The sequence below is a fragment of the Cyprinus carpio genome, chromosome B8, assembly GCF_018340385.1.
Source record: "Cyprinus carpio isolate SPL01 chromosome B8, ASM1834038v1, whole genome shotgun sequence".
NCBI lineage: Eukaryota > Metazoa > Chordata > Actinopteri > Cypriniformes > Cyprinidae > Cyprinus > Cyprinus carpio.
This window is the reverse complement of record NC_056604.1, coordinates 13,563,228-13,635,316: the sequence shown is the minus strand read 5'-3', so window position 1 is coordinate 13,635,316 and position 72,089 is coordinate 13,563,228. Positions and strand designations below refer to the sequence as shown.

Here is a 72,089-nt window from a genome sequence, read left to right as displayed (position 1 = left end):
GCTCTGGGGAAAACCCCATCCCTCATGAGACTTTTTGAGGGGGAGAAGCGCGTGATTTGTGTGTTTCTAGAATAATTGCGATTTAAATGCCAATATCTTGGTGGGGAGAGCGGTGAAACTGCGTTCCTGCACCAAGCGCGACGTGTGTGTTCATTTTAGTGTGTTCTTGAGTCGACTGCCGTCTCCCGATCTCTGCCCACCACAAGGGTGCGAATTATAGGGAGTTTGGGGGGTCTAAGACCAATAATTAAGGCTTGAACCTCCCCAAAGGAAATAAAAACATAAGGTTGGGGGTCTCAAAACTATGTATTATTTCACATAAATATAGGTCTATACATATTTCAACATCGTTCAAAAAAAAAAAAAAGTGTTTTGTTAACCACAAAAGTTAGATCACAAGTTTTCCAGACCGCGCTAAACAGACGCTCGCAAACAGAGGACGCGTTCGCCGCCTGAGAGGATAACCATAGCAACTGATGCCCGAGCGCTTTCCGTCAGGATCCGTAGGGACAAAATATCAGTAGCCTATATTTTTTGTTCACCACTTATTTACATATGATAAGTAAATAATAAAAAGAGTTTTCTTTGAAACGTATTTACGCTTAAGTTGGCCAACAGCTAGGGGCGGGAGACATTCGGCTGCGCGAGACGAACATCAACATACTTCGCTGACAGAAATCTCTTTAAAAGTCAAACACCCTGAAACCAGCCCTACACTTTAAAATTACCATTAAAACGCAGATTTTATTAAAAACACTGCTCCAAGGTTTTAAACCTCTGTTTTTCATTAACCTCTCCTCCATGTTTTAGGAGAAAAAGTACAATACAGACTACATACCTCACTTAAACGCAAACCACAGTTATTCAACACTGAACTACATACAAACTAGAATAATTGTAGCTAATAATAAACATCTGCAAATGTTCAGTCTCCCAACTGACAGCAGCGCAGTCACCGTGAGCAGAAAAAAACGCCCGGCTTCTGCGCGCGGTTGTGCGCCACCAGCGGCGCGTCGGGATGCTGGACGCTACTCACCACCAAGACGAGTCCACGTGCGGTGTGAGGATGAGCAGGAGGAACAGCAGCGCGCAACACAACCGCGAGGACGCACGGGGACCGTAGGATGAGCCTGCGCCCTTTCTGATTATATGTCTTAATCCTGAGCCTCCGGGAGCAGCGGTGGATCTGTTGAGAATCCGGGGCGACCCAAGAACTTTACCGCAGCCAAACATAGTTGAGCGTGTCCTCCGGCGGAGTATTGTAGGAAACCGGTGTAAAGACCGTTAAGGTATGCGGGGACCTGCTGGAGTTGGGATTGCTGATAGTTGGACAAATGTAGAGCTCCGTGCGGACGATGCACGGACGGATATCATGTATCTGCCCGGATATTAGCGTGTGCCATATAAAAGTATTCCCCGAAATTTGGCAACCGCAGCAGAAATAATCCAAGCCAGACGGCAGGTTCAGAGAGCACTTTCTTTTCTTTTTCACCTCCTCTTGAGAACAGATGAAGTATCGGTGAGGTGCAATTTGATCAGAAAGAGTGCCAACTTTTCCACTTTTTCTCTCCAGGTTTTGCGTTCAGGCAGGGCTGTGAAACACGCGCCTCTCCGTTTTTCCATTGGAGTCTGCGAGCGCTGATTGCAGACTGCACGAGATAAACCGGGGCGATGAACTGTGCGAACTGCAGACCGAAGGGGTGGGCGACGGGGGGAGAGAGAGAGGGGCGATAGGAATGTTGACAGCCCGCCGTCTCTCCACTCTTATTGGGTAGAGCTCTCAGAGACCGGAGCCCCGGGGAAGCTTGAGCTCGCGCGATATACGCGCTGTTCCCTGGTCAGCGGCGATACACTCCTTTCACCTGCTGAACGACACTAAGCATCCTCATTTACACACCATTGTGGAGTTCACGCTCACAATTTCACGAACACGAAAAACAAAAAACAAGATGGGGAAGGGGGGCTGGGGGTGTTGTTATGAGACAACACAATTCTAAAATGTATTTTTTATCGTTGTCACAGCAATATACATCCATTTAAATTGTAACAATAATGTTCTTCATATAAACTTAATATTATTATTATTTTAGTGAGTTAAAACGTTGCAGTGTGGATTTCAGGGATGCCACATATTGACACAATTATTCTCCGGTCTCATGATACGCCAAATACAATCATAAAATCGTGCTACTGATACGCAGAAACTGACTTTCGCATGCATATGATACGCAGTTTTCGCGTACATACGCATCTACCCCACAGCCCTAATCCTACCCATTGAGTATCATATTATAAAGTATATCATTTAAGTATACTATACATACTACTTCATACCTGCATATTATGAAACTATGCATTTTGAAATCCCATATTATGATCGCTGTAGCCTATCTAAAAATAAAACACTTTTTACAGTCACATATTTTAATGAACAGAAGCATGCAGCATTCGCACTGATTGTACCCGCAGCTCCGAGGCCTTTGTCGTCTGTAGAGATGCGCGTGTCTGAATCATAGACTGTATAAAAGGTCTGAATACACAAGCTTGTGTTTACAGATAAGGCTCTAGAGCTTGCACGAGTGCTGCTGTGTATAAACATTGCGTGGATTCCAGTTTCAAAACATCACAGAGTTGCCTGTTGCATGACTTTCTAAGTGAAGCCATTCTCTTCATTAATGCAATGTGCAGGAGATCTAATCCCACAATAGTCTGTCTTACCTGATATAATTATCAAAGCATCCTACATTTAAATGGCTGCAGCTGCACTGCTCCTATAATGTAAGATAGACCATTTAAAGCACACAATATAAAGCAAATACACTGTTCCAACATTAGCAGCTAAAGCTCCAGATGAGGGATCTGCAACACCCAAGACTGCACTTCTGTAACACTTCACTGAGCACTTGAAAGTGAACTGACGCAGAAATAGGCCCAAATCCCTGTTGGAATTGAAACTATTAGTTAACTGCACTTTCCACCAGGGATTAAATGAACAATTATAATGTTTAGCTGTAAATCCTAAATTAGGCTAATCTTCTTGTCCTGAAATTTTCATTTGTACTTAAACTTTAGCCCCTTAGATGCTTTCGTCCACCTAAAGCTGCCATGGCTTAAAGTCTGTGAAACAGAGAGGCCTATCCACTAAACGGGGAGGAGAACATGTCAGTTCAGATGGTGATTTTATGGTTAAAAAAGAGGAATTTGCCAGCATGTTCCAGTAATTTTTAGTCCAGAAACATGTCGTTTGAGTTATAGATACATTCTTACTAAAGCAATTTACTTCATATTATTGGACAGAACAAGGCCTCTTGGGAGCTTTCAAACTGAGAGACTATACTCAAATAAAATAATTCAATATGTCTGATCTACCGATTTCTGGTTGAGTACACCTGATAAAGGCTTTTTCCAGCATCCTCTGCATATTTGACTCTTTTCCAGCAGTGACTGTATGATTTTGAGATTCATCTTTTCACACTGGGGTCAACTGAGGGACTCATACGCAACTATTTCAAAAGGTGAAAACATTTACAGATGCTCAAAAGAAAGCAACATAATGCATTATGATGCAGGGGGTGAACAATTTTTTTACATTTTTGACAATTTGCATATTCTGCGAGCGGTATGTGTGTATGTATATTAGAGCAACACAAATTAACAAGCACATTACAATGATACTGAACATTTGAGGTTTGGCTACATGCAAAATGCCATAACTCCATGTATGAGATCAGCTCACAATCATACTGTGTGTGTGTGTGTGTGTGTGTGTGTCCCTCTCTTTCTGACTGCTCTATAATAGACAGAACACACACTCAAGGTGACAAAGGAGTACAGGAACACCTGAGAGAATGAGCTCATGGTTTATTTCTGTACCTGTGTTTGTGTGACAGGTCTTAACTCTTCAGTGTCGTCAGGTTTGGCTCCATTTCAGGAATGAGGACACTGTGAGTGTCCTCCTGCCGGCCTGCTCAGAAGTCCACCGCTGGCTATTTTAGAAAGGGGCACTGGGAAACACTTACCTGATTATAAAACCTCTTTCAGCTGTTTAAGTTCTTTTAATTCTGTACTGCTCCGTATTTCCTGAAAACGGTTGTAAATTCTGACCTAAGCTTGTTTGAAAGTACATGCATATGAAGTGAAGTGTTATGAACACCTGAAAAAAAAGTACAAAACTGGTTTGGAACTCTTTGAAAAAGTGCTAATATACCTTTAAGGTACTAATACAGTATGCACCATCTAAGACTAAATAAGGTACAAAATGTTTCAGTGTTGTACTTTTTCCCCCTGAAAGTATACTTGGCCTTCCAGACTGAAGCTATTCAAATGAAAACAATGTATTTTTTTAACAACAATCACTCTGTTTGATTGATATTAAAATAATTGTAACAAAAACTGTTTAATTATTAAGAACTTTTAATTAACAATATTTAAGAAGTAACATTATTTGGACCCTTTCTATAGGAGGGAAAATATGTCATTCTACAGATTCTGCAGATTTTTCTTACAAAATCAGCACAAAGATTCCATCTGGTTATATTGTATCACAATATGGAGCTGCTGATGTTGAAAGTTATAATGCTGAAGTTTTATAGTTCTGTACAGAAAAAAAAACCTCTGTCACTGTGGGAATATAAACCCATCAGCACAGCTTTTAAAACTAATGCTGATAAAGCACAAGACTCATAGTCATGAGAACATCAATATTGCATGAATATCCATATGCACATGAAATAACACCATTTTGATGTATCTGCACAATTTTTATGTTTTTGGTAATCATTTAAAATCTTGATCTTCTGACCTGAGTAATCTAAAATCCGACTGGCTGCCATACAAATGACGAAGATGGAGATGACCAGTGCAGTGGGTGAGCAGAGCGCAAGTGACAATTAACATTAATCAGCATGTATTCATGAGCATAACTCTAAAATGAAGTAAAGGTCAATAAGAATAAAGCATCTAAATATACCTCCACTGGAAAGAGAGAAAGAAAAAAGAGAGAGAGACTGCACCATGCTGTCATCTGTCTCAGACTTTACACTAATTTATGGTCTTGTATTTTTGGATGTTCTGACAGCATGATGGAATCTATTCACATTCAGAGACTCTGATGTGACTCTCTCAATCTAAATCTCTTTCCAGCTACTGTGCAAACATACTGTACATACACTCTCTCACCCAAAGACACTTGTTATGTATCATTCAGTTATATAAGCAATGACATAAACAGTCGAGATAGAATTTATTGTTTTTTTAATAAATATGTTGTAATTTTGTAGCCTTTACTTGGTTATTTATGGCCATTTATACCACAAGTTAATAGTAAATAGAGGTATTTGTAGATTTAAGATGATTTATTACCATCTTATAGTAAGTTTTGACAATATATGTCTTAAAAAAAAATTAATGATTTCAATTGTTTCAGTAATTTGGGAGACTGTGTGTATGTGTGTGTCAGACAGGATACAGCTCAGCATTGGGAACCGCAGATGAGGAAATGATGCAGGAGAGACTCTATGTCTCTGAGTCATGCAGCAAGGGTCAATGTCATGATGCATCACCATTCGAGCATTATCTGTCCGCTGCACTTTCTGACCTTCAACTGGCTGCTGCAAAAAAGGTGACCAACATTTACATTGTGCACACACACACACACACACACACATACACACAGGATCTGACTAGGCAGTAGGAACACACAGCCTAAAATAAGTTCCCATCTCCAGACTGGGCCCCTCACTGTCTGCATCACTGTCTATCTGCTGAGAGGAGAACAGACGCATAGAGGGAGTGTCAATGCTTTATATTGGACCTCCTCTCCTCTCCTCTGTGGTTAATATGAGGAAATCTCTCTCTCTGGCACGTCGCCATCCTGCTCAACCAGATTAATGTGTTTATAACTAATTCAGCGATTTCAGTAAACAAGCCCCGGCGCAACCTCTCTCACTCTCTGTCTCTATTTGTATCCCTTCTATCTCACTTTCCTCGCAAGAGTATTACCTCTCTCTCTATATATAGTAATAAATGTGATGTTAAAAAAAAGTAATACATAAATAAATAAATAGATAAATATTACAAAATAAAAATTATATTTAGAAAAAGAAAAATAACCTGATTGATGTGCACGCTACAGCAATTAGTTTTTTTTTTCTTAGCTGTTCATCACTTTCTGTCTTTGGTGCATTGGGTAGGTTAAGCCAAAGACTGCCTGAAGACTGATAACTGAATTATCTTAGGACTGATGTGTTACAAGCCTGAATGCAAAGATACGCCACTGTTATCAATGCAAGGTTACAGGGTCAGACAACACCTGAAAAAGGCACACACACATGCACACATTTTCACACACAAACACTCAATGATAGCATGGACCGGTGTGAAAAGTGAGAGTTGGCAGGTGAAAAGAAACAAATGTCAAGTAGCAGGAATCAGAACAGCTGGAGAAGAATGATTTACATGCTGCAGTGGTGTGTGTGTGTGTGTGTGTGTGTGTGTGTGTGTGTGTCACGCATCAGTGTTTGTGTTCATGCTTTACTGTGTTTCTCAGTAAGAATAAAATCTATCTATCTATCTATCTATCTATCTATGATCTGGTCAATGATTATTATCATATAACCTCTTTTTTTTTTTGCAGATAACTCAATGCTATGGTCATGCATAGACATGGATCTGTAACTTGCAGACCACCTTACAGCACAGCAGGAAGGAACAGCCCCAGTGATCTGTATAAGATCATATCTGCTCATTCACTGCTCATGTCCAACATGTCACAGTGCCTCATGGTGTATAATGTCTGTGTGTGTGTGTGTGTGTGTGTGTGTGTGTGTGTGTGTGTGTGTGTGTGAGAGAGAGAGTTAATGTGTCTTCGTCAGCAGTGCTGTCAGCTCTGTGCAGGGTCAGTGTGTTGATGTGTCTGTGAATGTGCCTCACTTTCCCTTTCTGTCTCTCACTCGCTCACTCTTTCGCACGGTGCGGGCCGGTTTGTTGAAGCGGAGCTGTTTATTTAGCAGAATTTGCTCTGATCTCTTGCACTACAAGAGGATGCTGAATTCCAAACTGTTGCACAGTCATGTGATGGCCTGCATGTTTAACTGCGGAGCATATCTGCAAATACATATGGACTGAATGTCAGCTGATTTTGAAAGGTGAAGCGGATGAATTTTAAATAAAATGGAAGTGATCTGAAGTGAAGTTAGATTAAGGGTTTGTTCACACTGCACCCAATTCTGATTTGTTTTCAAACCTGATCTTTAATAAGGATCGAGATGAAGGCATATAGGACAGAAATTGACAGCAACTCACTGTCTATGCTTGTGTCCTTCAGGTGCTGTTAAATTTACACATTCATACGTATACAGTACTTACTGTACACAGACACTATCACTCACCATTCAAAACATTGTAAATCAATGCCACAATGCATCAGCACTGTTTTGAGTATCACAATCTCATTTTACCAAAGAGACAAAAAACCTATTTGAAATACAGTCTGCTCACACTGTCTTAGTGATTTTAAACCACATTCATGAAAAAATGTAATTTCATGTTTGTGCCGATTTAGACTTTGAACAATCCCACGCTATCTCACAACCAATTTGTATGCATTTCATGAGGTGGCTAATTCTTACACATTTGTACGACCTCACTAGTAGGATTTGTGAGGGGTAGATTTAGGGACAGGGTTGGGGTGGTCCTTTGTTTGCATTAATTAATATTTGTTTGGTAATTAATTAAGTATGTATTTTTTTTTAATTGTTGTGATTATTAGTAGTTGTTTGATGATGATTTGTATGAATTAGCCACCTCAAAAAATATGTACAAAGTGCTGTGAGATCAAGTTGCAACTATCTGGATCGCATCCAAAAATCAGATTTTTGCCGCCTGTCTAAACAAAACCTTAAAGTGAATCTTAGTTTAAATAAGATTTAATCAAATTAAAATGTGATTTCTGAGAACATACAAATATTGATTTTAATGGCAATTAAGCAAGTTAAGATTAAATAAAAAGTGCCATTAAATTGTTACTTCCAAAAAGTGGTCATCAAGTTGTTTGTTCTGTGGATCACAAAAGAACATATTTTGAAAAATGTCTCAGCATTGTTGTTTTCTCTCTCTCTCTCTCTCTCTCTCTCTCTCTCTCTCTCTCTCTCTCTCTCTCTCTCTCTCTCCATACATGGAAGTCAATTGGGTCCATTTAGTTTGAACCTCACTGTTCTTCAAAACATTGTTTGGAATGACATGACGGTAAGTAAATGCAAGAATATTCATTTTCGGGTGAACTATTCCTTTAAGAACAAAAGTACCAGGAAAATTAAACTGAAGAATTGTTTGTTATACTACATGGATATATGTTTGTGTTTTTGTGTGTGTAGATACTCTAAGGGCCGCACATGATGTTTCAGCCTGGAGGGGGTCAACATGAGAAAGCAGAGAGAGAGAGAGAGAGAGAAAGAGAGAACCTCACTCTCTGAGCGATGACACCATTTCTAACTTGCTGCAGGTGTTTGTGTGTGTGTGTGTGTGTGTGTGTGTGTGTGTGTGTGTGTGTGTGTGTGTGTAGCCTGAATGTAGAACAGGCTACAGGAAAGCTTTGATATTCGAGCCAGGACGGACCTGCTCTACACCACAGATCAACCAGCACACAGCAGAGACATATTCTGTTTCGATTTATACAAACTCTCCTTGTCTTTGTTGATGCCTGTTTCTCTCTTTCTCATTTAAAATCAAACTGATAAGGCTATATTGGCATGGCTATCAAAGAAGCAAAGGATTATTCATTACAATTATGTGTGACTAAGGTAAAATGATTGTGTCTGACTTATGTATTTTCTATGGTAAATTATATCTCTAATCAGCTGAAAGTCGAATCTGCAATTTGCTTATGGCAGTGGTTCACATTTTCTAATATATTCCTGATTTTCATTCATTCTTTACAAGTTGACATCTTAGATGAAGTTCATATTTTTTGTACATATTTTAAGAGAAAGGTTGTGTATGTCTCAGCCCAATGTTCCATACTATACAGTATTTGCACTGGATCTTTGTCTAAATATGGATTCAACAGCATCATGAATATAACAATACAATAACCAATGTGCTTGAAAAAATAAAAAAAAATCTGATAAAGTTTTTGACTGGACTGAGTAACTCATTAATAGTTTAGGTGTATGCAAATGAACTACTCATACAAAGATCCAAAGGCTTCATATTTCTGTGGATTGGATCTGATAGAGAGATTTGTGCTTAGAAGTGCTCATATTTCATCAGTCCTGCCAGATAACACTTCGAGAAATCATTTTTCCAAAAAATCAAACTGTTATTCCTCAGAACGTCCACTAAGGCTGAAGGATTTGTGTTCCTTTCATCATTCTCCAGAGACAAATGGTGAGAGAGAGTGATAGAAGCAGAGAGAAAGAGAGATATCGCATTTGGCGGGATTTCTTAACCGTGTGTTAAAACTATTGGCAGGTGATATTAGAAGATTGCAGCACCTTTGTTTCCTGAGATGGTGATATTTCTCTGCTGATGTCATTTTGATGTGATAGAACAGAGTATGTTTCTTAGTCTTTTCCTCTCTGTGTGCTACGCATGAGTTGGAAGAACATCCAGACCAAAGATCAACACCCAGACAAACAGAATAATAGATAGAGCAGCAGAATGACAGATAGATAAACTGATAAACTGATAAAGAAAGATAGATAGATAGATAGATAGATAGACAGACAGACAGACAGACAGACAGACAGACAGACGGACGGATGGATGGAGCAATAAGTAGAATGAAAAAACAATAGAACGACAGACAGACAGGCATATAGATAGATAGATAGATAGATAGATAGATAGATAGATAGATAGATAGATAGATAGACAAAATGTTAAATGATAGATAGAACAATTAAAAAATAGATAGAATGATATACAAATAGAACAATATGTAGAAGTGGTAGACAGAACTGTAGAACAGCTGGCAGAACTAAATATAAGTGGTACAACAGATACAACAAGAGATGGAATGAACGACAGAGAGACAGACAGACAAACAGACAAACAGATAGATAGACAGACAGACAGACAGATAGATAGATAGATAGATGGATGGATGGACTGTAAGTGATCCTACGCTTCTCTAGGCAAACTCTCCTTCTCCTGAAAAGGGCTCAGAAATAATTTTTTGCAGGTTGCTCTAGGGACATGGACGCTCTGACCTGAGATGGACTCTTGTGCATCTCTGCTGCTGTTTTCTGTACCTGCAGAGAAGACTGACTGAGCATCTCGAATCTCTGGGCCTCGTTTCTGGCCAGTGTCTGGCTTCTCCTCCTGCCTGCCTGAGTTATGATTTTGCAAGCAGCGTGAAACCGATCTCCATTTCAAATGGAGTCAGCCGCTGAGAAGGCCAAAAAACTTTTACCCAACTCCAGCCATATTTCACCTGAGAGAGAAAAAGAGTGAGAGCGATTGAAAGAGCGGCCACTGACCAGATCGCTCTACCATGCCAATCTTCTCCTCAAAGTTGAGTTAACATCAGATGTTTGACAGAATGAGAGATAGTGAATCGTTATCATTAACGAATTATGGGAAAAATGGTTTAAAATGAATAAAATGCACCAGTGCGCAAGGAGAGATTAGACTGAGAGAAGAGAAGGAGATGAAAGAGAGAAGGGGGAGGGCGGAGGTTAAGGTGGTCTGGTCTGTTGTAGATTACGCAGATCTCAGAAGCCTGGTCGTGCTGTTCCACAGCCCCTAAACCAGAACATAGTCTGCCCCCCACCCACCATGTGCTTTTAATAGAACCCTCGGTGGTCCCTCTGTACGTACCCTCTTTGTCTTATTTCTCTCTTTCTGTGATGTGGCTGTAGTGAACTGACAGCTTATGCCAAACTCCTTTTGCTTGCTGTGTGTTCCTCACGTCCACACACACAGACTTTCTCCCGTCCCAGCTTGATATACTGAGACAAGTAAAAGTAAGCTGTGTGTAGGTTGATTTACCCAAAAACTGTAAACACCGTGGCGCTATCAAAACACTGTTCTGTTTGTTTAAAGGGGTCATGTGATGCGATTTCATGTTTTCATTTCTCTTTGGAGTGTTACAAGTAGTCTGTGAATGTATAAGATCCCTAAAGTTGCAAAGACTAAAGTCTCAAACCCAAAGAGACATTCTTTATAAAGTTAAGACTTGTCCATGCCCTTCTTAAAACGGTTTGTTTAAACATGCCCCCACAGGTCTACGTTACTGTGTGGGAAAATTTGCATAACACTGCCCAAATGTTCATGCAAAGAAAGAAGGCGTAACTTTGATTCTCGCTGTAGTATTGTTAACGTCACTGCCATGTCATGGAGATGCTGTGGTTCGTTGTGAAAGCGAAACTACTTTGTTTGGCCTTCCAAAAGAGGACACAACTAGAAATCAGTGGTTAAGTTGTATTTACAACACTGTTCCAGAACAGTTCAACCCAAATATTGAGATGTGTGCAGCGCATTTTATGGAGAACAAGGACTGTTTCCTGGGAGAGTAGCCTACAATGCCAGTGTTCTGACAAATAATGCTGTCTCACAGGCTGTATGTACGTTTTCATATTTAAAGGATTTGCCACTGACTATTCAAAACGTGAGTTTTGAGCAGTGTAGAGCAGTGCTAGTTGTTTGTCATTTCTCCGATCACAAATGCAGACATGGTTTATGTTCACAAAACGCATAAAAAGCCAGTATAAGTCATTATAATCAGTAATTATGTCCCCACTGGATGTAACAAATGCCTCGGTTGTAATGGGTTTTATTGGTTTTGTCTCATCGCAGTATGGGATATGGCATCACAATATGGTAAGGGGTGTAACATTTCCATCAAACGCTTGAGGTATTCGGCCAATCACAACGTGCTGGATAGCTGGCCAATCAGAGCACACCTTGCTTTTCAGACCGACGAGCTTTGTAAAAAATCAATGCATTTCAGAAGGCGGGGCATAGAGGAGAAACAATAATGTACAGAATGTGGAAAATAATGTTTTTTGAACCTCAAACCGCATAAACACATTTTATTACACCAAATTAGGGGTGGGTGATATGGAAAAAATATCATATCACGGATTCTTATAGAAATATCTCGATTTTATCACGATTCTTTGTCATGTTGGTTTTACTATTTTGCAAGTTGTCTGAGCATTACAGCCAAACTAATTTCCCTATTATAAAGACTTTCAAGGTAACAAAAAAAAAAAAGAATGGCACATATTTAGGCCAAAAAGGGCGAAGATAAAAATCTTTGTTCTTATTTTTTAATAACAAAGATAAAAGAATGACAAAGATACACATTACAACTATACATAATATACAAATAAAACAAACAGTGCTTTATTTTCAGGTGCAATAGGTGTATTTAGCAGGGGCATTCAAGAAATTGTATGAACATATATAAAAACACTATATAAACTGATTCCTAAAGCAACTGTATTAAAAAAAATTAAAGGAATAGTTCACCCAAAAATAAAGATTCTGTCAGCTGTCTGTCAATTCTGTCATAGTGTTTTATTTTTATACCACCATTTACTTACTCAAAAGTTGTTTTAAATCTGAATGAGTTTCTTCCTTCTGCTGAACATAAATACTATTTTGAAGAACGTGGAAAACCAAACAGTTGCTGGTCCACAGTTACTTCCACAGTATATTTTTTGCTACAATCAAATTCAATGTAGACCAGCAACTGTGTTGTTACCCACATTCTTCAAAATATCTTCTTTTGTGTTCAGCACTAGAAAGAAATTAACACAGGTTTGGGACAACATGACAGTGAGTAAATAATGACAAATGAAATTTTGGGGTGATCTATCCCTTTAATGACAGTCGCATGTTTAATAGGCCCACTGTCTCTTTAAGACCTGCACGCATCTAATATACAGGCACGTACAGTATATGTTTTTCTCTCAACCGTTTACTTTAATTTAAGACATAACCAACTACGTCTGCATGTAAACCTTGTGTGTTTTGAAAGTATTAGCACAAAAGATAACTTACTTCAATAATCAGACGCTGTTTGACAGACGTTCAGAAAAAGCATGTCAGATCAGCACACATATAAAAAACATTCAAAAACACATGCAAATAATGAGAGCGTAACTCCTGTGAGAGTAACTCTTCCGCTTAGTCAGCACTGATGTGAATGTATATTGGCATTGTACAGTATATGACTGAAGCGCCAGAACTGCAGCTTATAGAATGTGCGCTGTAGCACGATACTACGATATTTCTTCAAAAGCAGATAGTGGAGACATTTTTATCGTCCACGATCAAAAATTGTAATATCGCACACCCCTACGCCAAATACACAAAATAATGTTCTCTTTTAGCAACGTCATATGACCCATTTAAAGGTCCCATGACATGCTGCTTTTTGGATGCTTTTATGTAGGCCTAAGTGGTCCCTAGTACTGTATCTGAAGTCTCTTTCCCGAAATTCAGTCTTGGTGCAGAATTTCAGCCACTACGAGGCAGTCCCACAATGAGCTTTCCTTAGGACGTGCCATTTCTGTGTCTGTAGCTTTAAATGCTTATGAGGTGGAGAGAGGCGGGGCAAGGTGGAGGGTGGGTGTGTGGCCTTAACCAGCTTGCGGCCACGGTACCATGCGCTAATGTTGACAGTGGATGTATCACAATGGCTCGTAGACACGCAGTCGTTCAAGCTTTTCAGTTTGACCCAGAATCTGATCCGGATGGAGTAGCACCGGATGAAGAAGTTGCAACTCAGCGGCTACAGCAGGACGTCTCCGAATGGTTAGTTTAAAATATTGTGTCTGGATATGGTACTTTAGTTGGTTTGTTTATGTATGCTGTTACAGTTATTATCATGTAGCTAATGCTAGCCTACATTGTTGGCTTTTCATGTCTCATGTTTCATGTTTTATGGCATCTCAACCTGCCAGACACAACATCAGCTCGACCAGTGGTGTGAGTTTGGGTGGGACACTCTCACATTGCGAGGTTGCAATTATGAGAAATACACACAAACAGGTCACAAATAAATTTGCAATAGTTCAAAAGTGTCACTGATAGATACAGACAAGCATAATATACTGTATAATGTATATTATGTATAATAAATTTATGTCTAAATCTGATACACACTACCATTCAAATGTTTGGGGTCAGAAAGTTTATTTATATATTTATTTTAAATAATGAATACTTTATACAGTGAGGAACAAACATTAATTGATCAAAAGTGACAGTAAAGGAATTTGTAATATACATCATAAATATCTAATTTGAAATTCTATTTTATAAAATTCTATAAAAATTACCACCTAACACTAGCATTCTCCATTCGTTTTCTATATTTTTGACTTGTTTTATTTTTATTTATTATATAAAAAAGCCTTGCATAAGGCTAACTGAGACTTGTCACAGCACTTACATATGTGAGCCTGGACCAAAAAAGCAGTCATAAGGGTCCATTTTTTAAAACTGAGCTTTCCATTGATGTATGGTTTGTTAGGAAAGGACAATATTTGGCCGAGATACAACTAATTAAAAATCTGGAATCTGAGCAAAAAAAAAAAAAAAAAAAAAAAAATCTAAATATTGTGAAAATCGCCTTTAAAGTTGTCCAGATGAAGTCCTTTGCAATGCATATTACTAATCAGAAATTAAGTTTTTATATATTTATGTTAGGAGACTTACAAAATATCTTAATGGAACACAATCTTTATTTAATATCCTAATGATTTTTGGCATAAAAGAAAAATCTATAATTTTGACCCATAAAATGTATTGTACAAAATATACAAATATACCCATGCAACTTATGACTGGTTTTGTGGTCCAGGGTCACATATTATTGCTCTTTTGTTGATTTTGATTGCTTCTATTGTCCTTGTTTGTAAGTTGCTGTGCATCACAGAAATAAATTAAATTTTTAAATGTATATTAAAATAGAAAATTGTTATTTTAAATTGTAATAATATTTCACAACATTACTGTTTTTATTTTGATCAAATGTGCAGCCTTGGTAAGCATAAGAAACTTCTTTCAAAAACATCAAAAAATGTACAGACCCCAAATTTAGAATATAGTGGAAAATAAGAGAGATAAAGTCATATTAAGGTTTTTTTTTAGAAGGCAGAAACTAGCTTCCATAAATTCTCTATCTGCATTTTCCTCACATACTGTTTGAATAAAAGGGTGTCATTTGAGATATTGCTCAGCTGATCTAGATACTGAGGGGAATGTTTTGCAGGCCTCAGTCAGTCAGCATCTAGGCCATAAACTCGAACTGAAAATATTCTGTGGTCCAAACCATCGGAGTCAAAGCAGAGGCTGGATTTGATCCTGTGTGAGTGTTCTGCCTCTCAGACGCCTCCAGTCAGCGTACGGAATGTTGCTTTCCACTTATCTGCATCTTTTCAAACACTCCCCGCTCTCCGCCGACTCCTCTCACCCTGGGTCAGTGTCCGCCAGCCTCAATGGAACGCCAAACACAAACAACGAGAGCGTCACCCTGTCAAGCCGCACGTCTGTTTGTAAACAACTGGCTGCGTTACTTCACACCTCATCACACCCACAGACAGCAAACCGAGGGCAGACAGACACATGCAACCCGGCACAGCACTACACAGCATCAGCACAATGTTGGGACACTGTACAAATTGTGAGTAAAAAAGGAATGGAATAATTTACAAATCTCATAAACTTATATTTTATTCACAATAGAATATAGATAACATTAAATGTTGAAAGTGAGACATTTTGAAATGTCATGCGAAAATTTTGGCTCATTTTGGATTTCATGAGAGCTACACATTCCAAAAAAGTTGGGACAGGTAGCAATAAGAGGCCAGAAAAGTTAAATGTACATATAAGGAACAGCTAGAGGACCAATTTGCAACTTATTAGGTCAACTGGCAACATGATTGGGTATAAAAAGAGCCTCTCAGGGTGGCAGTGTCTCTCAGAAGTCTAGATGGGCAGAGGATCACCAATTCCCCCAATGCTGCGGCGAAAAATAGTGGAGCAATATCAGAAAGGAGTTTCTCAGAGAAAAATTGCAAAGAGTTTGAAGTTATCATCATCTACAGTGCATAATATCATCCAAAGATTCAGAGAATCTGGTACAATCTCTGTGCGTAAGGGTCAAGGCCGGAAAACCATACTGGATGCCCGTGATCTTCGAGCCCTAAGATGGCAATGCATCACATACAGGAATGCTACTGTAATGGAAATCACAACATGGGCTCAGGAATACTTCCAGAAAACATTGTCGGTGAACACAATCCACCGTGCCATTCGCCATTGCCGGCTAAAAACTCTATAGATCAAAAAGAAGCTATATATCTAAACATGATCCAGAAGCGCAGGCGTTTTCTCTGGGCCAAGGCTCAATTAAAATGGACTGTGGTAAAGTGGAAAACTGTTCTGTGGTCAGACGAATCAAAATTTGAAGTTCTTTTTGGAAAACTGGGATGCCATGTCATCCGGACTAAAGGGGACAGGGACAACCCAAGTTGTTATCAGCACTCAGTTCAGAAGCCTGCATCTCTGATGGTATGGGATTGCATGAGTGCGTGTGGCATGGGCAGCTTACACATCTGGAAAGACACCGTCAATGCTGAAAGGTATATCCAAGTTCTAGAACAACATATGCTCCCATCCAGATGTCGTCTCTTTCAGGGAAGACCTTGCATTTTCCAACATGTCAATGCCAGACCACATACTGCATCAATAACAACATCATGGCTTAGTAGAAGAAGGATCCGGGTACTGAAATGGCCAGCCTGCAGTCCAGATCTTTCACCCATAGAAAACATTTGGCGCATCATAAAGAGGAAGATGCGACAAAGAAGACCTAAGACAGTTGAGCAACTAGAAGCCTGTATTAGACAAGAATGTTACAACATTCCTATTTCTAAACTTGAGCAACTTGTCTCCTCAGTCCCCAGATGTTTGCAGACTGTTATAAAAAGAAGAGGGGATGCCACACAGTGGTAAACATGGCCTTGTCCCAACTTTTTTGAGATGTGTTGATGCCATGAAATTTAAAATCAACTTTTTTTCCGCTTAAAAATGATACATTTTCTCAGTTTAAACATTTGATATGTCATCTATGTTGTATTCTGAATAAAATATTGAAATTTGAAACTTCCACATCATTACATTCTGTTTTTATTCACAATTTGTACAGTGTCCCAACTTTTTTGGGATCGGGTTTGTATGTTCAGATAGACCAGCAGGCACTTTTAATTCCATGCTGATCTAGACTGATTTAGACTGATTTGTGCTGGTCTAGTTGGTGGATTGGCATAGATATGTTTTTAGTTAGATGGGTAGTGAAGCTACTCGACCAACATGACCAGCAATACTTCCTTGAGGAAACCAGTTTTCATGATGAAGACAGTTCACCAAGGAAATCTTGCTGGTTAAGCTAGATAAAAAGGCTGTTGAAAAAAATGAGCTTCCAAGTACAGAATAGATAGATAGATAGATAGATAGATAGATAGATAGATAGATAGATAGATAGATAGATAGATAGATAGATTTTATTCTTACTGAGAAACACAGTTAAGCCTGAACACAAACACTGATGCATGACACACACACACACACACACACCACTGAAGTGTGTAAATCATTCTTCTCCAGCTGTTCTGATTCCTGCTACTTGACATTTGTTTCTTTTCATCTTCCAGCTCTCACTTTTCACACCTGTCCATGCTATCAGTGAGTGTTTGTGTGTGCAAATGTGTGCGTGTGTGTGTGTGTGCCTTTTTCAGGTGTTGTCTGACCCTGTAACCTTGCATTGATAACAGTGGCGTATCTTTGCATTCAGGCTTGTAACACATCAGTCCTAAGATAATTCAGTTATCAGTCTTCAGGCAGTCTTTGGTTTAACCTACCCAATGCACCAAAGACAGAAAGTGATGAACAGCTAAGAAAAAAAAAACTAAAAACTAAATGCTGTGCAGCACATCAATCAGTAAAAAACAGAAATTGATGAAAAGTTCACACCAAATCTGTTCATTTACATGAACTGACCAAACAAACGGATTCACTAGAGCAACTCACTTTCCAGTAGTAGTCAATTCATTTGAACATCTATATGCACCGCAAAAATTATTTCCAGAACCCTAAAAACACTTAACAGGTCATACATTTCATATATTATAAAAGACCATCTTGGGAGTCTTGCTAAGATAATTTGCACTTTAAAGTTAAATCTCCTAAACGCTAAATGCAGACAGAGATATTTTGGCATTTTCTGTATTTTGCTTTGGATTTGTTTGAGTTTTTCTACCCTCATGTTGGTTTTTGATCTTCACACAGCCTAAATGTGCTGGTGTGAGGTAGACCCGCTCTGCGATAAGGATCTCTTCCCTCTGAGGGCCATTTCAAATCACTAATACAAAATCAAGACTAATACCAGATCCTTTGAACTCTTTGATTTTTTTTTTCTCTCAGAGCCTGTATCCTGCAGTCATACATATAGATTCAATCATGCTGGATTTTACACTAAAACACATGCTGAATTCTTTGGGTGATGGTTTCTGATTATGATCTGACAGTTTTGCAAACTTATATTATTATGCTAGAGAACATCTTTATTCATTAATATAAAATGAATTGTGAAATGCCCTGTCATGAAATCAGTTTAGGTATTTGTGATCTTTGGTGCCTGTTTGTTAGCTTTGAGACTATGTTTATATGTTGTGTTATTTAGTGATTGTTTGTTTATATACAGGTGTAAAATGTACAGTCTAACCTTTCTTGGAAACCTACCAAAATATTAATGATTCACCATCTGCACAGAGGTCCAATAAAAATCCCTACTTCTTCAGCACAATCAGCATATTTTTTGGGTGCTCTTCTTAACAGTTTTGAGCATCTATCTACAATGCTTGATTCAGAATGAGTCCTATTAGCAACGTAATATCACATGTATCAATGTAATTCATCTCACTCCTCCCACCCACACACACACATGCACACAGACAGACAGTCACACATACATCCAAAAGAGTTCTGTCTTATGTAATGACATTTCTGTAATCTAGAAGGAAACCAGTCATGCCAGTATACATATGTACTACTAAACACATGCACACAGCACTTTAATTTACACTGGTGAATCCATCATGCAGAGATATTCTCCATGGTGTGCAGAGTTATGCTGAGATATGCGGGTTGGCTGCTTTAAGCCTGTCGTTAATGGTCGATATATCACAGAGTTGTAAACATTTTTTCTGCTCTGGATCCCACTGCTCTGTTCACACAGACGTTTACCATCTATTAACAGGAAAAAGACAAGCGAGAGAGTTACACAGAAGAGGGATCTGTCACTGCCACAGAGAGAGTCTGAACTATGTAGGAGAAGGATCACTGTCACAGCGAGAGATAAGCTCAAATCACTGTCACTGAATGAGAAATCAGCTCAATGAGAGGGATCAACTAAAGTCACCATCAGAAAAAGAAAAAAAAAGATTTGTTCAAATAGAGTAATCAGCTCAAATCACTGTCCCTGACAGAGAGATCAGCTTGAATCACTGTACTGTAAGGGGGGTCATCTCAAAGACTGAAATCACTGTCACTGACAGAAAGATCAGCTTAAATCATTGTATTGAAAAGCAGGTCACCTCAAAGAGAGGAATCTGCTGAAATCACTTTCACTGACAGAAAGATCAGCTCAAAGAGAAATTTCAGCTCAAATCGCTATTTTGAAAAGCTGCTCAGCTCAAGCAGAAGGATCAACTAAAATCATTAACACTAAATGAGGAATTAGCTGAAGGACAGGGATAAGCTCAAATCACTGTCACTGATAGAGAGATCAGCTCAAAGAGAAGAATCAGCTAAATGAACCATCACTGAATGAGGAATTAGCTCAATTACGGGGATCAGCTTAAGTCATTGTTATAAAGAGAAAGATTTGTTCAAATAGAGAAATCAGCTCAAATCACTGTCACTGAAACACTGACCGGTATCAACTCAAGTCACTGTCATATAGAAAAGGATTAGTTTAGACAGAGTGATTAGCTCAATTCCCTGTCCCTGAAAGAGAGATAAGCTCAAATAACTGTATCAAAAAGCTGATAAATTAAAGGGAAAGGATCAGCTAAAATCACTATAACTCAATGAGGATGTAGCTCAAGGATAGAGATCAGCTTAGATCACTGTATTGAAAATTAGATCAGCTCAAAGAGAATGATCAGCTAAAATCACTTTCACTGAAAGAGGAATTAGCTCAATTACAGCGATCGTCTAAAGTCACTTTTATAAAGAGAAAGGTTCGGTCAAAAAAAAGAAATCAGCTCAAATCACTGTCAATGTAAGGGGGATCACCTCAAAGAGAAGGATCTGCTTAGATCACTGTCACTGACAGATCAGCTCAAGGAGAAATATCAGCTCAAGTCACTGGCACTGATAGAGAAATAAATTAAAAACTGATCAGCTCAAGGAGAAGGATCAGCTACAATGACTATCAATGCATGAGGAATTAGCTCAAGAGCAGAGATCAGCTCAAATCACTGTCAATAAATAGGATCAACTAAAGGCATTGTCATATCCACCTTATTTTTGGGCTTTTGTAACTTGAATGTACATGATCAGCTCAAGGAGAGAGATCAGCTCAAATCACTGTCACTAAAAAGAGACAAACTCATTGAGAGAGATCAGCTCAGGACAGGTCACTGTCACAAAGAAAGAGTTAAGCTCATGTCACTGTCACTGACAGAGAGATCAGCTCAAACCATCACAAGTTCGCCTGCCTATCTAGTCCTGATGGTTAATGGTAAACAAACTTGGCTTCTTGTCCTAAATGGATCGGCTTGAACCTGAGGATCGTCTTAAACACCAAATTAAACACCCCTAATGCGGTACTACCTGGAGGAAGAATAACAGAAACAGAGGAGATGGGGAGGTGGAGGGATGCCGGAAAAATTGACACTGGGACAGTGCACTGAGTGCTGCTTATATAGGCACATAATGATGATTGACAGGACTGAATGAATAGGCTCCTACGTTTAGATCTTCATATTGAAAAGGTGATCAGCTCAAGGAGTCAGCCCAGCTCAAATCACTGCTCATGTGACTATATGATGAATAAAGTTTTAGATATACAAGAAAGGGAACAGCTCCAGCAACAGAAAGAGGTATATGGAAAAGAGACTAGGGACTAAAAGGGACTCCTTTGATCCATCATGACTTTTTTGGGGAGAAGTACAGCATGGCTCTTAACCTTCTCATGACTTTCCTAGTTTTACAATCTACAATACACATTCACTCACACACACATAGACACCATAACCTGCCCATCACCACTTTAGCATTCCTTAACAAACACTCTTTCCTTTCCTGTCATCTCCCACTCTCCCTCCTCCTTCCTGCTCTCTTTCCCAATACTCAGAGGAAGAATAGCTCGTAAACAGCGCTGTAAATAAAGGTAAAGCTTGTAAACAGAGAGATTATCAGTCCAAACAGTCTATAAAAATGGAGTCTTAAAGCATCAAAGCCAGAAGGAGATGAGAAGCTTTAACATCTTTTCAGAGAAAGAGACCAAAGACAGACACACACCCTTCATGCAAACTACTTACATAAACAACCACAAATTTAGACTTCATCTATCCTACACACACACACACACACACACACACACACACACACACACACACATACACAAGCATACGCGCACACATACACTCAAACGCTGGCTATAGCACACTTGGCCTCATCTGTTGTGCACACAGTAGTAAGAGAACGGCTTATATGGCTGGAGAATTCCTCTACAGGTGAAGATAAGGGTCTAATGATGGAGTGTTGGCCCGGCAGGGTGCACTCATCCTGGGGAGGGCAGGCAGCTGAAGAGGGGCTCTCCAGTCTGTCTGGGTCATAAGAGGCAAAAGCAGGAACTGATAAGAACCTCAATCAGCCTCTTTACCACAGACAGACACACTCTTAACATCTATCCACCCATATCACCTTTATCACAGTGAGAGTGTGTGTAGGGGTTAGAGAATTAAAAAAAAAAATACTACAGTAGATACAAATACTAATTTTAACTGGTCAGATGGTTAACATTTATATTAGACCCGCTAAATGTAAATTTGACTATATAATATGAATGTTTAAATGTTCAGTCAAGTGCATTTAATGATAAAACTGAATTTGATTTACAAGAGACTTTTAGCCATTATTAAAAAAAGGTTAAGGCTGACATCTAGTGTTTGATATGAGCAATAGCCTACATCAATTCATGCCGGTTTAAAGCAAATTAAAATATAATTTTGCAGTTAATAATGCACTTATTCTTCCTTAAAATTTATATATATTTTACATATACGTATATACATTTTATCTAAAAAATGTTTACACTGTTTAAAAAGACTCCAATCATATCAGTAGCTTTAAAGTTTTTTCTTTCTTTCTATCTCTTAGATAGGCGCATAGGGTCACCTTAGGGGTCATTATATTAATACTGCCTAATACTACTGACCTTAGAGCCATTTATGCTTACAAATTATTATTATCATTATTAGTATTAGTATTATTGTTGTTGTTATTGCTGTTACATCAATCTGAATCTGCCAAGGCCGGAAATGCCATAGACACACAGGAGGGAAATACAGGTTTTTGTCAATAATTTCCTGTAAGTAGCCTATATCAGTGTTTGCTGTACCACTTTTCAAAATGAAAAGGTATTTTACCTGACAACGTGAGTTTCCAGCCTCCTTCGAATGGGATGCAATAAGGCAATATTCCGCGAAATGCGCAAAAGTTCCAGAGTAGTCAGATACGAACCAACGACTCTCGTTCAACAAACGAATCGGTTCCTTTTAGTGAATCGTCATACACATAAAGCACGAACAGCGTGGCCGATTCTCTGAGTCGGTTCTTTTGAATAATTAAAAAAAACGAGTCACCTGTTTGGTACGGTTCGAAACAATTAAGAGAGAATATGTATTAAAATAAGCACAGTGGTCAATATAAATGTATACCCATATGAATCAAAATCCTGCAAAAGCCTGGAAACCTGGGCGTATTACAGAATGTTTCTTATCTTAAGGTCTTAAATTAAAGCTGCAGACCGTAATTTTTGCCTCTTTATCGCCATCTCTGTTTGAAAACCCGCAATTGTAGCTTTTTGCGGAATTATCTTCCTTGCGTGGGTTGTGCGCTGGCACGGCACCTCGGATAAATCTAATGTTTTGAGCAGTATGTGTGGCTGTCAATTACCTCACTGATGTGGATATTCAGTGTACTTCAGAATTACAGATTCTAGCCTACGTCTCGGAATATGACACAAATAAGAATTTTCACCGGATATTGTCATCTGTAGTAAGTCTGCCACGTTTGTTCTGACCAACTGAGGAAAAAAGCATTACAATAAATCACGCTACCAATGGTGATTTAATCTAAATGAGCTCATATCACATCAAGCCGTGCAAATTATTATTATTGTTATACTTTATTCTCAAATTGTTAATGTTAACAACATCAGCATTATGTGACTTGTGGATAGCGATAGGCCTATGAATATGCAATTTCCTGATCAATTCTCTACTGGAAACAATTGTACTGGATCTATTTTCTAAAGGAAATAGTGATCATGAGTCAAGTAAAATAAATATTGATTTTGGTGATCTAATCATTAAAGGATTGCAGGTGGAAGAAAGCTGAAAAGTCAAAAAGCAAGCGAAAGTGGAGCGGCGCCGCCGTACAAAGAAGATACCTGGAATATTGGCAGAACATGAATTTTAAGATGAGAACTATAATAAAGTTGATGCGAAAACAGTAAACTCTGAATAAGAAAATAATGAAACTGTTAAGAGAAATGGCTGCATAAAATAAGTTTAATTTTGAGTTGCAAAAATACAACAGACTATGTGAATATAGTAGTAGATTTCTGTACAGTCTAATCTCTAATTATCATACCACTAGAATTTGAAGTTGTGATGGAAAACTGCATACATTTAAATTAATTTATTTAACAGATTTGAATTTTATTCAATAATATGTGTCCTGAATTACATGAGAGTAAAACCTGAATTTAAATGTCCATTTAGAAATCAGAAACAAGACACACCTTTTGAAGTTGAAACAGAAGACTGTTGTAGGCTATTCATTTTAAATGAATTTATTAACAGATTTGAATTCAATTCAGTAGCATGCATCCTGATTTACAAATGAGAGTAAAACCTGCATAGAAATGCTCCTTTAGCCCCAATTAACATGCCACAACTTTTGAAGTTGAGATGGAAAACTGTATGTATTTTAAATTAATTTATTAATTTATTAAAGGTTTATTAAATGTCAAACTCAGTCAAAACAAATGCAGTATCTTCCTCTAGGGGGCAGTAATACTGGAGACCCTTTTGAAGGTTTCGCAAGTGGTTTTTGAACGTCATAAGCATGACTTCTGCATCTATTTTGACAATGAAAACTACTGCAAAATGTTCTTTGAGAAATCTGTAACAAGCCACAGCCTTTGAAGCTGAGGTAGAAGATGGTATTTATTTAAAACTAAATTATGTAGGCCTATTTGTTTAATTTTCTTTAGTTTGTGTTCAATTATAGTTCTGTGGCTAAAACCACCATCAAAATGTTTGTCTAATCTGTAACAAGACACACCCATTGAAGTTGTGTAATAAAACTGTCATAAATTAATTTATTAAAAATAAGATTTTCAAATTCAAGTCAGAACGACTGCAAAACAAGACTTTGAATTGTTGAATTTCAATAGCATGTTTTCTGTTATAGTTCTGTGACTAAAAAAAATGTTCTTATAAAACAGTAACAAGGAACACCATGAGGTTGATACAGAAAAGTGTATTTATCTTAAATGAATTTATTTATTGGTTTAAATTTTAATATCGTGTACTTTTTTGATGTCATACTTCTGTGAAAACAGCGAACATTAAAATGAATCAGCCTACTGCATAGCCACTGGATTATGGAATGGCAATGATTTTTAATAGTTTTTTCGTTTATTAATATATCTATTAATATTTATGATATAATAATAACCACTATCGCATATCTTGTTTACAATATTTCTTATTTAAATGAAGTGTGCGTTATCAGTGCTTGTATTTATATCCTTCAAAGACCTTGTTGCACAAATTGCTCTTGGTTTGTAAATTGTAAAAAAAAAAAAAAAAAACTTCCGGTGGGAAACATTAAACGTTTTATCATGTACGTGTACTTTGTAGACGGTCCCTAGCTGGCCTGAACTCTAGCTCGCTGCTGCTACAGACTTTACGCGGTGCAACATTTCGAGAAGGAAGTTAATAAAATAAACTGCGATGTGTGCTCAGTTTTACGGTCTAATACTTTTCAAATAACCCATTTTTATACAGTTATACCCATCCACTAAGAATTTATTGATTTTTGATTGAATATCTGTCTAATATCCAACGTCGAACCAACTTTACGTCGGTAGAAGAATAATCCATCCGTAGATTTTAAGTTTCAGTTTCTTCCGTTGATAACTGCTTCCGCAGAAACAGCTGCACTAGCTTCATGAAAGGCAGTGTTCATCACCACAGAACTCACGATACCATAGCTCAGAAACATGAACAGGAAAAACAGAAAAAATCAGCTCTCTAAGGATGATTTGCGTGCCGTTGGATTCGACTTTATTGAATTTCTGGCGGAAAGCAAAAGGAGAACTATTACTGACAGAACCATTCTCAAAAACATCTACAACGAAGAGTTCCGACACAGGTAAACATTTGACGTTTTCACAGATTTTAAAATGGTTATTATTTTTTATTGTTTATAATATTCCATTTACGTAGCCTACACTTAAATCGATATAATTAATTTATAAACAGACATTTATTTAAAGGGGCCGTGGGTCAGTACTATGTAAACCAACACTGTTTTCTATGAGTTTATATTTATTTTCATTCATTTTTATCCACAGGGATGGAGTCAGAGACCCAAACTTCTCTTCAATCCTCTTTGTATTGAGAAATTGCAACAAAGCACGCGTCACCAGATCAGGACATGTTTACTTTAACTCGAATGTAAGAACATTTCTTTTGATTACCACTGCAATTCTGTTTTGGATGCCCATTTAGTTTGATTTCTGTATTGTCAGTGTCCGTATGTGCTTGGCTTGTACAGAATGGTGGTTTTTTTGACACGTCTAGTACCACCGAGAGTCTGAACATGTCTAATATTGTAGACTGGTGCTTTTATGAAAGTTTATCATCTCATAATTCTATGCAGTTTATGTAAAGTTTTTAGTATGTAGTATTTGTAGTATTAGTAATGCAAACCTCATTTGTTTTTTGGAATGTAAAAGCCTGAAGTGTATACTTTCATTAATATCAAACTGAATCAGAGTTGATAGAAAATAACACTAAAGTCAGTGTCATGTAAAACAATAGGTAGACATGTGCACATTTTCATGCCCATTATTATGCCTTACTTTATAGCATGACATAATTTAAGTCTTTCACCTTGCTGATGTATCAATTCCAAGACAACTGTCATATGCTAGGATGAATTAAAACTTTAACTTCCATCTCACTCAAGCTAATTCATTTTTATGAAAAGTCAAAAAAGATAGTGGTGCAGATGAAAATAGTAAATCAAGATTACTCAATCTCTGAAGTTTCTTGGGCGTCACCTTGTCTGCTTACTTTATAATAAGTGAAAAAACCATACCAATATCCACTCTGCCATTTCAGACAAGGTCAGTAGTGCCCCCTTGGAAAATGAGTCTCTTACTGTCTCTGAGGAATTCTTCGGAGAAAGACACATTAAAAGAGAGAGACAAAACATGCGCTTAGCTATTTAGACATACACCCTGAAAAGCAGCTATGAAGGGCATGATTAATTATTTTTAATGGTCAAAAATATCTGCAATTTTAAAGGCATAGTGAACCCAAAAATGAAAGTTCTGTTATCATTTACTCACCCTCAAGTTATTCCAAACATGTGTGAGTTTCTTTCTCCTGTTGAGCACAAAATAACTTATTTATTTATTTATTTATTTATTTATTTATTTATTTAATGTTGGCAACTATACTTCTAAAGTAGAGGTATGGCTTCTAAAGTATGAAAAAACATACTATGGTAATTAATGGCTACCAGAAACTTTAGCTACCAGCATTCAGGTTGAGGGTGTGTAAATATGAGAGAAAAAAAATCCTCAGATTTCTAGGTAGAATTATTATTCATGAAACAACATAGTCATAAATAATATGAAACTGGGATGACTGGCTTATCAGATCTGGGGAATTTATGATTTTATTGCCCTGTCATAAATATGTGTTGGTTATACAGGGCTCATCAATATGGAAGGCCTGCTAGTGTGGGGCAAGTGTGACACAGTTTCAAGTCAGCTGATGCAGCACTTGTTCTTTCAGGCCAGGTTTTGTTAGAATTGTAAAAAATGACTCTTAAAAGCATTGGTAATATAGGCTATATATGCATGATTCATTTAGTTGGCAAACATTTCTAGTTTTTTTTTTTTTACGTTTAAGTTTTCTTTAGAATATTTATATTTTAGTTAATTTCAGATATATTTCAGTATAAGTCATTTTCACCATGCTCTTTTGTCACTTAGTATTTTATTTTGGTGTGTCAATCTATTAGATAACTTAGTATATAAAACCATGACCATGACACTTCTTTTTAGAGTTTTATTTTACATTGATCACCATTAGGAAAAATCACAAACATTTTAGCTTAAAGGCTTTCTTCAGTGCATCTATCAAATTCAATCCCTCCACCCATTTTTTAAATCATTAATTATATTGACATCATCATTCATTAACCAGTGTTTAATCTCTAAAAACACACGTCTTACATTTAAATGCTGGACAATTTCCATTTGTGTACAACACAAACCTTGATGTCATCAATATAATGAATGCGCTAAAAAGAGTGCGGATCATGATTTTATATACTAAGCTTTATTTCAGTAACCAAAATTGAGCAAAAATCTGAAATACTGGACCAACCGAAAAATCAAGTAATGATCAGTTACAGGTGGTGATTTTTTTTTTTTTTTTTTTTTTTTTTTTTTTTTTTTTTTTTTGCTGTCTTTAAGACTTATATGTAAAAACTCTTCACATGTGAACTGAGAAACTGAGCTGCAGGTTGTAATGGGGCATTTCATTTTCTAATGGGGCATTTCTAGGTCCGAGTGCTGCACGATCAGTGGTTTATACCCCGTCCCAGACAACAAAACCAAGCTACTCCCCCTCTGAGTAATGGTAGCTCGCCGCCACCCGCTAGTGCCCAGGTTCCTGACCCACCGTCAGTGCCAGGGCCAGAAGATGGAGTCAGAGGAAGGAGAAAACTGTCAAAAGCCCTCCTGAAGAGAATAAACAATACAGAAAGGTAAGCTGGTCTGAATGACAGGTACAAGCCAAGCTCTGAAAATACACAGAATGTGAAATACAAAGAGTATCACCTTCATACATTACAGCCTGCTGTCATTTACAATGTAGTATTGTTCTTTGGATTCCCATTTTATATTTTACAACATCTGAGTATGAGAAGCTCTGTTGCTGCTCTTTGCCTTCCCAGGTCTGTGTTTATCGCTGATAAAAGTGGGGTGCGGGTGTCCTCAGAGCTGCAGACAGAGGATGGCATGATTCAGCTGTTTGTGGAGAAGGAAGAAATCCGTGAACTAAAGCTGTTTGTGGAGAACACGGGTCAGGAGGCCGTGTATTTCACATACTACACTGCTCTTCACTGGCTGCAGTATTTCATTCTGGAAGACAGCAGAAGAGTCACACGTAACAATCCACACCGTCTGGAGCCATGTGAGTGCAACCAATCTGTACAGGAGAAACTGGTGTTGGTGTTGTTTCTAGGTTTCATTTGGTATCATGCTAGTCTCTGACTTTATGATGTATTATAAATAGAAAATGTTTTTTGGATCCACTGTGCAGTGGTTAGCATACATGCCCTTGACATGTTGGGCTGTGATGCTAAGGTAAGTATCACAGGTTTGAACCCAACTTGTTGCTCTCTCTCATTTTTGAAAGGTGAGAAGTACGAGGTGACCTTAAGATTCAAAGCAGAACAGATAGGAGTCTATCCTGCCACTCTGGCATTTGAGTTCAAGGAAAACACCCAACCCTCCACCCATCCTTTCCACATTGTTCGGTTCATTCAGGCAGAGTACAGGTCCGAGCTTGCAGCTCAGCTGGGTCCAGAAGCACCATTCAGACCTAAGAGGCTTGAGACCTATGAACCTGCGAGGTGCAACATAGATGAGGGGGTTCCACCTGAGAGGTGAAAGAAAAAACACTCTTTTTAAGAATTTAATAAAAAAATGTTGTTGTTTATATTTGTACAGAAATCAAAAGTTTTTCTCACATTTGCAGTTTTACTAAAAACTTTTTGAAGTTTGTGGTGCCACTGGATAATTACACTCGTCCTTCTTACATCTCTGACTTAGCCGAGGTCCTAAAAGGCAGTTTTTCTTTCCCGAAGCTCCAGGAACAAAAGTTAGTAATCTCTAGTTGTGCCTAATTGTGATTTTAGATCTTAGACCTGTTACTGAATGGTCCAGAATCAGCTCTCTGCTTGAACATGTATAAAGGAAGCTATTGTTACTGTTCCCCTTGTGTGTTTGGGGGTTTTTAGGTCACTGCTGGAGAGTGATCTGGGTTTTCATAACTATATGAAGCGCTTTGATTTACTACTGTATCTGGAGGAAGATCAAATGCGTCTTGACATCAAGAGGTATAACAAAGATGATGTGTCCATGGTGAAAGACTGTGAGAACAAACGACTGCTGGTCTTAGAGGTGAGTGCCATTGTTTAATTATTTGTATTATTAAACCGTGTGATTATAGCTGCATCCTAAAGTTGAAAAATGCTACCTTTGGAGGATACATTTTAAGGTAGGAAGGCAGCAAAGCAAATCTTATCCAATGTTAACTTCACTTCCTGCCTGCTGAGATGCCTACATCTGATTTTTGAAGCCAGCATAGATGTGGCTATCCCACAATCCTGTGTGTTCAATTCTGTGACAGCTGAGCTAAAAAATAAAGATGTCGTCTGAAAGTTGCAGTTGGTGTTCATTTTGTGTGTAAATGTCCATTTTTGATTGTTGCACTTGTTCCACTTTTGAAGTCATTTCTAGCAGAAAATTTGTATTGTATTAATTAAACATTCTCCAAGTTATCGCCAAAACTATCTATTTTGCAAAGCTCACTCTGCCAACAAAGCTGACTCTGTTTTGTTTTTGATATTTGTTTCGCTATGTTGCTTTGTGTGCAAACACTGCCTGCAGAGTCATTATCTAATAGGGATGACACATGCATGGCTCTTAAAGGGACAGTGCACCCAATTATTTACTTTAATTTGTTAATCTTCTCCATTAAGTGTACTACAATGAAAAAAAAAGACAGCAATGTTATTTTTGGGTGAACTGTCCTCTTAAGTAATATGTGCTTTTTTATTTGTTGGAAAGTATAATGTGTTGAGGTCATTTTGTTGTTATGTTAAAGCTCCCTGGTGTATCAGAGAACAGACCATCAGTCTTGAGAGGAGATCACCTGCTTCTCACCAAAAGCGAGGAGGTCCAACTCTCAACTGTGACCAAATACAAGGGCTACGTTCACAGAGTGGAACTGGATCAGGTCAAACTGGGCTTCTCTCGAAGGTATGAAGTATGAGGAATTCATGACAGGTGTAATTTGAACATCAGAACATTGAAGGAGTATTAAATAAAACAGGGTTGATATTGTCGGGAATCAAAGTTCCAGATATAAAGAGCTTTATGAACTATAAAAGCATACTGTAATTTCCAGAATGCAAAACTACTGCTCAGTTTCTCAGTTCACATTTGAAGACTATTTACATTCAAGTCTTAAGGAAAAAGCCATTAATAAATAATTAACATTAATACAAATGTAGCATTTGTTAAAATGTTGCAGCTCAATCAAAGTGTTTTAAGCTAAGGAGCACACTTAAAAATTGCTGAAAAAGGGTCACTGAAAAGGGTCTGTGGTAGATTTCCTCTAAGCACCTGACTTAAGTGAACCTTTGGGTATCTCAGGTTGATGCTTACAAATTTTTCCTCCAGCCAGGTCTTGAGTCCAAATCTTGCCGAGTTGGACAATGTTTCGTCCTTATGAACACTATCAAAAGCATGACAAGTCATTACATCATTTTTCTCTAATATGATTGGTTCTTCGTTTGTGCAAATCAGCAACAGCATAGTTTCCAAAAAAAAAAAAAATTTCAACATTGATAGTAAGAGTTGTTTTTTTTGAGCAGCAAATCAGTATATTAGAATGATTTCTGAAGGATCATGTTACACTGAAGACTGGAGTAATGGCTGCTACTGTACCATCACACAAATAAATTAAATTTTAAAATATATTGAAATAGAAAACTGTCTTATATTGTAATAATATTTCACAAGATTACTGTTACTGTATTTTTGTTGACATCATAACCTAATGCAGCCTTGGTGAGCATGAGAGACTTCTTTTAAAGGGGTCATATGATGCGATTTCAAGTTTTCCTTTCTCTTTGGAGTGTTACAAGCTCTTGTTGCATAAAGAAGATCTGTAAAGTTGCAAAGACTAAAGTCTCAAATCCAAAGAGATATTCTTTATAAAAGTTAAGACTCTGCCACACCCCCCTAAAACGGCTTATTCAAACATATAAACATATCTACGTCACTATGTGGAAATATTTGCGTAATGCCACCCAAATGTTCACACAAAGAAAGAAGGCGTGTTTTCAGTAACAGCAGTTAGTGTTGAAGCAGCCATGTCAGGGATCTGCTGTGTATATCTAGGCGAAAGCAAAAGCACTTTATTTGGCCTTCTGAAAGTAGATGCGTTTAGGAATCTTTAAGATTACTTACAACAGAACAGCAACGCATTTTATGGACGACCGTTTTGTGAAAGATGAAGTTCGCGATTATTTTGAAAGATGAAGTTCGCGATTACGGAAAGGAGGGACTTTGTAGAAAACGACGCGTTTGAGAGAGGCAGGGCATAGAGGACCTTCAATAATGTACAGTATTTGAAAAATGTCAACATATTCTGTTACACCAAATACACAAAATAATGATCTTTAAAAAGCATCATATGACCCCTTTAAAAACACAAAGCAATCTTACAGACCCTAAAATTTAAAAGATAGTGTCAAACATCAAATGCTTCACATACATAAGGTTTACAAAAATATGCCATGTTCACTTGATCTTATTTTGCATATTTGTTTAAAGACCAGATTTAAACTTTTTGTATATGTGTGTGTGTGTGTTTTATGTGTAAAGGCTGCTTGACGGTTTCATAGATAATATGAAATTCCGTGTGGAGTTCACAGTGAATCGTCTTCCGTTAAGACTGCAACACAGAGCTGTACACATGGCGGTCCAGCACGAGCTCAGAGATGTGCTGTTCCCTGTGGGCTCAAGGAGCTTGAACCCTGAGTCGCCACCTACACTGAAGTCAGTAAGACACATCTGTACTGAATTTGTGCAACAAAATCAAATTTTAGTGAAACTTTATGGAATACTTCAGCTGGATGTGTATTTGTGTGTTTGTGGGGTGGGTGTCTATAGGCTCTTTGATCAAAAGCTGGAAAAGAACCCCGAACAGAAAAATGCAGTATGTAACATTGTGGCTGGTACGTCTAAGCCGGCACCATACTTGGTGTTTGGACCTCCTGGGACTGGTAAAACCGTCACGATAGTGGAGGCCATTAAACAGGTAAAGCTGGTTATCATACTCAAATAAATATACACCCAACAGACACACTTACATGCAAATCATCTCATCATGTCTGCATGCAAAATTGAATAAGCAGAACAGCTTTTGTAATTGATTTTTCTATTTCTTTTATCTTTCATCTCGCAGGTGGAGAAGAATATACCTGGTGCCTGCATCCTAGCTTGTGCTCCATCTAACAGTGCAGCTGATCAGCTGTGTGAAAAGTTGATCACTAGTCAACATGTTGATGCACGGAAGATATACAGAGTCTACGCTAGCTCACGCAATCCAAAAGATATCCCTAAAGTCCTAGAGGTTAGTGCTTGTCTGACTTTATTTATTAATTAAAGGTTTGATTAAATGAACTAAATAAAAAATACAAAGATTTGATGAAAAATATAAAATAACAATGGGACATTGTTTACATTTTTTGAAACAGAATTTCACATAGACTAAATATAATATAAATATTTTAATAAAAATAAGTGAAAAATAAGTCAATTGTATCACTCAGATGTGGTTTATTTAGCCATATTTGGAAAAAAAAATTACATTGTTAAGTTAAATGTAAAAATGGTTTTTTTTTCTTTCTCTTTTTCCCAAAGCTTACAGGGCCCAATATGTACGTGTAACATTTTGAAATACTGAAACATAATGTAACCTTTGAACCGTTTGTTCAAAAGACTAACGTGAACGCATGATATTTTAATTTTTTTAGGTTCATATTATTTTTTTTAATAACAGCAATTTGTAGGCAGGATATGACATTCTTTTAACTCATTAAAATGTAATGTAAATACTATAGTTTAATGTAAATAAAGAGAGAGAGAGAGAGAGAGTGTTTTGAGAATGACTTTTGTGTGTGTGTAGTTTTTGTTGTTATTTTTTGATTGTCTTTTTGTCTTTAGAAAAACAGTAATGTGGAGGGAAACACAATTATTTTCCCATGTAAAGAGGATCTAATGTGCTACAAGATCCTAGTCAGCACTCTGGTCACCGCTGGCAGGTGAAGGGCTTCATCTTCTACAAACACAATGAACTCACTCTCTCCCACATACACATCATAGCAGTCAAAAGATAAAGAGTGTACTGTATGTTTGTGTGTATTTGGTAGGCTGGTCAGTGGGGGTTTTCCTATAGGTCATTTTTCTCACATCTTTGTGGATGAGGCGGGACATGCTGTGGAGCCAGAGGCCATCATCAGTGTGGCAGGTGGAGTGCTTCACAGAGTAACATGAAAACCTTCAGATCTTTCATTTAAGATCAATCTGTGGTAGCATTTCATTCATGTGTGTTTAGGACTGCTGAATGCAAAGACTGGACAGCTTGTTTTGGCTGGAGATCCCAAGCAGCTGGGGCCAATCCTGAGATCTCCTTTTGCCATTAAATATGGACTTGGTGAGATGAATAATAACACACATACAGTACACACTCGATTCACTTTGTAATTTACATTGTAAATGTGTTTGTAGGTCTTTCCTTGCTGGAGAGGCTGATGACACAGAATGAACTTTACCAGAAAGGTACTACTGGATACGACAACCGTTATGTAACCAAGCTGCTGCAGAACTACAGGTCTCATCCATCCATTCTGAAGATCCCTAATGAGATGTTCTATGATGGGGAGTTGATGGCATGTGCAGATGAGATGATCTCCCACCAGTACTGCATGTGGGAGCACCTGCCAAAAAGAGTATGAGATATCCCAGACACACACACCTGATAAATGACTAAATGTAAATGTAATGAAAATGTAAACATCAGTTCAGGAATGTCAAGACAATGCATTTTTGTTAGGTTAGGTTATGATGTTATACAGTTGCTATATGCACTCAGGATGACACATCATTGGGAATGTGCTGATATTGTTTGGTCTCTGGGTGTGTTTTATACCTAGTCACCTGACTCTCTCACTCATGTCTAATTGGCAGCTACTTTCTAATGCAGCATCTTTTTAAGTCACTCAAATGTTTAAGGTAGAAGACTTGAGGTTGAGGCTTGGGAGCATGTCAAATTTCACTGAAATAATTTATGAAAGTTGTGTAACGAGTCAGAGAAAACTTAAAGTTGCTTATTGCCAGTTTTCTCAAAATTTAGTACACAGAGTATGAATATATCCATTTTTGTAATCAGATTTGACATTAGCCACTGAAATCTGATTGCTGGCGTACATGTTTTTTGGGTCGCTGTGATATGGATGTGTGATTATTAAACATCAAAAGGCTATGAATCAATTAAATAAATGTGTGCACTGCACATTTTAAAATAGTGAATATGATTGTTTATGATGCACCACTAATAAACTGGCAATGTTTACATAATGGTTTTTATATTATTTTGTAGATGGTTGTGTGTCTCTCATCTTTTTGAATGAGCAGCTGGAAGTAGTAAAGCATAGACATTACAAAATAAGAATGATTTATTTTGATATATTTTTTTTTCTCTGTTCCGGATTGTATTATTAATTTTATTTGTGCAGGGCTTTAAAAAGGCATTAAATCTGATTTTGAAAACCTGCTTCACTTCATATACCGCTCCCATTCTTTTTTTTTTTTTTCTTTTTTTTTCACTTTTTAACATGTTGTCCACCTCCTCCTCAAGGGGTATCCGGTCACAGATGCTCAGACACACACAAATCATCAGTGTAAGGAATGCGAAGGCCAGAAACTGAGATTACTGCCTTTTTGAACTTGGTTGTATTTCATGGTTACATTTGGTGCTTAGAATTGTGAAATTTTTCATGAACCAGCCTCCACTTGTTCTTTGTAATGATGATGTTACTGTTTTTATCTAGAAAGTTCAACACAAAGACTTCTTTTTGAATGTGATGTTGTTTTGCACTGATAATTATAGTATGGTTTCCCTTTGAACATTTTGTACCTTCTGGGGATGTCACATTGTGCTCTGCTCTGTACTGCATTTTCAGGGATTTCCTGTGATTTTTCATGGAGTGATTGGAAAGGATGAGAGAGAGTCAAACAGCCCTTCCTTTTTCAACACTTCTGAAATCGATATCATAATTGACTACCTGAAGAAGCTCCTGACACCGGCAAAGAAGGGCATTGCAAAAATCTCCCCCAAAGAGATTGGCATTATCGCTCCCTACAGGAAACAGGTGAAAATACCTTTTAACAGCTCAGCCAATGCAAACGTTATGCATAATGTGCAAGCACAATGCATTTAGTACAAAGTAAATCCTAAAGAAACTTTGTTTGCAAAGACACACCACCATTTAAAAATGTGGGGTTGGTAAGATTTGTTTGAAAGAAGTATATATATAAGTATGTTTTTTGTAAAGAACATGAGGCTTTTTTCAAGATTCTTTGATGAATAGAAAGTTCAAATGTATGTATATGAAATAGAAATCTTATGTAACATGACAAATGTATTACTGTCTTTACTATACTTTTGATCAATTTAATGGGTCCTTTCTGAATAAATTAAATAAAATGAAAATATTAATATCTTACAAAAAAGTACTAATGCCAAACTTTTGAACAGTAGTGTAAATACATAAGTCTGTACTTATGGACAGTCAGAAATAGCTACACACATTTTCTACTGTTTGTTCTCTGCACAACCGTTCACATAGACTGCTAAACTTTGTTTTTACGCAGATCATCATTATCATTCACCTTGAGGTGATTTCATTTTCTCATGATTGTTCACTCTGCTTTATTTTTTATTATACATATCTGTTTTATTTTTACAGGTGGAGAAAATCAGGAAGGCCATCAAGATACACAGGGAGCTTAAATCCTTTTTGGGCATTGAGGAGATGAAGGTCAGTATGAGCTACACTCTGTTATCAGTTCTCATCCGTGTCAGGACACTTGAGCAAAAACATGAGTGCTGTGTGTGTTGTGTAGGTTGGCTCTGTGGAGGAGTTTCAAGGCCAGGAGAGGAAAGTGATCATTGTTTCAACTGTTCGCAGCGACAAGAAACACATCATTTTGGATGAAAAATTCAACATTGGGTTTCTGAAGAATGAGAAGGTAGTGTCTAACACATGACAATACACCACACAGAAGTCTACCAAACAAAGTTGTCTCACCGCTTGCTTTCTCTTCTCCAGAGATTCAATGTGGCAGTGACCAGAGCAAAATCCCTGCTCATCATGGTGGGAAACCCCATCATTCTACAAACAGACACGACCTGGGGCAGGTATATAAACTTCCAACTACATACGTAACATAACATACATAAAATACTCTTTATATGATTTCTGGAACATATTGGGAGTTGATGTTGCAAGCTGATTTTTTACCTTGTTGATCTGTGTGTTTGTAGGTTTATTAATTACTGCATTGAGGAGAAAGGTTATACTGGATATGATATTTCCAACTTGGAGGAAACAGATGCGGTTGTTGAGCGTCTGCTAGCATTAAATATCCGTGAGGAGATCATCGGTAAGACATGGCTTTAATTAAAGTACAGTCACACTTGACTTTGCACTTAATTTGCTTCTATTAATGCAGAATAGGAAATGCAAACTTAAGGTAGTCTATTGCTGAAGTTCAAATATAGTGAACTTTGATCCGCAAATTTAAATTGAGATATATTTGAATATTTAAAATGTATTGTATTAATAATTGATTATTTAATAAAAGTGGCCCAAGAGAGTGACATCACATCCTGTTTATCATGTCTGTTTGATGTCTAAAGAAATTTTGTAATTAAAGCCTTGTTTAACTGCGCATTCATAATTAATCATTTACTGACAGGTTATACAGTATAAATACAAAAAAGTTTGGGGTCAGTAACATTTTTTATTTCATATATTTCATATATTTTCATATATTTTCTCAAAAAAATCTTACCGACCCTAAACTCTTAAAACGGTGGTGTATTTGGACCTACACACCTGTAAACCTGTTTTTTTATAGGACAATTTTAAGGACACTTTCTATGCTTTTTTTCTTTTTTAGGATTTATTTAAATCTTGAACCAAGTTCTAACTGTCATGTTCTTTCTCATCCTAGTGGAAACAGAGGAGAGTGTGGTCCAGCAACATCTGAATCCTGAGTGGAGACATGACCATTAAATGAAGTGCCATTAATAAAGTGCCTCCCAGTTAGGCCCCTCTCATTAGCATAACCACACCCCTTTCCCTTCCTCTTGGAAATCCATGGAATAAGAGAAAAAAAATATTGTTGTGCCTTTGGATGTCAGAATTGGAATGCAAATAATTTTTATGTAATACTGTCATCAAAGATGCCATTTGAAGCTAAATGCAGACGTTTAAACTGACAGACTATGGATGAAACCTGCTATGATTACCCTATTTTAAAGCATAAATTTGATTTGAACAATAGGTCTATATAATATTCATAGAGGGGACATGTTGTATTAGCCCTACAGTTGAAATGCATTCATGAAATACTATTTAAACCTATAACATTTTACATAACATTTACCTATTTTATCTCACATTTCTGACTTTTTTTTCTTGCAAATGCAGGTTTATATCTTCTAGTTCGGACTTTATAACTTTATTCAAGTCAACAATTGCGAGTTTGTCAATTGAGGGAAAAAAGCCAGAAGTGTGGGATTATAAATTAAAAAGAAAGGATGACTACTTGATTTTTCTTACCAAAATTCTGAGATATAATCTCAGAATTGCAAGAAAAAAGTCAGAATTTTGAAATATAAACTGAAAATTAAATTTTTTATTCTTTTATTCCATGGCTTGAATAGAGTGCTACATTAAAACTGTCATTTTCTGCCACCAGATAGGCTCCGCCCACAAAAAAATGTAATCACTGTTTGCAAACACTGAAATTGGTCTATATGAACTTAGAAGTTTAATTTTAAAGCTAAAATTGCAATATGATGTAAGCATTGCATTAAAGTAAAGGGGTATTTTTTTAGGAATCAGTGCTGCATGACTAGAGAAAACAGATAAAAGGAGCTGTGGCGGTCCCTTTTGCCAAAAAGTTTGAAAATACTTCAACACCCATAATACACTGGGCTCATTTCTGTCCAAGGCCTCTGCCGATTCAACTGTCCATATGCAGGAATACAAAGATGCTAATAAATAAACCAGGAGATCTAGTGCAGGTTACACAGGGAGAGAATACATATTTTAAATTTACATATAATACCAAAAGTATAACAACATAAATCTGATTGAAAATTTGCCAACCCGTCCTTTAATCTCAGGGCTTTGTATGCAGTGTTGTCTATATTGATTGAAAAGTTTTATAAGATGTTTTAAAGAAAATGCATTAATGGAGCACATGGTTGATAAATCACTGATTACTGCCCCAAAATAAGTGCCTTGTTTTATAAAATTACCAAACAACAGAAATGATATTTTAATAATGCTTAATTGATGGTGGTGAAGGTTTTGTTTGTGGTCCCACTGGATTGTCTGTAAATTGTAAATGGAGTTGGAGGTTTACATCAGCGCATTTTCAAACACATCATTAAACAATTGTGTACTTAATTTCAAAGGCTTTTGACTGAAGTACTGTAAATACAGTATAGTAAAATGGAGGATGTTGAATCACAGATGAATGCAAAATTTGGAGACATGTTAATACTTCTATTACTGGTTTCTCACAGTCAGCAGACTTCAAAATTGACTACATGCCATGACACATCATTTGAAAAGAAAAAGTATAATGTGTATTTATTGACCATGAAACTGTATTTTGCATCCTGGCAAAGTAATTTATTTTTTTCACTTGTATACAATCTCGTCATCCAAAAGTAAAACATGAAAATATGATATCAGAATTTTGTCCTGGTTATTTTCGTTTTTGTAGTTTAATTAATAGAATGTGTTGCCACATTAAGTTATCATTAATTATATAATGAAAAAATCTATCATCTTCAGAGGATAAAAGATAGTCATTGAACTAGTGGACTGCATGTTTCAGTTATATGATTTGCTCACTTTCAATATTGATTAAAAAAAAAAAACTTTGTATTATGAAAGTGAAAGTCGTGACATTTGTCAAGTATGGTAACCCATACTCAAAACTGGTGCTCTGCATTTAACCCATCCAAGTGCACACACACAGCAGTGAGAAGTGAACACACACCCGGAGCAGTGGGCAGCTATATCCAGCGCCCGGGGAGCAACTGGGGGTTCAGTGCCTTGCTCAAGGGCACTTCAGCCATGGGTATTGAGGGTGGAAGAGAGGGCTGTTCATTCACTCCCTCCCACCTACAACTCCTGCCAGCACCGAGACTCAAACCTGCGACCTTCTGGTTACGAGTCCAAATCTCTAACCATTAGGCCACAGCTGCCCCATTATGTTGCCAGTCTTTACAAAGTTTAGATGAAAATAAAACCTTCATAAAGGCAACATGTGACACCTAAATTAATAATCCTCACTTGGTCTAGAATCATAACTTTGATATGCAGACTTGGTTATGATGAGCTGCATATTTCAGTCTCTGCATCTGCAGTGCTGCTCTCTGATCAGCAGGGGGCGTAACTCTCTGGACACTACAGTTGCGTTTATTCTAATAACTGTGAAACTTTTGTTTTATGAATACTAGCACATTATACAATTCATAACATATTTTCCCTGACACATATGGCAGGGATGGTTATATTGTGAAAGGGTCCTGCAGGTTTTACCTACATCGCTTAAGTTTCGTTTTGTCTGCTTTATAACTCTTCCGTATAACTCTTTGCGCCTGGTTCATTTGAGGGAGTGTAATCGTAAACCGTTCATTTTGTTTCTAGTTACTGACCTAAGAGCTTCAAGTATCAAGAATTATGAATAGAAGAAACAGGAATAATTATCTCTCTATAGCCGTTGTGCGCGCAATTGGACTGGACTTCATTGAGATGCTAGAAGAAACCAACAGGAGATCCATTACTGACAGAAACACACTCAGAGACATCTACAATGAAGAGTTTCGAGATAGGTAAAACGATATAAGTGCACACCAGTGAACGTCTGTATTCATTTTAATTCAGTTAAATGAATAAGTGCGTCATCTCTTGCACACTTGTATTCACAGGGACGGCGGTGTCAAAGACCCAAACTTCTCTAGAGTCATCTTTGCATTGAGAAACGGAAATAAAGCCCGTCTTTCCAGATCAGGAAGACATGTTTACTTTAACACCAATGTAAGAAATCTTATTATTTACTATTGGCTAACAGTTAGCCAGATGATTTATGCACATTTGATGTAATTATTTCGGATATATTTAAGAGTCACGTGAATACTCCTATCAGCAGGACATTTTGAAGGCTATAAAATTGTGGGTCATCTGATAGTTTTGGCCAGGATATACAGACTTTAACGAATGTATTATTACAGCCACAAAAAACATGTTTCATGTTACCATTATTCTTTGCTACTTGTTAACCTGTTACCTGTTATTACTGTTAACTGTATTGGTATTTTCCAATAGCGCGTGCGCCTTTTTGGTGTGATTTGTATAAAACTATCTACTGAAAACAACAACAACATTAACAGTAATAACAATAATGCTGATTATTCCAAAAATATATCTTGACCAGTGTTCTGTGTCCTTCAGTGGGTGAGACCAGGGCTGGGTTGTCACACAAGAGATCATTAAGGTCCAGTTACACAAATATATGTTTGGTCTAGCAGTGGTTTGAATGTTGGTTTCAAACACCCTCCTAAATTACAATAATGTTTGTTTTTCTTCTTCAGAATTACAAATGTGTAAGAAATGTTTTTTAATGTATGGATATTTTCTCTATTTTACACTGGGCAGATTTTGAATACATTTTTTCATATATTTGTTTTTTTTTCAGTTTGGGGTTGTCACATGCATTTTCATTACTTTTACTATTTTTCCCATTACAATTTCATTTGACCAAAAAAAAAAAAAAAAAAAATAATAATAATATTTTGTATGTTACCAAGTTTTGTTTAGTGATTCAGAATTATTTCAACTTTTATTTAACATATAAAATATTTATTTTACTATTTTTGTTCATAAAATAGCTGAAAAGTCTATATTAGGCTATTTAATGACAGTTTTAATTTTATTAACAGGTGTGCATTCATTTATTGTCTTAAGAGGGTTGAGATCTTAAAATATGTGATGCATCTTTAACACCCTGCACTCATGAAAATGGTACATCCAGGTCCGAGTGAAGCTGCACGATCAGTGGTTTAGACCTCGTCGAAGACAGCAAAACCAAGCAACTCCTGCTCCAGGTCATGCTAGCTCATTGTCAGCTACTAGTGTTCCAGGGCCAGATGGTGGAGTCAGAGGAAGAAGAAGATTGGCGAAAGACATCCTACAGCGACTGAACACTACAGACAGGTGAGCTGGTCTGCTTGAATTTTTTTTTTTTTTACCAAGACAGTGACTGGATGAAACACTTATGCAAACATTATTTAGTATTTCTCTTATTATCTGCAGTACTGACTTTTGCAAAAGCTTATTTAGGTATATAATAACATCACACATTCATATACTGTAGCTTCTCTTCTCTTTCCCAGGTCCTTTTTTGTAGCTGATAAGCATGGGGTGCAGGTGTCCTCAGAGCTGTATATGGAAAGTGGAAAGATTCGGATCAGTGTGGATCGAGCAGAAGTTTATGAGCTGAAGCTGTTTGTGGAGAACACGGGTCAGGAGGCCGTGTATTTCACATACTACACTGCTCTTCACTGGCTGCAGTATTTCACTCTGGAAGACACCAGAAGAGTCACACGTAACAATCCACTCCGTCTGGAGCCACGTTAGTTCAATTGTACCATGTTGTTTGCAGGTTATATTTGCATATATTCTGGTGTGATCAATTGGAAATTAAGGTAAACTCATTTGTTTTTCAAATAGGTGAGAAGTATGTGGTGACTGTGAGATTCAAATCTTGTCACGTTGGAGTTTATTCTGCTACTCTAGCATTTGAGTTTAAGCAGAACGCCCAGCCCACCACCCGTCCCTTCCACATTGTGCGCTTCATTGAAGTGGAGTACAGGACTAAGCTTGCAGCCTTACTGGGTCCTACAGAACCATACAAACCTCTGAGACTCAACATCTCTGAACCTGAAAACTGTAAAGTGGACGAGGGATCTCCACCTGAGGGGTGAGAGATTTTTTTTATTTTATATATAAAATAAGAATCAATAAGGAATTATAGTTATACAAATTAATTTTTTGAACTAATGAAATTAATAAAATAAAAATGTGCATATTGTGTCCTCCTTAAAGTTATATGAATGTAAACAGATATTTTTGATATTTTTATGTATTTATTTATGTGTTTATCACCGTTTGCTTCTCTGTCCTTTAGTTATGTTCAGAACTTTCTTGAAAATGTTCTGCCACTGGGGCAATACACTCCTCCTCCTGACATCCCTGAACTAGCCAAGCTCCTGAAAGATGGCTGTTCTTCCCGGATCCTCAGGGGAAAGTTTCGGGAACTTCAGTTAGTGTCCTTTAAGTGAAATCTTATTACAATTTAAAATAACTATTTTCTGTTTTAATACATTTTAGGGTTTAATTTATATCTGTGATGGCAAAGCTGAAATGATTTCCAGAAATCATTCTAATATGTTAGTATTTTAGTTTGTTAGTTCTTCAATTGTCTAATTATGCTATTAGGAACTGGTCTGAGATCAGTTTTAGGGTCAGATGTTATGAGGATGTAGCTTTGTTGGTGGGGAGGAATTACATTTACATATTCAATAAGACTTAAAGAGAAATGTTTTAGCAGTTCATGCATTCACTGGGAATTGAACCCATGACCTTGGCACTGCTTGTGCCATGCTGGTTTGTTTGAGCTGTTATAGGAAAACCAGACCATGAAAAACTTCCCATCTCTGCAACATTTGTGCACATTGTGGCTTTATAAAATAGTTTCACAAAAACCACTATGACCAAGCTTATATCTTCATGCTTGCCCACAAATTTGTTGAGCAAACTTGCAGAATATTCTACTGACATCTGCTTGGGGGAAAATGCAAAAAACATTTTCTAATTATACTTAGACAATTTCATTCAAAATGTTTTGTTAATTGTGCTTTTCATTATTTTAGGCTTTATAGGATGTTTGAATAAATATATATATATGGTTTTTGCATCCCCTTTATGTGTATGTTTTATACATTTGCATCTCTGCATGTTACGACCATTATATGCAATTTAGAGTTATGAATGTTCCTAACTCAGCTCTGAATGATAAGAGAAATAATAAGTGTTTGATGGTTTCTAGGTCATTACTGCAGAGTCCGCTAGGCTTCCATAATTATGCAGAACGTTTCGATTTACTGCTGTATCTGGAGGAGTGTCAGATGCATGTGGATATCAAGAGATACAACAAAGATCAAGTCACCTTACTCAAAGACTATGACAAGAGACTAATGGTCTTAAACGTGAGTGGAAATTTCTTTTGTTAAAACACATCTTGAAACTTTAGTTCGAATAGGATAACACAAGGTTTTGGGGTCTGATTGAGTATTTCTTGGATTAAAGCTCCCTGGTGTTTCGGAGAATAGGCCATCAGTCCTGAGAGGAGATCACCTGCTTCTCACCAAGAGTGAGGAGGTCAGTTTCTCAAATGTGACCAAATACAAGGGCTACGTCCACAAAGTGGAACTGGATCGGGTCAAACTGGGCTTCTCTCGAAGGTATGAAGAATGAGTACGTTTTAAAAAATGCATGTGGCGCAATCAGTCAAAATCATTGACAGATGTCTGATCTAACATGCTTTTGGTGCTTTTTAAGATTCCTTGACCAGGTATATCTAGATAAGATGAAATTCCGTGTGGAGTTCACAGTGAATCGGCTTCCGTTAAGACTGCAACACAGAGCTGTACACATGGCGGTCCAACACAAGCTCAGAGATGTGCTGTTCCCTGTAGGCTCAAGGAGCTTGAACCCTGCGTCTCCACCTGCACTGAGGTCAGTAAGACCCCTATTAGTATGTTATTAAAACTTCAGAAGGAAACATTATGAGTATTTGAGCCTAGTGTGTGTATGTCTGTAGGCTCTTTGATCAGCAGCTTCAGAGGAACCCTGAACAGTACAGTGCAGTATGTAACATTGTGGCTGGTACGTCCAAGCCGGCACCGTACTTGGTCTTTGGACCTCCTGGCACTGGTAAAACCGTCACGATAGTGGAGGCCATCAAACAGGTAAAACCGGTTATCGCACACAGCAGAGTAAACACAGCCTCACCACATATTCATTAAATGTCAGCTCGTATGCTTGCCTGTATGAAAGAATTCACCATTCAGTGGAATACCTGTTGCATTCAGTCATTCTTTCTGTTTGTTTCTCAACATCTCGCAGGTGGAGAAGAATATACCTGGTGCCTGCATCCTAGCTTGTGCTCCATCTAACAGTGCAGCTGATCAGCTGTGTGAAAAGTTGATCACTAGTCAACATGTTGATGCACGGAAAATATACAGACTTTATGCTAGCTCACGCGATCCAAAATATATCCCTAAAGTTCTAAAGGTATGTGTCTGTTTAACAGTAAATAAAAGAAAGAAAACAATTCATCACACTGACATATACTAAGTGTTTACGTATCATCTTACCTTACTTATATGTCAGGCTTTCAGGGTTAATGCAAATAAAGGGATAGTTCACCCAAAAATGAAAATCACCCTCAAGCCATCCTAGGTATATATGACTTTTTTATTTCAAACAAATACAATTGGACTTATATTAAAAAATGTCCTGGCTCATTTAAGCTATATAATAACTGTGGATGGGGGTTGAAATTTTGAAGCCCAAAAAAGCTCATGCATCCATCATAAAAAGTACTCCACATGGCTCTGAGGGGTTAATAAAGGCCTTCTGAAGTGAAACAATGCTTTTGGGTAGAAAAATATCCATATTTGACATTTTATAAACCGTAATCTCTAGCTTCTGCTAACTGTTGTACATTTGTTCACGAGAGAGTGGCGTTCCTTTGGGTGAGATTGGAGTTAGGGATGGCGTAGTATGTGTTGAGTATGTTCTGGTGAGAATATGCTAGTCTCGCTAGAACCAAGTTTTGTTTACAGCAAATGTAAACCAGGCTCCTCTTGGCTTATATCGAAATCCTCTGACATTCTTTACAAAATGTCATTTTGTACCTCTGATTTGTGACCGGTGTTTTGTTTTGCAATCTCCTTTGTATTGCTCTCTTCCGCGTTCGTCACTTCTCACTGGAGCTTACTCCTACGACCTACGTCATCAGCTGAATGTGCATACAACAGTTAGCGTAAGCTAGAGATTATGGTTTTAAATATGGATATTTTTCTTCACTTTTATTAACCCCTGACAGCCATGTGAAGTACTTTTTATGATGTATGGCCATACTTTTCTGGGCTTCGAAATCTCGACCCCCATTCACTACCATTATAAAGCTTGGACATTTTTTCATATCCAATCGTATTCGTCTGAAAGAAGAAAGTCATATACATCCAGGATGGCTTGAGGGTAAATATAAATCATGGAGTAATTTTCATGTTTGGGTAAACTATCCCTTTAAGTAAGATTTAAGCGACAAATGCCTAATGGTGGTACTTTATGTAAGCATGCTTATAGTTTTTATTTTGATTGTTCATGTTGTGTGTGTGTGTGTGTTTAGAATATCAGTAATCTGGAGGGAGAGATGATTGTTTTCCCATGTAAAGAGGATCTAATGTGCTACAAGATCCTGGTCAGCACTCTGGTCACCGCTGGCAGGTGAAGGGCGTTATCTTATCTAAACACAGTGAACTCTCTCTCGCTGTCTCTCTTTATCAGACACATAACACATGATTTATAGCATTATGTAAATATTGTGTGCATGCAGGCTGGTCACTGGTGGTTTTCCTGTAGATCATTTTTCTCACATCTTTGTGGATGAGGCAGGACATGCTATTGAGTCAGAGACCATCATCAGTGTGGCAGGTGTGCTTGTCTCATATGTACTGTACTGTAGTAAAAGTACTAAAGTCTGATAGTCGTGAGATCCATAGACGGTATTATTGCATTGTCTCATTGTGTGCATGTAGGTTTGCTGAATGCAGAGACTGGACAGCTTGTTTTGGCTGGAGATCCCAAGCAGCTGGGGCCAATCCTGAGATCTCCTCTTGCCATTAATCATGGGCTTGGTGAGAAGCACATACAGACACACACTCACTCATTCTACCCATTAGCCGATAATTATTTTTGTTTTAAAAATATATGTTCCTTAAAAAAGTATTGTTATTGTTTACCATTTAAGTTTTAACGATTGCTGACACATGACTGTTGTCCAATAAAAATGGGAGACATTTACAGAAGCTAAATGGTATGTATGAATATGTTTTATTGTAATGTACTCTGGAATTGCGCGTCTTTCGTGTAGATGTCTCTTTGCTGGAGAGGCTGATGACACAGAATGATCTTTATAAGAAAGATGACATGGAGTTTGACAAACGCTATGTCACCAAACTTCTTCTGAACTACAGGTACATCACTTCTGAATTTCTGAATTTGTATTTTTGCTTCTAACATTGGACCTCTTGGTCTAAAATCTAAAATAAAAGTCTTTCCATGATGCCTCAGAGGATATTAGTTAAGGATGCATGATATATCGGTACCATATTATTTATTGACCATCCTTATTGACAAAAAAAAAAAAAAACCTGTTTAACTTAAACACTGGTAAAAGTAATCTTTTGCAGATCTCAGAATGAATCTACATTTTTCAAACTGTACATTATAATGATGTGATGCCAAAATTCACTTGTAACATTTAAACTGCTGTTTTTAGTTTTTGGTGTTTATTTATTTATTTATAGTGTGCAATAGTATAATGTAGAATAATACAATATACATGATAATAGTTATCATCTTATTAGAATTTTAATACTGATGCATCCCTAGGATCTATTATAAAATGTAATTGATGGCGCAGCATGCATCTGTTTTTTAATTGTTTCTCTCCAGGTCTCATCCATCCATTCTGAAAGTTCCTAATGAATTGTTCTATGATGGGGAGTTGGTGGCATGTGCAAATGAGATCAGCTCCAACCAATACTGCACCTGGGAGCACCTTCCCAAAAGAGTATGAGACCTATTAAACAGCTGTTTAGTCTCTGTCTCTGTGGTTACAGCTGTGTTGTTTCCAGGAGATTTGCCTATTAATGTGTTTTTTGTTGTTGTTGTTGTTTTTAGGGATTTCCTGTGATTTTCCATGGAGTGCCTGGGAAGGATGAGAGGGAGTCAAACAGTCCCTCCTTTTTTAACATCTTTGAAATCGAAATCATTGTTGACTACCTGAAGAAGCTGCTCCTGACACAGGCCAAGAGGGGAATCTCTAGAATCTCCCCCAGAGATATTGGCATCATTGCCCCCTACAGGAAACAGGTGGAAACTGCTCTTGGTCAGCCCATAATAGCAGTTAAATACTCATGACACTTCTATCAAATCTCTGACTGTCTGTATCATCACTTGAATTTTTTTTATTTCGTAGGTTGAGAAGATCAGAAGGGCCATAAAATCAGACGAAGACCTCGAAAAGTACATGTGCATTGAAGATCTCAAAGTTAGTTTTGGGTTTAAGCCATTTAAACACACTGGTAGTGCTTTTTAACTTAAAGCAGGATGTGTGAAAATAATATAATAGCTGTCTTCCTTTGTGTGTTTGGTGGATTATGTAGGTTGGTTCCGTGGAGGAGTTTCAAGGCCAAGAGAGGAAAGTGATCCTGGTGTCGGCTGTTCGCAGCAGCAAGGAGCACATCATTTTGGATGAAACGTTCAATATTGGGTTTCTCAGGAATGAGAAGGTAGTGTTTGAACACAACTGACATAAGAACACAACATAATATATCAACGTTTTCTACAAAATTATTAAGCAGCACAACATGATAATGGATAATAATGAGAAATATTTTTTAAGCAGAAAAACAGCATGTTAGAATAATTTCTGAAGGATCATGCGACACTGAAGACTGGAGTAATGCTTGCTTTTATTCAGCTTTGCCCTCACAGGAGTAAATTACATTCAAAATATAATACAATAAGGAAACAGTTATTTTAAATGGTACAAAAATTTCTCGTTTGAACAGTAGTGTAACATCATGTTTAACTCAAAGAGATGTAATCTTGAACTTGAAGTTGTGTGCTACATTGTATGTAAATATGATTGCTCTGTTGCAGTGTACCAAGACACACTTTAGTCTCGAGCTTGTTCTTGTACATGTCTCTTTTATTCAGAGATTCAATGTGGCGGTGACAAGAGCAAAAGCTTTGTTCATCATGGTGGGAAACCCCACCATTCTGCGAACTGATGAAAGCTGGGGCCGGTATATACTGTACACTTTCTACTTACACATGGATGAAATGTAAAGAAAGCTGTTCTTCTAAATATCTCTTGTGTATGTTTCTAGGTTTATTGACTTCTGCTTTGAGCAGGGTGGTTACACTGGGATTTCTTTTACCAGTGTAGAGGGAATAGAGGAGGTTGAAAAGCGTCTGCTTGCTCTTAACATCCAGGATGAGAGAAGTGAGACAGGTTTTAATCATACACTTAATCTCTGTAAGTCACAACACATTGTTTGACTTCAACCATAAACCGGTTTTTCATACCACAACTTCATTGGTTTCTGTAGATTTCAGAAATCAGATGAAAAAGTAAACTGGTTTTAGGTTAATGCCTTCAAAAGACTTGCGGAGTCCTCATTTAGGAAAGGGAAATACATGAGTCATGTGTGTCTGTTGATGTTCTGCCAAACACAACTGTGTCAGATTTTCAAGCTTTGGAAGCTTTGCAAATGATAGAAGATTGCAAGCAGGATGTTGTTTTCCTGCCTCAATTTATTATTATTATTTTTTTTTTTAAACTGGTTGTCAGCAAACATAAACACCTGACTGTAATACTTACACAGTCTCCCATTTTCATAAAGGAAGCTTTTTAGGATTTTAAGACTTATTTTTTGGCTGCGTTCAATCACAGTTAAAATTTATTTCTTTAATAAATCATGTTTGTATTGTTCAATGAATAATTAGCTTATGTTCAATTTGAAAAGTACAGTTACCAGCCGACTTGAAAAATGGTAATAGTACATAATATACAGTAATTATACAATAGTAATATAAATAATACTTTTAATAATATAAGTAATAATAGTAAATGAATAATAATAGTTTCAGGAAGGCATGATGTGGAAAATTCACTGTTGTGTTCTTTCACCCCTAGTGGAATCTGAGGAGAGTGCAGTCCAACAATATGTGAATCCTGAGTGGAGACACGATTACTAGAAGAGAAGGTCCTTCGACTCAAGCCTGTCAAGCCTTCAGAAGCTAGTATGGAAATCCTGGATCTGTCAATTTCTAAATCCAGGCACACACTGTATGATTTGTATGGTCCTTTACATGTGTTGCTTGTCAGACTGTAACAAATGATCCTAGTGGGATCTTGGGTAAAAAAGCCATGGCACAATTTGCAACATCAAAGATTCTAAGTCAGACTACATGATAAACATTGTAGTCAAGACTTTGTACAGTGCGAACCTGGCTTAAATATGAATGAATCTATAAGTGTAATTGACCGGTAAGCCCCTCCCCTCGAACGCAGATGAGCCAATGGCAGTCGAGTATCAGTTGCACGGGACGCAGAACTCGGACAGCTGTAGGTTTCAGCGCCATAGAGAAACACTGGAAGATCCGAAGCTTTCATTGGTTTGATAGTGTTTATGCTATGAAAATGTAAAAACGATGCGCCAGTGTTACTTGTAACACTGATTCCAGGTATCCTGAGAGGATAGGCAATTTAATGTATGTTATGACATGTCCTAAACCCAAACAAAACAGAGCAAAATTGGTTGAAAAACCAAGCATTCAACCCCAATCCCAATTAAGACAAAATCGTTTATTTTCTGGGTATGCTATTACAAACCTAAATAGCGAACTATTTTCACATTATGTACAGTGTAGGGCAAAAAAAAAAATAAATAAATAAATAAATAAAATCCCATATAAACCGAAGGTCTACATTTCACTGTCTTTTCGTATTAAACTGGTTAAATGTAAATTAATTTAATCGTACTCTGCGATATATGAACAGTGTTGATCCGGTGTTCTGTCGATTTTTCCTACCCTGCCAGATTTTGCTACCTCCCATTTAAACAGTGTGTAAGTTAGTATTACAATTTGCCAACGAAAAATGCTACCTGTAAAGTTATGGTTTATTAACGTCTACACCTACCACAACCCTAAACCTACCCGTACAGTAATGCAAATACAGTAATTATGTGTTATATTCGCGGTTGTAGCTAGAAGGGACACAGCTACAGGAAACCAACAATAAATATATATTTTTTTTCTACATATTAGATTGTGTTTTATTTAAGTCTACACCTACCCTTGCAGTAATGCGGATACATTAAATGTTGTTCAGCATGAGAAAAAGGACACAATATTGATGTCCGCATGCGCAGTAAACCCTGGTAGGAAAATCTGACGGGTGAGATAAAATGTCAGGACACCTGGATGTTGTTATCTGCTATCGTGACGAACGTAACATGACACTTCTCTCGCTTGCATTCTGATCTGTAAACCCTCGCTTCCAAATTAATACCCACAATATTTATTTTAAAATCTTTATATATCACTGCATAACATAACATACCGATAGGTCAATTGTAAAGCTTGCTCGTAACTGCATTTAATTTTTTTTTATCAGATAAAATACTTTAATTTACCTTAAAGATATGAGCACATGGACTGATTCATAAACCACTGATTTTTGATAATATAATGCTTTTCTTATTACTACATTAAGTCTTTTATTATTAAATCACTGACACATTCATATATTTTCAAATGATCTCCATTTATGTCAAAAGGAGACGTCTCCTCTAGTGTGTAGTTTTACAGTTTATGTCTCTCCCTTGTGGCTGTTGGGAGTACTGCTATAGCCAGCTGAGTTACTCTGGGTCCCAGTGACGTTTGAGCCATTTCCCTTATTATGTACTGTTAGACACCAAATGCCTACAGACTTGCACTCCTATCTTTATCACCTCTGGGTGAATTATTATTTTTTTTTATAGCATTTTATACAGCCTAAGACTGTTATATATACCTGATTTTGGTATCTATCAAGTCAAAATGTATATTTTCTTAGTTAAACAACAAACAAACACTTAAGTTAACTTTAAACCAATTAGGACTTTCTACTCTTGACTTACTGTCCTCTGAATCATGCTGGACACCAATTATAGGGACAGTCCTACTGGGGATTTTTTTTTCTTTTTCCAAGGGCAGCAAAATAGCTCTTTCTCTCAGTCAACTCTACCTGTAATTAACCCAGAGATGTGTGTTCTCAGATCAGTGTTTTACTCTGATTCTATGATTCAAGAGATTCAAGATTTTTATTAATTTTATTAATTCATTATGAGTTAATGCTTTTCTCTTAAAGGTGACATTATCAACATTGTTGCAAAATTTCACAGGCAAAAAAAGTCCATTGTCTATTATCAATAGTGTAGCAATGTATGAAGTACTGCTCACACATAAGTTACTTTTATACCAGGCAGCTTTCTATTTTTGTTAGAATCTGAGCAACCAACCTGAAACTACTGCAAAATCTGTGTGGGGAAATCTTTTCGCCCTCAAGCAAAATTCCAGATGCAAGTACCTAGGGAAATGACTGGATTTTGCCAATTAAAAAAAAAATTAAAAAATTATTTGCTTATTGTGACCGCACTTGTATTCATTAAAGACTTCCAGTCAAATAAAAACCTCCATGTGACAAGGATCCAGAGATCCACTTGAACTCACAGAAAAATGGTAGGATAGACACTTAATATTTCTTCTAAGCAGACATAATCTGGAGTTGATGAATTGCCCTTGAGTTTATCACACTTCTGAAATTGTATTACACACTGTACCACAGGCGAAGCCAAAAAAAAGATGAATCTTTCCTTCTTTTTCTCACACAAACATTATGCTGAACAGACCTGGCCAGACCGCTAATTCAGTTTCAGCCTGTTAAACCAGTAAGTCTTTACATACAGTTATACATTGCATAATAGTGACATCACGTTCAGCTTTTTGTCCATATCTTTTCACATCGCCTTTTCTAAACAATTAACAAATGTTTATGCCAGTCAACCCCATTGATCATACGGTTCTTGTACTTCATGTAAAATAAATATGGCATCTATTCAGACCAAGGCCAATGGACAAATTTAAACAAAGTTTGGCTGTTCCAAGATCAGCCGTCAAGAAAAAAAAACAAACCCAAACAAACACACAGAGTACAGGTTGGCATGTTAAATGAATGATGTATTTTTGCTTTTTTTTTTTTTAATCACTGAGCATCATATACAGAGGCATAGAATAACTGTAAACCAGAACTGAAAAAGACAGAGAAGATTTATGTACAAATACAAAATTAATCAGTCAGTCTTTCTCCCAGAGAAGGAAGGAAGGTATGCTGGTGAAAGGAAAAGAAAAAAGAAAGATGGCAGGATGGAGAGGTATTGGGTACCGACACACACTGATTCCCTTATAAATATTTTTGTCATCCACACCTGGATTGTGAGAAATGTGGCGCATGGTGAGTACTGCAGGCTTTTCCTGGGGTCAGTTTGCGGGGGGTGTGTGTTTGTGTGTATATATGTTGCAGTGTATGGCTCATAACAGCAGGCAGCCGCTTCTCTTCTTGCGCTTGCGGACCTGCAGCGCCGCCCTGGTGGCCATCTCAAACACCTCCCGCACTCCGTCTTTAGTTTTAGCCGAACACTCTAAATATCCAAACGCACTGATCCTGTTAGCCATGTCACGGCCCTCCTCAGGTTTTACAGGTTCCTGGAACATACACATATATTATGAGAGGCAACATTCTTTCATGAAATACTTTAACTGGTTTGTTTCATTAATCCATCAAAAGTGACAGTAAAGACATTTACAATGTTACAAAAGATTTATATTTCAAATAAATTGTTCATTTTGAATACAATATTTTACAGATTTATACAGCCCTGTCAATATTTGAGTATGTGTGTGTGTGTGTGTGTGTGTGTTTGTGTGTATGTGTGTGTGTTTGTGTGTGTGTGACCCTGGAGCACAAAACCAGTCTTAAGTCGCTGGGGTATGTTTGTAGCAACAGCCAAAAATGAATTGTAGGGGTCAAAATTATAGATTTTTTTTTTTAATGCCAAAAATCATTAGGATATGAAGTAAAGATCATGTTCCATTAAGATATTTTGTAAATTTTCTACCGTAAATGTATCAAAATGTAATTTTTGATTAGTAATATGCATTGCTAAGTACTTCATTTGGATAAATTTAAATGCGATTTTCTTAATATTTAGATTTTTTTGCATCCTCAGATTCCAGATATTCAAATAATTGTATCTCGACCAAATATTGTCCTATTCTAACAAACCATACATCAATGGAAAGCTTATTCATTCAGCTTTCACATTATGTATAAATGTCAATTTTGAAAAATTGACACTTAAGACTGGTTTTGTGGTCCAGGGTCACACACACATACACATTATTCTGACTAGTATGGAAGTTTCACTACTGCTTATGGCTTACTCTTACAAACACCCTTGAGTATGAAGCAATCCCTGAGGGCAGCTTTATCCCCACAGGAAACAGCTGCATTTCCATTTTCTTTTGTGGCTGTCAGAGACAGGAAGTGTCCTGTTTGTTAAGGCAAAGGCCAATAAAAGGCCTCTGCTGTCTCTCTACTTCAAGTTACTATGGCAACACCTGTTTAACACATCCATACACACACACACACACACACACACACGTCATACCTGTTTCATCTTGATCAGCTCCCTGCGCGTGTGTTCATCATTCCGCAGGTCCTTTTTATTGCCCACAAGGATGATGGGAACATTGGGGCAGAAATGTTTTACCTCTGGCGTCCATTTCTCTGGAATATTCTCTAGAAGAGACCAGAAAAAAAGTGAATGCAACCTGAAGATATAGATAGATATATATATATATATATATATATATATATATATATACACACACACACACACACATACACACACACACATATTTATCAGTGCTGTCAAACGATTAATCACATCCAAAATTAAAGTTTTTGTTTACATAATAAATGTATGTGCTGTGTATATTATGTAAATATAAATACACACAAATGCATGTATATATTTTAGAAACATGTTGTTTATATATTAAATATATTTATTTATAATATAAATGATATGAATATAAATATAGACCAAAACATTGTAAATATATATATACACTATATGTGTGTAATTATATGTAATTTTTTCCCCAGAATTCTCAAATGAACAAAGTTCAAAAGAACAGCGTTTTGAAATAAAAAATATATTTTGTAACATTTAAATAAATGTAATGCCTCCTTGTTGAATAAAAGTGTTAATTTCATTAAAAAAAATAAATGTAAACATAAAAATCTTACTGACTACAAACTTTTGTACGATGCGTACGTGTGTAGTTAAGTACCTAAACTATCTGGACTATCTATAGAGAAGCACATCAGAATAACATCTGTGTCTGGATACGACAATGGCCTCAACCGATCATAGTCTTCCTGACCAGCTGTATCCCATAGAGCCAACTCCACCTGAGAGACAGAGAGAGAGAGAGAGAGAGAGAGAGAGAGATGCAGATACTTCAGTATTGTTTGTCAGCTGAAGGTATGAACTGAACTTTGAGTGGCCTGAATGTCAATGTCAGTGGCCATAAATATAAAAACCATTTAGAAACCTGAGGCTATTTAAAGAAATAACTGCAGACAACACTTGACTTCTCTCATAAAATGTCCAAGCATGTCTGTTCAAGATGGCCACAAATTTGGGTTAAAAACATGACAAGCTGCAGGAACACTCTATTTCCCTCTCTCAAGCAAACATACACATTCTCAGCATTCCACAAAATGAGGAAGAAGGACTGTGTAAAAGACTATTTCAGGATAACTCACCTGTTTGCCATCCACCTCTATGTCAGCGATGTAGTTTTCGAACACTGTGGGCACGTAGACCTCGGGGAACTGATCTTTACTGAACACAATCAGCAAGCAGGTTTTCCCACAGGCTCCATCTCCCACAATCACCAGCTTCTTACGGATAGCTGCCATCACTACAGAAAGCAAGAGAAGAGATTTTACCATTAGAAATGGTTAAAATGGAATAAATAAATAAATATATAAATGTATATATTGTATTTAATGACAATAATGATCAGCTGTATATTATGTCACTTATTATATAGGCTATTTAACAAATAATAAAATTAAATTGTTCATTAGTTTAAACTGTAAATATTAGTGTACATGAATGAATAGAATTGTATACATTAGCTTAAACTGTATATATTACCTTAAATAAATAAATAATTAGTATATTAGCTAAGAAAGATAGTCCATTATAAGAACTGTAACAAAAAAGATCCCACGATGGTGATGAAATATCCAGTTTAGCAGTGATTCTACAAGCATTAAAAAAAAAATAATAATAATAATAATAATTGTTGCAGAGAGCCACAACATACAGTTCATCCTTATAAGTGTCATAACAGTTTGTTTCACATGAATGAACCGCTGTGGTTTGAGACACACAACACAATAGTGTAGCAGAAACTGTTCCAAGATCAATCCTGCATTTATGCAGAATCAGGAGGCCAAAATGCTGATCAAGGACCTAACTGACCCACAAAATGAACATCACACTGGAATGAAATGAGCACATTTTGTTCTAGGCCTTATTTGGGAGCGGTTTTTGCATACACACAGACAGAAACAAATCCAGAGCATGAAAACTATGGAAAAATATAGTAAGAGAAAGAGAGAGACTTTCCTGCCCCACCCTTTTCTTCCTTTTCCAGCAATTTGGAGGAAAAAAAGGACACGATGGCCCAAAAACGTCACAGCCAAAGAACATACACACACAGCCACACATTTTTCTTTAAATAGGGCCAATCCAGCCAGCTGTCCGCATTTAAGCAGGACATACACGCAGAACAGCAGTGCTGCCATACAGTAGCCCAATGAACGGGATTACATGATTTTGGCTTCTGTGAGTGACAGCAGACTGAGAGAAATTCAGAACATGTCAAACATAGGTATACAGAAATCTATAAACACAAGTTGAGATTTACTACCTCAACACACCAGTCCAGCAGCAAGCACAAAAACTATTTGTTTGGCCTTGAATCACAGTAATACCACAGTTTGGTAATACCATTGTTTTTTTGACATTGTTTGATAATATTTAATAATACTGTGGTATTATTATTAAATATCATTTTGGATATGTGCCATGGCAATACCAATTTAGGACATTTGCTGTGCTTTTGTATATGGTATTCTCTGAATGTAAATGTATAAAAATGCCTACCATAAAGTATCAAAGTACTAAGGTATTACTATACTGTTCAAAAGTTTGGGGTCAGTAAAGTTTTAAATTGTAATAATATTTAACAATATTATGGTTTTATTGTATTTTTGATCAAATAAATTCTGCCTTGGTGAGCATATCTTTCCAACTTTTGGATTTACCTTTAAAATAAAGTAAAATAAAATAAAGTCTTCACTGTAGTGTGTGTGAAGAGATTCACAAATTAATGAATGACTCAACATTTTATTACTGTGGTTTCAAACTAAAGTCAGACTAAAGTGTGCGGCTTTATAATGAGACATTTGGATTGGATGGTCACAGGAAGTTGTCAGCTGTACCTGAAACAGGCAGCACACCCACACATTGAACTTCAAAAATCACAGGACATGTTCTGAGAGAGAGAAAAGAACCGAAACAGGTCAGTGCTATTCTTGAACGTACATCCCTGGAGAAAGAAATGCGTTCTTGGTGACGGCAGCCTGGTTTCTCACATGCACACATTATCTCACAAGCCCTTCAATCACACCATTTAAACAAAAGTGGCTTTTTGAAACAGTTCAGACGAACTCAAAAGTTTACAAAACTGAGGAATTAATTCACTGAAAATAGAAAAAAATGACAACACAATCTGTGATATGTCATACTGGGAATTTCCCACAGTGCTTGCTCTGGGAATGCTGTCCCGTCTCTGAAGGCACAATGAGGAAACATTTCCTTAACCTCTGGTGGCAGGATTAGAAGGGGCTCACTTCCTGTTCTGACAACTCCCTTCCTGTTCAAACACAGGCTCCAAAAAACTATTACATCTTTTAAATTAAAAAGACTGCAGCCCTCATAAATCACACAGCTGCATCTGAGAGTAAAACACTGTTTTTCAGTTAGTTTTAGTAATTTTAGTACTTCAACTTAAAGGGATAGTTTACCCAAAAATGAAAATTTGATGTTTATCTGCTTACCCCCAAAGCATCCAAGATGTAGGTGACTTTGTTTCTTCAGTAGAATACAAATAATGATTTTTAACTCCAGCGGTTGCAGTCTGTCGGTCGTATAATGCATGGCAATGGTAACAAAATCTATGAGAGCAATTCGTTCTCATTTTGAACGAATCTTTAATGTGACTCGGGAAGAACGAGCCGTCTCGGTAAGTGTTTCGTTCAGTCGTGCATGTGCAACATCCTATAGGTTCTGCACTGAATTAGTTCACGTTTCGAGTCTTCGGGTTTGAGTCGTTTGTTCATCATGTGACAGCCTCATAAGCTAAACCTATGCAGTCTGAGGGAAAAAGACTTAATAATAATAATATAACAACCAACTCTTAAGTTTATTACCTTTGTTACCATATTCAGTGTTATGGAAAAGAACCATCATGACAGAAATTCACACATTTATAAACTGTTAGAAATAAAAAGCTACAATTTGAGACCAGAAACGCATCATGTAACTGTAAAAGTAAATATTAATAACTATCCACCCATTTGTAAGGAAAGTTGTAAATTAACTAATTTCTCTATCCAATGCTGTCACGTCACGTGTCAAAAGAACGAACGACTCAAACCGGAAGACTCGAGAGATGAACTAATCAATTCTCTTTCCGGCTCAGACTGCATTGGTTAAGTTTATGGGTTTGTAACATGATGAAATAACGACTCCAACCTGAAGACTTGTCAGATATAAGAGGTGAGGTGAGCTAATCATAGACTAAAGACCCAGGTAAACATTTTTTTTCTTCTGTTTCTTATTCCATTATAGTTTTGTATTGTTTGTAGTGTGATCAACGTTTGCATAAGTAGTAGATGTTTTAGGTAAGTAGCACATAACATTTTCATTATAATAGATATATATATATATATTTTGCTATATGATGCTATTCACAACCCTAACATCCAGAGAATCAAAGACTTGTTGAGTCAAGTACTGGACTGAATCAGCAGGAGTTAATCAGAAGAAAATGAGAAAAAGTGTGTTTCATTATGATTGATAAGAAACTATAATAGCTAGATACAACCTGGATATGGAAAGTGAATGAGATTTAAATTGGATTCAGGAGGGGGTTCAGTCCTTCTGCTTCAAAGATTTCCATAAGTGATCATGGGAAAATTGAGTCCAGTCCATCATGACAGCCTTCTTCCCGCCAAACCCACCATAGAAATGACACACACACTAAACAGGCCCCAGGAGTGCATTTCAGGGGTGTGTAGTGCATGAGCAGACACTTTAAATGCTTTCAATTGGCCTTGAGCCACAGGAACTGTGGACTGATGGGTCTGTAATACAGCTGGGCAGCATATTGAATATTCATGATAGATTTGCAACAATTTGGCTGGTGATATCAAATTAAGCAACACCGTTGTCATGTCACGCTGTTCAGGGAACACGCTGGAGTCACATGGAAATGTTTAACAGTCTTTGATTTAAGGAAACACTGGGAATAATCCACAACAGGAGCCTGAGCAACACACATAAACAACAGGCATACCAGACAGAGACAGACTGCACAGACTAGGACTTAAATACAGGGAATGATTGGGGAAACACGTGCATGGGATGACTAATCAAACTAACAAGACAGAACGAGGACAGGAACGAGACCAAATAAGGAAACATAGGAAGGACTACGGGGGCAAAACGGTTCCAAAAGTCTGACAATTCACGCCCTCCCGGAAGGTGTGTCCTTGCATCGTAGCAACAACAGAGGGAGGCATGGGTGGGAACTTGGGAGGAGGCTCAGGAGGAGAATGTATATCTGGGAGGGGGCCGGCAGACAGAGTCCAGGGAGGTGACGATGGAGGGAGGAGCCAGGGAGGAGACAGGAGGGGCTTAAAACAGGAGGAGCCAAGCTGGACCCAGGCCACAGCCATGATGTTGACCCACAGTGGAGACGGCGGAGGGATGAGCCATGGAGGAGGAATGGCCACCGACTCCAGGGGATGGACCAACGGCGGTGGAGCAGGTGGCAGAGGAGCTTGAGGTGCAGACAGAGAGCCAACATGCCAGGGGGATTCAGAGGATCCTGGGGCCAGGGTGGAGCAGAGGGGTCTGGCGACAGAGGCAGAGATCCAGAGATCTGCGGCGGAGCAACTGTGGACCAAGGTGGAGCTGGCGGGAGGAAGGAACCCAACTGAGCCAGTGGGACGGAGCGACGAGGTGCAGCCGGAAGAGTGTAGTCCAGAGGCGATGATAGGTCGAAGCCCGACCAAGGCAGAGCCAGAGGGACAAGGGAGCCCGGTGGAGCTGATGGATCGACGAGTAACGGTGGAGGCGAGGGAGCTAGGAGCCGAGGTGGAGCCGCTGGGTCTATGGGCCAAAGCGGAGTCCGGGCCTCAGAGGCTGGAGGATGGCAGACCCATGGAGCTCGCACAGTATAGATTATTGGCTGAGGGTGGGCAGAGGGGATGTCAGACGACAGTGGTGGAGGAGGCAGGAGCAGGTGGGTGTGTGGGCATTTTGTGTTTGCACGATTGCACAATACACTACTTTTAAATTCATTATTGAATTTTGTGCATAATGCGATTAAATCGCAGAAATTCATGTGATAAATAGCGATCAAAATTTTTTAATCGTTTCCCAGCACTAATATATATATATATATATATATATATATATATATATATATATATATATATATATACACACACACACATACACACACACATATACACATAGTGGGGAAAATATTTATTTGATCCCCTGCTGACTTCGTAAGTTTGCCCACTTATATACAAAGAAATGAAGGGTCCGTTATTTTTATGGTAGGTTTATTTTAGTGAAAAAAGTGAAGTGAAAGTGACACAGTACAGCCAAGTATGGTGACCCATACTCAGAATTCGTGCTCTGCATTTAACCTATCCAAAGTGCACACACACAGCGGTGAACACACATACACCGTGAACACACACCCGGAGCAGTGGGCAGCCATTTATGCTGCGGTGCTCGGGGAGCAGTTGGGGGTTCAGTGCCTTGCTCAAGGGCACCTCAGTCGTGGTATTGCCGGCCCGAGACTCAAACCCACAACCTTGGGGTTAAGAGTCAAACTCTCTAACCATTTAGGCCACGACTTCCCCACGTATAGAGACAGAATATCAACCAAAAAAATCCAGAAAAAAACATATTATATAAAGGTTAGAAACTGATTTGCATTTCAGTGGGTGAAATAAGTTGTGCTCGTGTGAGACCGAACTTTCGTTCTGTCTCTATCTCGCGTGCACAAAGACCTCAGACATATTGGGTACATGAGTAAAATGAAATGGTGCTGAGTGATGCCTGCTGGCCTGGTTCCTGTGAGTCCTTAGAAAGTAACGGATGATGTGAGCACCGGTAAGAGTGTGTCTGGAGGATGATGTGAATATATGATGCCTGCAGTGGGAGCCGCAGCACTCAGAGCTCTGTGAAACATGTGTCTGAACCTCACGGGCAAGCTGTAAAATCACTCTGCAGCACTCGGCCTCTGCCTGAAGCTCAAACCAACTCTTTGCACAACGACCCTGTTTATTAGGGATGAGCAAAATTACATTTTTGAATTTGAATAGTTTGGTAAGCAGTCTGACCTGGAAGTCCTGTATATAGGGCTGTTATGATATGAGATTTTCACTATACGATTATTGTGGCTTAAAAAATTCACGATATTGACATTATTGCGATTTCTATAGAAATTCTGAAAAAATGGCATCAACCAAACTCATATTTAATTGTAAATTTTGGGTTTTCTCTTTTTTAAACAATGAATCACACAAAATATGGCATAGTTCGTAACTGTGACTTTAACAAGTGTACAAACAGAACTTACAGCTAACTTTTTCTATAGAGTGTATTCGCCTGTCATCTCCTCTGAAATGATTTTGTGTGGCATTGGTAGCTACACACTGCATTGCTGCCTTCATTTTATAACAGGTGTCATTTAGCAATAATGTGCAATTCCACCACCTACTATGTTAAAATGTGCTAACCTGATACTGGTGCTGGATTATTAACAGTTCTCATGTGTGTAGCATTAACATTATATCAAGATTTCATTTTTTAAATATCATGATTATTGTTAATACTGGTATACTGGGACACCTCCAGACCTGTATAATTAAGGCCCCTTCATACAAAAGAAGAATAACTATAATGATAACTATATTACCATCCACACCGACAGACAAAAAATCTCTGTTTATTATAAGCAAATGCTGCAGTTTTGTCATAACTACTGCTTTAAATGCTCCAGTTCTTTTAAAGTGGGATGGATTCTGATTGACTGTCAATTTTTAGACTTTTAGAATTTTCTTCAGCTGGAAAACATTGTTGCTAAATTGATTCCAGCGTTATCGTTCCTCTGTGTCATTATCATTCTTGTGGTGTGGACTTCTGTTCTCATAGAATTAAAATGATTATTAAAACTTAGTAAATGTAGTAGTCTCTATACATATACGGTAACATATACCGACCTGAATGAATGAGCCTTTAGGCTGGTTTTGGGTTTACCTGACCCTTATCGGATGAGTTAAGGATATATTTTTGCATTCAAAAACAGCTGGACAGAGTGCACCTGAACAGGATCCTTTATTTAAAAGTTAGTGAAGGTACTATTGTTTCAAAAGCTTTGTTAAAAAAGCAACACTTCTAGCAAGCCATTCAAATAATAAATAAATAAATGAATAAACGCACAAAAAAATATAAATCATGAGATATAACTCAATTGATTTTAAAGAGGCACTACAGAGGTTTTGCAAAGTAAAAATTTAATTTAAAAATTTAATTTAATTGAGCATCTATAAAAAATAAAAAAAATAAAATAATGCTCAGAATTGTTCTTTAATGTGCAATCTTAATACTAGATGTGAACAGGGTCAGAATCAAAATTAATCTTGATGTAACAACTGACATGAACTGAACTGTTATTTTCAGCAGGAATCTCACTGATCTGTATGCATCTGAGGAAATTTCACTCAGTATGAACAGGTAAAGAAGATAAATCTCTCTTGCCAGGAAATCTAACAGGAACTTCAATATACTTAAACCCACTGGAGCACATTAGAAATATTTAATGGGCTATAAGTATTTATTTAATAAGGTGAAGCTCTGCCATCAACTCACAGCTAATCTCACAATTAATGACCTGTAGAGATCATCAGGGGTCCACTGAGACCTTCAAGACTGCACCTCACACAAACACAGTGGAGCACACACTTCTCCTTTTGCCAATAGATCACAGTTTAATATATAAAACAAACACAAATTAAAATTCAGGCAAAGCTGAATTTAACCAGTAGGACTTTGGAAAGCATCTGCTGATTTGTGTCCTCAATGATCCTGTGAGAAGGTCAATCTCCACCAAAAACTCATTGACTCCACATTCCTTATCTTCGTCTTACTCCCCTTACTTTTTGATTGAACCACCAAAACACTTTCAGATAAGGAGCATCTCTTGCTGTGTTTTTCTAGTAGGTGGTGGTCTGAATCTGCAAACAGAGCCACTGTCGATCTGGCAAAAGAGCGTCATAGTTTTATAAGTAAAACATTGCCAAGTTTGGTTATATAAACATTGCAGCAAATGGCAAAATTTTGGCAAGTTCCATGGGATAATATCTAATAATAATAATTATAATAATAATAAAAAGAGGATACTTCAGTTTGTATTGAATGTGTAATTATTCTTTCCCTTCATAACCTAAAATATGAATCACATCATCCTAAAGAAGCTTCTAGAGTCCTAAAAGTCTTAACAGTGATCACACCTGCATAAACAGTGTAACTGTACACCCCTATGTGCCAATAAACTGAACACACATCAAGACTAGAGAATATGTTAGGTAGAACTGTTAGGTGGGGACAGTTAAAACTTCTGTAATAATTTACTCAATTTCATGTCGTTTGAAACCTGTAGATGTTTTTTTTTCTTTCTTTTTTTCTGGGTAACAAAGATGATGATATTTTGAAGAATGTGTTTTAGTCAATAAGATGAAAGTCAGTGCTGTTTTAGATTCTGCTGACTTCCGTTGTATGGGCAAAAATATAAAATCACTTTAAAGTATCTTCTTTTGTGTTCCACACAAGTCATACAGGTTTGGAACAATTTGAGGGTTAGTAAAAAGATTTTCTTTTTCGCCTCAACTATCCCTTTATTAAACAAAAACATTAGTAAATAGCTCTCAGTGTCTTACAGAAGGTGGAAACACACAGAGCTAGTCAAACACAAATAGCTCATCCTCTGTTGTTTTCACTGCTGGGTCTAATAATTAAAGATATTTATCTTAGAGCACACATTGACTATTGTATTAATGCTGATCTAGGATCATTCTCAATTCTTTAATCCAACCTTGACTCAAAGCTAAAAACAGATGAGAGCTGTCCTCAGGTTAGTGTATGAAGGCTGTTGGGTGTCTGGATTGTGTGGAATCTGCACTCATGCTGGGCAGGTTAAGAATGTTTCAGCTTAATCAGAGACCTTAACTTGAGAATGTGTGTGTGTGTGGTGGATCATCACAAAACAAAGTTTTTTTTATTTTTTTGCAAAGTTGTTTATCAATGGTGTACACTTCCGTTGAAGCCATCAGCCTGCATCTTTAAGTTTTTATTAGTGAAATTCCTGGTGAAAAACTACATTACCCATGATTCTGCTAAGAAATTTCCACCAGTCATGCCAAAGAACTGAGAATGATTTTATCCCATCGCTATTAAACTATTTAAACACATATTGCAATAAATCTAAAATCTGTTTCTATAATGATCTTTAAATCGAGTGTTATATTTTTCTCTTTTGTTTTTAATTGGTTTGTCATTTGCAATGTTTTTAGGACTGTTAAATACACAGTCTTGTACTTTTTTCTTCTTGCTGAAATTTCAAATACTTCTTAGGAAGTCTGTAATGCTGTGATTCACCTTTGTTGTTTTAGTTCACAGCTTTAACTTTCAATCTGCCGCAGTTTTACTTTGCAAAAACTGGAATGGTACGATTTAAGCCAGTTTAAGGTTTTCAAAGATTAACATTTAAAATACAGAAAATGAACAACAAATTATTTTCAAGTAAGTCAAATTATTATTTTAAGTGCATGTCAGTCATCAGTAATCGCATACACAACAAATCAACAATGACGCCACATTAGCCAAAACAAATCAATATTATTCTACCTTCAGCCACAACAATCAACAATTACTCCACACCAGCAACAACAATCACTAATTACCCAGCACCCTTTTTTCTTATCACCTGTGTGAGATGTCATGTGACACAATGGGCCTCATTTACAAAATGAACGTACGACAGAAAATTGGGCGTATGGTCGTTTCAAAGCAAAACTTGGAATTTATCGATATGGATGTGAGCGGTGGCTACGATCAAATCTCACGTCTGGTCTCAGCTCATGTACGCAAGTGATATTCGAATGACGATTGTTTTCTGCCGCCACATTTATCAACATACGATAATTCGTATCACCGTATCATTTGATCAATCTCAATGAGAATGGCGGCATATGAATGTTTCATGAATCACACGTGAACTCTGTCGTAAGTTGATTTGTGCACACGGATCTGCGCTCGTTTCTACATTAGACTGATAAATGAGGCCCAATAAGTGTGTGTTTGTGTAGAAAGCCAGATGAGGTATTTTACAAACCACTTGCTGAAGCCCAATCCTGATGACACTTGCTGCAGATTGTCAGATTGCTACAGCAACACTTTTATTACAGGATTCATTGACCCTGAGGGTGATAGCCAATCAACAGCAAACGCCAGACACAAGCAACTGCCTCACGCTTCTGTGGAGCAGCAGCGGATCCTTAGATCAGATTCTCCACACGACAGGACAGAGAAGAGCACAGAAGATTAAACTCTAATTTAAAGGCCTCCTGAGGCCTCGCTGATGTTTGGCTTCCTTATCACACTGTGAGAGTAAACACTTCCAGTGTATCACATGCATCAAGGCGGGAAATCAGAAATAAATACAGCACAACTTTAAATAAAGTTCTTCTTCTTAAGTTTAATAGAACAGATTAATATCAGACAGCTGTAAATAATGACTGCGCATTTCTAAGCGATGAGTTTGTCTCTGATTTCAGCTTCCAAAGAAAGAAAAAAGAAAAGCCGCAGCCTAGCAAAACAGAATGGACAGATTTCTCCAAACTAAAAGGACAGAAAAAGCAGAAGGGTCTGACCTACTTGAATGTTTGTTCTTGTTCCTAGAGAGGGGGGAGTTGGAGAGGAGAAAAAGAGGGTGTCCTAATTAAAAACCGTCCTTTCTTCCTCCTCTCCTCTACTCATTTTTCCCTCTTTCTCACACGATCAGGTCGCCATCAGAGAGTAAATGGACTGTAGCCCAGAGGGTTAAGACTGACCTGAAAACAGCTCTCCATGGACAATCACTCAAAACCAGTGGCACTGCACACTTACAACTGATCTTTAAGCAGTGAGAAAGTGTATGAAAAGTAGCAGCTACTAGTTCAACACAGTCTCACTCCCAACTCGTCACATACTGATACCTGGTCAGGACACTTTGGCGTAGCTTTTTGATGCACAGGCTACCCCTTTAGCGTCATTTTTCGAAGTGCAGGGTCCTCCATCGCTTCAAATAAGAAACCCTTAGCATCAATATGGAGACGCAAAAGGCTTATCGTCATGATTAAATTAAATATTAGGCAATAATATTGCCATTATTGCATATATGTTGGGGTGTGACTTTTCAATGTAAACTGTCACAACAGTTTTATTGCACTATTTACACATTTATGAGCAGGTAACCCAACCCCTGCCCCTTAACCTACCATTTGTCAATAAAACACAAGATATAACAGGCAGATACAACTACCGTCATAATTTATATAAAAATATATATATATATATATATATATATATATTATATTCCAAGTCTTTCAAGGCAAAACGATTGATTTGTGAGAGGAATAGCTGCGACTGCCGTCTCCGTCCACCGTAAAGCTCTTCCTGTGTGCTATATCTGTGCGCAAATGTAAAAAATGCCGCCAGAAGAAACGTTTAACAGAGTGGGATCATTTTAAGCGATGACACTAAAAAAGCGATGCCAAGGGGTCCTGACCAAGCTTCAATATTTGACGAGTTGGGAGTGAGACTGTGTTGACTAGTTTGGACATGTCCGGTTCTCTCCATTTTTACAGTGAGTAGTCACAATTCTGAATACTCCTATTTTCAGCATAAAGAATCTGCTTTCCTTTTTCAGCAGAATGACACATGGGAATCCAGCTGTATTAATGCTGACCTTTGTGAGATCAAGGGTTTTTAACCTTATTCAGGTCAAGGACCACTTGGTGGTTAAAGAGACAGAGCAAGGAATCCAGAGTGGGATGGGATGAGAAAGAACCATGAGCTGGGATTTGATCTCAGATCAATCAATGTTCAACTTGCGCTGCAACTTTTTATTTACATAGCTTGTAAATAGCTTATTTACATTATATGCACACTACATTTCAAAATTTTGGGGTTGGTAAAATAAATGTTTTCGATTTAATTAAATTCATTAAAGATTCATTAAAGCTGAATTTATTTGGTCAAAAAATACTGCAAAAAATAATACTGTGACATATCACAATCTAAACGAAATAAAATTTCTAATTTTATATATTTATTCCTCATTGCAAATTTAAATTTTTAGCAGCAATTATTCCAGTTTTCAGTGTCACATGGTTCTTTAAAAATCATTTTAATATGCTGATTTGGGGCTCAAGTAACATTTCTTATCATCATATATTAAAATGGTTGTGCTTATTAATATTATTTGTTGAAACCAAAAAAAAAAAAAAACCATTTTATATGATTCTTTGATAAATTGAAAGTTTAAAAGAACATCATTAACAGGATTTTTTCATTTTGTCTATGTGGTGTTTTTAATATGCTTTTAGACAAACCATATTTTCTCCTAAAAACTGTACTTTCCCAAAGGCAGTCCCAGAAATGCTGTTTGAAACAGCCTTTTTTTGCAACGTCACAAAAATTAATAACAAATCACGTCAAGGGATCCTATCATTAGCATATAATTAACCATGCTGTGAAGCAGGAGGTCTAATGAGAATGCAGCCAGGATTATCTGTATATTTTTCTGTAGATGTTTCGCTAACTGTTGATATTTTTCACTATTTTCATGATGGTATGTGCTGTTAGCACTTATTTATTTGTATTTCGAACCGCTAACTTGAATAACAACCTGCGGCAACAGTGTAAAAGTAGCCCACAGTCAGACACACCTCTCCCGCATTAGTGTCTGCTCTTCACTCGCAGGCAAGTAGTTTTTACTGTAGTAGTGATTTACAAATTATTGGGTGTTGTATTCTAATGTTGTGTGTTCATCATAAATGGGGCGGAGTCTCTTCGCGCAAAGACTTCAACCATTGGCTCTGGCTTCAGCCAATTGTTAATGACTTACATTTCAAAATAAAACTTTATAAATTAAACATTGCTTCTAATTGATCTAAAATAAAATATGCTATATAAATAAATATTCTCAGTGAGAGCAGAGTCCAAAGCTCGTGGACCGGAGTTTGAACCTCTGCTTAATAAATGGGAATCCCCCACGAGCTCTCCCATGAGCCGTCCCAGTGCAGTGCAAAGATTTTACTCTATCGCTTTGTTTTAAGCAACAGGGGCTTCCCGGGGGTTGGAAATTCGCAGGGTAGGAGGAGGTAGTGATGCTGGGTGTAACTAAAAAAGGTGCCATCGTCCGGTACAGTCCGGTTGGGGAGTTACGGAATGGGCTGGCTTGGCGATCTCATATCGCATTCTCTTATTAACTGCAACTTTCTTTACCACGCTATTCAGCGTCATTCACGCCGTGCAGTCAGTTTCGCTGGTTAAGGTTAGAGTCAGGTGTGGGGTAGGATTAGGGGTTAGCATTTTTTGCAGCATAGGAAATTGACAGTGTGATTGACACAACCAATAAAATCTTTAGAATCAGTTGTGGGGTGGAGTTTGTGCTGAAGTGGATTGGGAGATAAATTGTACATGCGTGTCATGTGCCTGTCTGTCCACCCCATTTTGGAGTTCCCTCCCTCATTTGGAGATCTCCAGGCTGCAGTTATACCCTTCTCTTCGCGGGTGTGAACTGGAATCACAAACTTGGCTGCATTCGAGTCTTCAATGCATTTTGAAGACACAACATCATCAAGTGAGCAACTTTAATGAATGTTTCAGTAGCCACTGTAGTTGTATCCACAGTCGCTAGTAAAAACATAGTTTTTATCAGTCATTATCCGTGGATCAGGAGACCTTGGCTGGTGTGGCTAAGTGTAGGCTAATTTGCGTATTCATAGATCCATGTATAGTAAATGAGGCAAGGGTCACATTACATTACACATGACAAGGGTTACATTCAAGCTATTTAAAGGCATGAGAAAATTAGTTTCACATGAAAAAACATTTAAATGTCATTTTGACAATCAAAGATGAGTTTTAAGGGACAAAATTTTTAACTACAGGGGGACTTTAAATAATAAATTTTATTATCAATTTTGATCAATTTAATTTTAATATATCCTTGTTAAATAAAAGTATTCATTTCTTCCTACAATCATTCACTCTCTCTCTCATATGACCCAAACATTTTTTTTTTTTACATTACCTGTGGCTCATGGGTACAAAATAGATCCAGAAGCTCATTAACAATCAATGTTCTTGCTGGTGGATCCAAGCGTTCCTCTATTTCACAAATTTCTGATACCACAGGAGCAGAAAACAGCCCAGAGGACACAACATCATTCAGACACACCTTCAGGACATCCACTTGATTTTACCAAGCAGGAAGCCACCCTTAAAACATTCTGCTTATATAAGATAAATGTAAACAAACAAACCTCCCAGTCTGTTTAATCCTCGTAAACACATAATTTTAAGATAAAACGTCAGCTCTGTTTTGATTATTTTACTATTATTCAGCATGTGCAGTGTTAGCATCACAAATGTTATTTGTGGCTCAGTGCCCACTAAAGCACTGAAGGCTGCTTCCGTATCAAACCGGTGTGCCTCACTTTGATGCTTGGACAGTGAGCTGAATAATGACCCAGATATCGACCTGCACCTCTCATACACAGAGAGTGGTGTGGCAGCGGGCCCACACCTGTTGGCAATGCTAAGGTGGCACAGAAGACGCAGCCTCCCTAGTATGACTGGCATACTTAGACATTCTTATCAAGAGAGACTAGTGCTCTTCAGACCCTCCACTCCTTTTCTGCCTCCGTTTATCTTGGTCACACTCATCAGATTAAAAAAATGGTAGATAGATAAGCAGTAAGTCATGCTCTTTCAGTGTATACAGTGAATATTCCAGTTCTCAGTAGGCACAAAAATGCTATCTAGGTAGGCAGATCAATATGTTTTGTGCCACAGCCATTGAGACCTGGAGATGTAAATGCTGTCCTTACATGGTGGTGGTCTTTTTCAGAGAGACTTGCTCGAAAATTCCTGCTGAAATGTGGCCTCTTCCTTCCCAAACACAGCGAGGGAGGTTTCCTATAACAGTCACTGCTTTAAACACAAACACCTGAATCACTCCTGTCTAACAAGTTTTTAAATGAACCATATGGTTATTTTGCTTTCAGTAGCCTACAAAACAGACCAGGACCAGCTGTTTTGTCCAAAACACATTTGGGTCAATGACAAACAAGGAAATCCTGGATTACAGAAAGTCTTGTATTTCTAATGGTTTCATACATTTTTTAAAAACATTGACTCTGTTTTCTAAAAAACAACTAAACTTAATATATTTCAAGCGATGTAGCAATCAAGCATGAAGTAAGCCTACTAAAATTTTTAAAATTAAACATTTATTAAATTATATTCAAAAATAAAGTAAATACATTTCATATTTTTATCAATAATTATTTAATTTAAAATATCATTTTAGTACATAAAAATAAAATGTTTTTTTTTTTTTTTTTAATTACTACCTATTTATCTTACAACTAACTTCTTACTCCAACATTTCCTCTCCTCAAGAAATTCCTAAGCAGTTTTGTTTTCGTGTCATGTGACGTCGACATGGCGGCGTTCATGAGGAGGCGACCTGCTCCATATAGAAAACAAAAAATCTTTTTTTTCTGGAAGATTTAAGTCAAGTTAGTGTACATTTTAATCATATTACTTAAAAGTTATGTTTAAAACTTTTGCTATTAATAAAAACTTAAGTGCCCATTTAACATTTCCTTTCAAAAATGAATGACCATCACTTCATTAACACAAAATTAAAATAAATAAATAAGTAAAAGTTTGGCATGAATGCGCCTCAGCGCACAACCGTGAAACATGAACCCACACTAAAAAAGTTAGTTGTTTTATTTCGAGGCGCGGTCTTTCATCTTCAAGTTTCATTCATGAACGCTCATCTATGTGCCTTTATGAGCGTTTTATATTGTAATGTTTGCATTTCTGAACTGAACTACGACCTCGTGGACCAAACACAACAATGTGAGGTGTTCAACAGGGGTGTTGCCTCACACTCTCATGCCAAATCCATCTGAATCCAGTGCTGTGGTCAAAAACAAACACTGCGCTACCGAGCTGCGCGTGAAAACAGGTGGTGACCACCGCGAAACACGCCGCAACTTCGCCGACGATTTGCGTCCTAATAGATCACAGTCAGATCTGTCGGTGTGTGTGCTTTCCAGGCTTTTAAAGAAACACGTCAAGTTGTTGATCTTCATTAAAGACGCTTTTCTGAAGCCAACACCTACTTCTTTTCTCCCTGCAGAAGTGTTAAGCCATGAAAGGGCTCTTGGTTTGTCCACGATCTAATCAGAACTAATAACAACCCTCAATGCTTTCAAAATGAACTCTTACCTTCTTATCAAACTGAAGTTTCGTCGCTAAAGGTTTCGTTTTTGCTTGGCGCAGTGTGTGTTCAAGTGTTTGGCTGGCCGTGGAGGAGCGGAGCGCTGCCGTTAGATCCTCCCACAGACCACGGACACAGGCGGCTGGAGTTCTCTCTGCCCGATCGCGATTGGCTCGAAGGGAGGTGCTGCCGGTTACAGCCGCGCCCCCAGCCGTTAAAACAGAATGACATCATTGGCACGAGCGGCGGCGGGGGGTTGAGGTGTGGGCGCAGCGCGAGCAGGACCAGTCGACTGAATTCCAAATGCACCATATGCAGTTCTGTATACCTCCTGAGTGAATCAGTGTTTTGATTCGGATATTTGTTATAAAGCG

The 72,089-nt window shown here is 37.5% G+C and overlaps 4 protein-coding genes across 4 annotated transcripts in view; 2 read left to right on the top strand and 2 right to left on the bottom strand.

The window, feature by feature from the left end:
• LOC109065740 (protein Wnt-2b-A) overlaps positions 1-2,034 on the bottom strand; it is a 14,005-nt gene extending 11,971 nt beyond the window's left edge. Inside the window, exon 1 of the mRNA XM_019082746.2 lies at positions 1,037-2,034. Coding sequence (XP_018938291.1) covers positions 1,037-1,233 — 197 coding nt within the window. The 5' untranslated portion in view covers positions 1,234-2,034. The remainder of the gene's footprint in view (positions 1-1,036) is intronic.
• A 23,132-nt stretch (positions 2,035-25,166) lies between these two features.
• LOC109065741 (putative helicase mov-10-B.1) lies at positions 25,167-39,411 on the top strand. Its single transcript, XM_019082749.2, has 21 exons — positions 25,167-25,695; positions 25,898-26,000; positions 28,127-28,329; positions 28,519-28,757; positions 28,983-29,232; positions 29,325-29,447; positions 29,587-29,749; positions 30,456-30,610; positions 32,243-32,416; positions 32,531-32,678; positions 32,826-32,993; positions 33,587-33,684; positions 33,793-33,890; positions 33,978-34,076; positions 34,151-34,371; positions 35,605-35,793; positions 36,391-36,462; positions 36,548-36,673; positions 36,754-36,842; positions 36,969-37,087; positions 37,661-39,411. The coding sequence occupies exons 1-21, from the start codon at positions 25,544-25,546 to the stop codon at positions 37,720-37,722; spliced, it is 3,051 nt and encodes a 1,016-aa protein (XP_018938294.2). The 5' UTR covers positions 25,167-25,543; the 3' UTR covers positions 37,723-39,411.
• A 720-nt stretch (positions 39,412-40,131) lies between these two features.
• LOC109065742 (putative helicase mov-10-B.2) lies at positions 40,132-52,291 on the top strand. Its single transcript, XM_042729810.1, has 22 exons — positions 40,132-40,565; positions 40,662-40,770; positions 41,765-41,946; positions 42,126-42,364; positions 42,463-42,712; positions 42,920-43,054; positions 43,841-44,000; positions 44,101-44,255; positions 44,353-44,529; positions 44,615-44,762; positions 44,920-45,087; positions 46,211-46,308; positions 46,418-46,515; positions 46,620-46,718; positions 46,955-47,057; positions 47,539-47,656; positions 47,767-47,958; positions 48,065-48,136; positions 48,252-48,377; positions 48,808-48,896; positions 48,981-49,096; positions 49,790-52,291. The coding sequence occupies exons 1-22, from the start codon at positions 40,414-40,416 to the stop codon at positions 49,849-49,851; spliced, it is 3,048 nt and encodes a 1,015-aa protein (XP_042585744.1). The 5' UTR covers positions 40,132-40,413; the 3' UTR covers positions 49,852-52,291.
• Positions 52,292-52,860: 569 nt separating this feature from the next.
• Positions 52,861-71,882, bottom strand: LOC109095610 (rho-related GTP-binding protein RhoA-D). Its single transcript, XM_042729844.1, has 5 exons — positions 71,724-71,882; positions 55,535-55,692; positions 55,057-55,177; positions 54,369-54,499; positions 52,861-53,403 (listed from the first exon to the last, which is right to left on the bottom strand). Exons 2-5 carry the CDS (start codon positions 55,688-55,690, stop codon positions 53,230-53,232), a joined length of 582 nt encoding a protein of 193 aa, XP_042585778.1. The 5' UTR covers positions 55,691-55,692; positions 71,724-71,882; the 3' UTR covers positions 52,861-53,229.
• Between the last annotated feature and the right edge of the window lie 207 nt (positions 71,883-72,089).

Coding starts and splice junctions, on each gene's coding strand:
- LOC109095610 (XM_042729844.1), bottom strand. CDS start 55,690: ATGGCAGCTATCCGTAAGAAGCTGGTGATTGTGGGAGATGGAGCCTGT. Junction 55,178..55,534: donor TAGAGGTGGATGGCAAACAG/GTGAGTTATCCT, acceptor TCTGTCTCTCAG/GTGGAGTTGGCTCTATGGGA. Junction 53,404..54,368: donor AGCTGATCAAGATGAAACAG/GTATGACGTGTG, acceptor TGTATGTTCCAG/GAACCTGTAAAACCTGAGGA.
- LOC109065741 (XM_019082749.2), top strand. CDS start 25,544: ATGAACAGGAAAAACAGAAAAAATCAGCTCTCTAAGGATGATTTGCGT. Junction 32,679..32,825: donor TAGTGGAGGCCATTAAACAG/GTAAAGCTGGTT, acceptor TTCATCTCGCAG/GTGGAGAAGAATATACCTGG. Junction 37,088..37,660: donor TATCCGTGAGGAGATCATCG/GTAAGACATGGC, acceptor TTCTCATCCTAG/TGGAAACAGAGGAGAGTGTG.
- LOC109065742 (XM_042729810.1), top strand. CDS start 40,414: ATGAATAGAAGAAACAGGAATAATTATCTCTCTATAGCCGTTGTGCGC. Junction 46,516..46,619: donor GACCATCATCAGTGTGGCAG/GTGTGCTTGTCT, acceptor GTGTGCATGTAG/GTTTGCTGAATGCAGAGACT. Junction 46,719..46,954: donor TGCCATTAATCATGGGCTTG/GTGAGAAGCACA, acceptor TCTTTCGTGTAG/ATGTCTCTTTGCTGGAGAGG.